The sequence below is a fragment of the Benincasa hispida genome, chromosome 9, assembly GCF_027475165.1.
Source record: "Benincasa hispida cultivar pf3 chromosome 9, pf3_genome.v1.1, whole genome shotgun sequence".
In the NCBI taxonomy this organism is placed as follows: domain Eukaryota; kingdom Viridiplantae; phylum Streptophyta; class Magnoliopsida; order Cucurbitales; family Cucurbitaceae; genus Benincasa; species Benincasa hispida.
In genome coordinates, this window is record NC_143486.1 from 45,011,742 (window position 1) to 45,083,830 (window position 72,089).

The following is a 72,089-nucleotide window of genomic DNA, read 5'->3' on the forward strand; positions in this document are numbered from 1 at the left end:
CACTGACAACATAAATTTTGGTTCCTTTTATTAATTTGCATTTTTTTATCGGTTTTTTTTTTGGGCAGAAGTAGGATTTGCACATTTGTTTCTTCTGGGTTGAAAAATGTAATGAACTCAATGCTACAGTTTTCAGTTTGGAATATATAGTTTGATTGATCATAGCTTAGCTAACTAATGCCATATTCCATCATTTAATTTCCTAGGTCATTTTGATGAAGTGTTTTTTTTTCCCTATTTTCTTAAAATTAAGTTTGTTTATTCGAATAGCAAATGGTCTTTTACACCTTGTTACAATAATATTCTCGAACTTTCAATAGTTTCATTAATATTTCTTTAATTTTTTAATTTTAAAAAAGTAGTTAGAAATATGTTCGGTCGTTATACTTTCATAGAAGTAACAATGTAGCCTTAAAATTTTATGTAAGTAATTAGTTCAGATTACTTTGAACTTGTAACAATGAATTCCCATTGCAAAAAATTAATCAAATTTAATAGTTAATTTTAAAAGCGTTGCGAATTGGTTGTCGATTCAACAAAGAAAACGAAAACTGACCAGCTATTGGCTATTTAATTCTTCTGCCTTTGGGTTTGGGTGTTTGTCTTAGTCTTTATTTGGATGAGGAAATGTTGAGTTAATCATGTGGAAGAATTATATGAAGGGCCTATAGAGAGCATCAGCTTCAACATTTCACCATATCCCCAAATGCTAATAAGTTTAGATTTAAATAACTCAATATGATGTCTTACGAGTTTAAGTTTAGGTTTCGCTTCTCTCAGTCAAGGGATATAGAGACGACAATTCTGGATCTCAATCATGTAATTTGCACTGCATGCAGTTTTCACTTAAAATTGTTTTAATTTAATTAAAATTTGAATTTGAAGAGTGTTGTGGAGAGTGTGATAGAGAAAAAAATGAGGGTTGTCTGTCAAATTTTTAATTGGATGAAGATTGATTTGATTAACGATAAAGAAAAGTAATCAAATATTTTGTGAATATAAGTAGGATTTAAATAGATAGTCGAAGTTGGCTATTAAAGTTTGATTCTGTCACCTAAGTAGGACATTTAGAGTTGGATATCAAGATATTGTTATTTTGTTTTATGATTTGATTTTTTTTCTAGAGTTGGGCGTATTTTAATACAATTATAATCAAACAAGTATTTCATAACTTTAAAGGCATTGAGAAAATTCGGATTTTCGTTAGATATTTAATTAGAAATAAAATTTAAAAAGTGAAGTTGTGAACATTTTAAGTCACGTTACACGTGTCTTCCAACTAATTATAAATAAAATGAGAATCTTCTAATATTTCCTTTTTCTTTTTGAAGGTACCATAATCTACTATTTTAGCCTCATGGAACGCTTTCATAAATTAATCAACCTCTTTCTGTCGTTGGAATCTCCTTTTGCAATAATATTTCTTTTTCTGAAAAGTCCTTTTGCAATAATTCAAATTTCAACCCATCATATGTTATAATTTAATTGTTTTAAATGTATTTTTACTTCAATATTCTTCTAATTATTCATTTTTCTTAGTACGATAGATGAAGGGGAATTTGAACCACGTATTTTCTTGGTCGTTAACATAATTAATGTCAATTAAGCTATTCTCATTTTGACATACAAATTTTTAAATATTTGTCAAGCTCATAAAATAAATTAATATTCTAGAAGTCATGTCTACATTATGTTTCTATGAAATATAGTGTAGACTACATTATACACAAATTAAATTACAACATCATAGAAGATTAAACATGAAATTTAAACCAGATTCATGAAATTTAAACCAGATTTTACTTGGTTTCAATGTTGAATCTAGTGTTTAAAAGTTTTAATTATAGTGAAAGTTGATAATAGAGAACTTTTTAAAGATAAAAAAGCCAAATTTGAAGATTGGGAGGTAAAATTAGCACTTTTAGAAGATTAAAGATAAAATTGTTGGAATAAATTGTAGTGACCATTCGTGTCGAGTTGTATTGTTTCATAAATGAAACATGTCTTTTCGTAATTAACCAATTTGAAGAAGAGACATGACTACTTGAATCATTGAATAGTCTATAAATATGTCTCTTTTTCAAATTGCATTTAAGAACTTTTCCATAATCATTTTTCTCACATAAAATTTTCTCCCGCTTTATCAAGTTTTTAAAGTTCGATTTATTTCCACACAACATAGGTTGTTGGATTTTGTGGATGAGGTGCTAAAATTCAGATATTAGAGCGAATAAAATTATCTTAAAGAGACAACATGATTTCGTCGGACTCATATTCTCTTCGATATACTATACCAGAAACTGTATTTTATGATTTTTGGTGATATTATTATCCATATAATAGAAATTATCTAGAAAAAGAAAATTAAAGATGAAAATGAAACCAATTATTTTTTTGCATAATTTTAGTTGGTTTCAATGCTGAACCTATGGAATTAAAATTTCTTAATTATAGTGAAAGTTGATAATAGATACCTTTTTTAACAAGAAAAAACAAATTTAAAGACTGGGACGTAAAATTTATTCTAGCTATACACATCTAAGGGGATTTAATACATTTGGAAAAAGAAATTAATAATAAAGATTAAAAATTATTGTTTCTATATATATAACTCAAATCACTGAAATATAATGTAATTGTATAGCAAATAAAATAAAATGATTAGTCAACGTGAACACAAATGAACGGTTAAATGAACATTTCTACCTCCTCTTGAAGGATTCATAAATTTAAGAATCTTCCACCCCATATATTTTGTTTTCGATTTCGAGTTCAATAATTGCACCAATGGAGGTAAGAAATACTAAAGCTAAAGTGGGTATTATGTTACTAAAATGAACTTGGTTTAATAGCAATCAACATGAATTTTTTTTAGGTCAAAAATTGATCTCTCATCATTATAGTTGTTGTATTAAAAGAAAAAAGAGGGCGTTATGTTTTTTTTTTTTTTTATAGAAAAACTCCCTCGCAATTAGTTATTTACCTTGGGATCGAGAGTAGTGATAGGAGAGAGAGAATAAAAAACAAAGAATTTCGTACAATAATGTGTTTCAACATTTTGAGTTCGATTGTCCAATAAAGCTGAAATTTTGACAACATATGTTCTTGTCACGAGTCTTTAATCTTAACAGATTTCTATTGGAACTATCCACAATTAGATTACAGCGGGTAGTTGACTGCCACTTCAAGTGAGATCAATTTTTCTAATTTACTCTCTTCCATTATATTGTTGTTTAAACAAATTTGTTGAGAAAGCATTTCATACAGTAATGTGTTCTTCAACATATTATAGTAGGTAGTTGGTTGGCTGTCGCTTCGAGTGAGAAAGCATTTCATACGATAGCATGTTTCGATAAATTTGATGCCAAGATTTATTATCTTGAGATATCTATTGTGTATATTGTAATTGTGATCTGAGAAAACTCATTGTAATCAATTGATTACAATGGAGTATTTAGCATCAGTTCATGGATTTTTACTCCTCATTGTATTACATACGATTTTCAAGGTTAAAGTTGCCTATACCCCATACTTAAATTATTATAGTTGTTTCTAGTTGATTAGTTTCTTATATAAGATTCATACAAGAAATTCTTGGTTCTAAGAATATAGTGTTTATTCCAACATCATATTTATAACATATTATCGAAGTAGAAGAAACATGAAAGTTCAAGAACCAAATCCCGACTTAAAACACGATTAAAATTATTATGCAAAAGTGTCACAAGATGGAGAAAGAAGAGATAGAGCATCATAATATATTCCAAAACCTAATGAAAAATAAAGAAAGAAGATGGGGACAAAAAGACCTAATTTTTCCAAGTTGAGTTAAAAAGAGGGGTCGGTTTGGCCCTATTAGCATTGTTTAAAAAACATAAATATGTTCTTATTTTTTTTTATTTTCCTTAAAATTGGAGCTTTAATTTCATGCGCAAACACATACCTTTTGTTTTTAATATTTCCCATTGGTGTTCATGGCGGTGCCGCTCTTTTGTAGTGCCTTCTAATATTACGTTTCTTTATTCTATTATTTTATTTTGTAACCTATTTTTCTATGTTTGAAAAAATATATATATATTTTTCTACTTCCACAATTTTGACTATGCTTTTTATATACGCTTTAAATTTAAAATAAGTATATTCTCTTCGTCGAATTTTGAGTTTAGTTTTTATTTTTACTTTTTATGTCTCTTTATAGTCATTTGTGTTAAGTTTATACTAATTACTTTAAAAATTAAATTGATTTTTATTAATTTTCTACCCTTATTATAATTAAGGGAGAAATTCACATCATAATTATTTTTAATTAATTCAAATATATCGTTAACCTTCCATTTAGATTCAAGAAATATCAAATCATATGATTTAAAATTTGAAAAATGATTTTAACTTTTAAAACGAGAAAGATTTAAAATGAATGTATTTAAAATTTTGTATTTGGATAGTAATAAAAAAAATAATAATAAGTTATGAAGTTTAGTAATGTAGACTAAATTTTGGTTTGTTAATTGAAAATCAGATAATTAATTATAGATCAGATAAATTGTCTATGAGATTAATCGAGGTACACATACGTTGATCCAAACATTCATGGGTATAATAATAATAATAATAATAATAATAATAATAATAAAATATATAAATTATGCTTGATGTTAGGTGTCAAAATCCCTTGGTTGATTTGTTGGTCAGTAAGGACCATTCACTTATGGAATAATCTAGTGTTTAAATCTTGGATTATTGCTGTTGGTTTTTTACCTAATTTATTTTTGTCTTGCAATAATAATATATATCCTAATATAGTACACTTTGAAATCATTTAAAACTTAATTTTTTGTTATTATTTTTAGACTTAATCCTATTTTAAGAAGTTTTTGATAAAAAATCTCAAGATTCATTATTTGTTTATATATCTAGTGGATAATTTTACAATGATTTATTAAAATTTTATAATAAATATTACTTAATTTAAATATTATTTATCCCTATATATATATATTACATTATAAATTTAGTCTCTCAATTTTTTAATCAATATTTATTAGGCCTTTAATTTTTTTAAAAGTACAATAGAAAATGAAGATTCAAACCACAAATCTTTTAGTCGTTAATACTTCAAGGTGAATTATGTTTGCTTTGGCCTATGCTTCTAAACTTCCAATTTTGTATCTAATTATTAATTTAATTATTGATTAGTTAACTATATAATCATAAAAATTATTAGTTAAATATGTTCTAAAGACCCATTAATTAAATTATATATTGGTGAACTAATCAACAAAATTCATTTACTAAATTATATATTCATTATTTTTACGTATTATTCTATTCTAACATACTAAAATAACTTACTTACGTACCATGGTTTGGTCATCAAAGTTTGAATTTGGTTCATAATTATATGTGAAGTTTGAAAATAGTTTCTGAAGGTTCTTCAAATAAAGTTTAACTATTTGTTAATATAATAGAAGATGATGTCGGTCTCTAAAATATTGTTGAAATTTGGCCTTCCAGACAATATTATCTTGATCAACATTTAATTAAAATGTAATATTTTTAAATTAATAGAATAAATAGAAACAAAACTCAAAATTGAAGAGAAAAAAAATACAACATTTTAAAACTTATGAAATACCTATATTCAAAATTTAGAGATTAAAAAAAAAAAAAATACTTTGCTATTTTCTTAATTATACAAAGTAATCTTGTATTTTGAAGAAGGTTTCAATTATTATGTCCAAAAGTTTTTTTTAATTATTGAACTTTAAAATTTGTTAAAAAAAAAAAGTATCCACGTAGAAAATTTTGTTTTTATATTAAAATTAAAGATGATAGAAAATCACATGATATAACTAATGTTGCAAATTGACGTATCAACTAATATATAAAGAGTTATTATGAAAATTATTCTAAAAATCATACATTTGAGATGAAATAAATTGATAACAACGATTTTAACCTTTTATAAAATTAAAAAATAATATTATACATGTTTTCTAATTTCTACTCGTAAGTTGCTTTTAAATATATATAAATAAATATTATAGACAAATTTTAAAGTTTTAAGGATAAAACTCAAACATTTTAAGGTGTAGATGTTAAATTGAAGTTTGTCCTAATAAGTTTATTGATATTTTGCATTTTATTTTTAATTAGTTTCGTACCCATTGATTTTTTTTTTTTAAATTTTTTAAAAAAGAAAGTTTTGACTTTAGTGTTTAAGTTTGGACTTAAAGTTCTCGTTGGTGTATACTACGATGATTAAATATTTACACATCACATGTTCCCATTTTATGTTATCGATCGATAAGATTGTCATATGTTAAGAAGATGAGACTTTATTAGTCGGTTTAACGATTTAGGATTTTGGAATATACAGGTAGAATGAGTGTTTATAAGTTTACTTTTCAAAAATAAAAAATAAAAAATCAAATGATTACAAAACAGGACTACAGTTTTCGTTTTTTACTTTTTTATTTTTAAATTCGACTTGTTTTCTCACAATTTGTTAATCATTGTTTTCATATTTCTTATGTAAAACATTTGAATTCTTTTAAACCAATTTTTAAAAATAAAAATAAGTTTTTAAATGGTACCTTTCTCAATTTTTGAAACTCATCTTTGATTTTGAAAACACTCATAAAATGTAGACAATAAAACAATAGAAATCAATAGATGGAAGTAGTATTTAAACGTTTAATTTTTAAAAATAATATAAAAAAATAATTACCAAATGGAGTCGAAGTTATACAATTGGTTGCGAATTTTTTTTTTCAATAATCGTTTTTGTCCATATTAATTATTAAATTATTGTTACTGTTATTTTAGTACATGTCCATATTATTTAATTTTGAGGAAGTACCGACCAACAATTATATTTTAACCCTAATTTTAATGAGCTGGCTATTGTCTATCAAATATACTTCAGATATATTTGTATGTCTATTTTATTTTGTAATTTATCTAATTAGAATGTTACGTTAACATTAGTTCTAACACTAAATCCACTCTAATTTGTTTATCCTAAAAAAAATGTACCCTAATTTTATATGTTGGAAAGTAGTAGAATAAAAGATTATTGATTTGATGTGATTTGGATAAGCTCTGAACATTGTACGTGACAAATTTCCCACTTATCATTTCTTTTAATTATATTCGATATATATGAAGTCGGGGGCTATAATTTATGTATGACTAAAATTTTTTAAGTGAGAACGATTATGAAATTGAGGAGTACAATGAGAATACGTATATGAAAAGATATAATATAATAATATTTTTATATAATAATAATAAATAAATAAAAACTAAAATTATAAAATTGGACAATGAGAATTTTTAGTGGAATTTGATGCGGATTTCTCACCAATAGGTATATCATTTTAAGATCCACCAAAGGCCACTATTTATAGGCAAAGTGACAAGTAGGATGTGGACTTATATGGACACCAAGCATGAATTACTACAAGGCACATGGACAACATGAATGATGACACATGGCCTTTGGGACACTAAGCAATGGGCATCTATTTTTTATTATAATATTCATAATACTCCCCCTTAAATGCCCATATATATAAAGGAAATCAAATATGAGGATTTCCATGAGCAGCGGAAGGATCATTCCAAATTCCATTCGAGTCGAACATAAACAATCATAGTCTTAAAACGGAAACTAACAGGTCATGCACAACACAAAACTACAACATGCTAAGATAGAATTCAAGGGATAGAGTATGCATACCTTTGAAGAAACATTCTTCAAGAATCCCTCGATTAGTCTCCAAGCGTCCAAGGCTAGAAACGCTCGAACGCAACGACCGGTACAACACGACCAACAACACGAACACAACGATCACGAACTCAATCGAGTCACACTCTATTCATGAAGTGAGTAAGGACACCACCATAATGGTTGCCTTGGTACTATCGATGTGAGAATCCAGGAGTTATGGATTCTATATGATCTTGGCTTGAGGAAGAGACTGGAGGACAACGATCATGTAGATGAGCAAGTGGGAGATAAGTCAATGTCTATCGTATAAACGATGTGCCCGATCGTGTAGTAAACGAAAGCCTATCGTATAGACTATGTCACTCGATCGTTTAGCTACGATCAGCTGAATGACTATCGTATAATCAAAGCACCACGATCGTTTAGTCTCTACACGCTATCGCTTATTGAAACACTTTTACTTGATAGCTTATCTGTGAGTTCTTTCCAAATGAAGTAATTACAATTTTAGGAAAACAATTTTCCTTTTATCTCACGATTATCATAAAACCACCAATAACCTCTCACTCAATCGGTTATTAGAGAAAAAGAAATTAATTATCATATAATTAATATATTATAAATAAATATGATAACCAACTTACCATATTATATTTATAACCTATAGTTTTAATATTTCATCTCATGAAATATATAAACCATAGTTCTTTTTCTATTTTATGGTACTTAATGTAAATCATATTTACATTAATCTTCCACTTGATGTATCTCACACATCACACCAATTATATTATATATAATTGAATTTCCTCTTGTCAATTTGAACACTTCAAACTAACACCAAGAACTGATTCTCAACTTGAATCCATTGAGCTACCAAGGGGACCTTATGGACCTATAGCTTGAAGCTTCAACGATACGTGAATAGCTAACTAAACTCTTTGATCATGGGATCCACCATCTGTTAACTGCCGGACACTCTACTAAAGACCGACAACTTCACTCTTCTCACTATAGATATATTTTTGTGTCCATATCAACCAATCAACAGTGCGATAATCCTTCACAGATCGCTCGTAAGTACAGCTGGACCAATTTACGATTTTGCCCTTGTAATTACATCTAACTCCTTAAGTACTAATGATTCCTCTAATTAACAATAAGTCATAGTCCTACTATGACTGGGTTCCTTCTTCAAAAGAGAAGATGTGGCCACTATGTTAAAGACCTGGAATCAGCTCTTAAGGGAGCAATCTATCTACTTACCCCTGCTTCGAGGAATGAATGAATTCCGTCTTGTGTAACTGAGTTCCTAGCTCCTCAATCAGACAAATCCCCAAAAAGGTAGGCTTGTTGAGTTGGCAATCTGGCTACTCTCACCCATATTAATCAAAGAACTATCCTCAAAGGCAGGAGTTCCCAAAACACTCAGGATTAAGGTCATGTCACCTATGGTCATTATAGTGAGATGTTAGTCTCAAGTATTAACGACGTTATATAAAGAGACTAGTCATCTCGTGGCCTTGTCTTATACAAACTCTTTATATAGGACACTCCCGCTCACATGTCTCCACATGAATGGTCAGGATCAGACCATCTGTAGTAGTTCACAAAACTTGTAAAACTCTATAAAGCGGACCGTATCCGTAGTGTCACCAGGATAAGGTATGCCTCTTTAATCCTTATACTACAGACCTTTTAGATTATTACTTAAGGCATGATCCACTTGTATATCTCATATACATGCTTAAGTTTGCATACAATAACCACGGATCTTTATTTATTAGATATGAGTAAATGCAAATAAAATAACTCTTATTTTATTAATAACAATGTATACAAAGTTTACAAACTACAAAACTCTGGGAGAATTAGGACACCAATCCCAACAATATATATATATACTCCTAAAAGAATACAATATATTTACTCCCCCTCATGAAAATATCACTTAAGATCTCCGAGTCACCGCATTCCAATGTTGTTCACCAATTTTTCAAAAGTTGCAGTTGGTAATGCCTTTGGAAATAAGTCTACCAGGTTATCCTTCGAACAAATTTGTTGTACAGTGATGTTGCCATTTTCTTCAAGATTATGAGTGTAGAAAAGCTTAGGTGAAATATGTTTTGTCCTATCTCCTTTAATATATCCTCCTTTTATTTGGGCTATGCAAGTTGTGTTGTCTTCGTATAATATTGTTGGAAAATTTTTATTAGAAGCAAGCCACATGTTTTACGAATGTGTTGAGTCATTGACCTTAGTCATATATATTCTCGACTAGCCTCATGAATTGCAAGAATATCAGCATGATTTGAGGAAGTGGCCATTATAGTCTGTTTCACCGATTGCCATGATATAACAGTTCCTCACATGTGAACAGATAACATGTTTGAGATCTAGCTTTGTGTGGATCAGATAAATATCCACAATCTGCATAACCAACTAGATCAAAATTTGATTTATTTGAATAAAACAAACCTATATCGATTATTCCTTGGAGATAATGGAGTATATGTTTAATTTTGTCCCAATGTATTTTTGTAGAAGAAGAATTATATCTAGCTAATAAATTTACTGAAAATGCAATATCTGGTCTTGTATTATTATCAAGATACATAAGTGCACCAATTGCACTAAGATATGGTACTTCAGGACCAAGAAGTTTTTCAATATCTTCTCGAGGTCAAAATATATCTTTCTTTATATCCAATGAACAGACTTCCATTGGGAATTTCATGGATGTGCTTTGTCCATATAAAATATTTTCAAAATTTTTTCTGTATAAGTTGACTGATGAATAAATATTCCATATGCTAAATGCTCAATTTGCAAACCAAGGAAAAATTTTGTTTTCTGAGATCTTTCATCTCAAATTCTTTCTTAAGATATTCTATTGCCTTTGAAAGCTCTTCAGGAGTTCCAATTATATTCAAGTCATCAACGTATATAGTTATAATAGCAAATCCTGATTATGATTTCTTTATTTAAACACACGGACATATTGGATTATTTTGATATCCTTCTTTCAATAAATATCCACTCAGGCGATTGTACAACATCCGTCCTGATTGTTTCAATCCATATAGTGATCTCTGTAATTTTATTGAATATCATTTTTGAGAATTTGATGTATATGTTTCAGGTACCTTAAATCCTCCTGGGATTCTCATATAAATATCTTATCAAGAGATCCATATAAATATGTTGTGACTACATCCATAAGATGCATATTCATACTTTTATACACAGTCAAGCCAACTAAATATCTTAATGTAATTGCATCCACCACTAGAGAATACGTCTCCTCAAAATCAATACCAGGTCTTTGTGAAAAACCTTGTACAACTAGTCTTGTTTTATATCTTGTGACCTCATTATTTTCATTTCTTTTCCTCACAAATACCCATTTGTACCTCACAGGTTTAACACCTTCTGGTGTTCGAACTACTGGTCCAAAAACCTGACATTCTGAAAGTGGTTTAATTCTGCCTGGATTGCTTCTTTCCACTGAAGCCAATCTTTTCTATGTCGACATTTTTCAACAGATTTTGGTTCTGGATCCTCATTTTCATATATAATATCAAGAGCAACATTATACACAAAAATTTTGTCAATAATTACATTAGTTTGGTTCCATCTTTTTCCTGTCATGACATAGTTTATTGAAATTTCATTATTATCTTTAGGTATTTCACCTTCCTCACTAGTCATGTCGAAGATTTCTTTATGGATAAATGAGGGATACCTTATCCTATTGACAGTACGGATACGACCCGCTTTGTAGATGTTTACAAGTGTTGTAAAGTGCCACAAATGGTATGATCCTGACCATTCACATGGAGACATGCGAGCGGGGGTGTCCTATACAAAGAGTTAATATAAGACTGGACCACGAGATGATTAGTCTCTTTATATAACACTGTTGATAATTGAGGCTTACGTTTCACTAAAATGACCATAGGTGACATGACCTTAATCTTGAGTGAGTTGGGAACTCCTGTCTATGAGAGCGGTCCTTTGATTTGTATGGGTGAGAGTGGCCAGATTACCAACTCAACAAGCCTATCATTTTGGGGATTCATCTGTTTGGGGAGCTGGGAACTCAGCTACACAAGAATCCTTCCTTGAAGCAAGGATAAGTAGATAAATTGCTCCCTTAAGGGTTGATTCCGGGTCTTGAACATAATGGCTACACCCTTTCTTTGGAAGAGAGGACCCAGTCATAGTAGGACTATGACTCATTGTTCATTAGAGGAATTAGTGGTACTTAAGGAGTTAGATGTAACTACATGGGGCAAAATGGCAAATTGGCCCAGTTGTACTTACAAGCGATTTGTGAAGGGTCATCACACTGTTGATTGGTCATATGGACATAGAAATATATCTGTAGTGCGAAGAATGCAACTGTCGGTCCTTAGTGGAGTGACCAACAGTTAATGGATGGTGGATCTCGTGATTAAAGAGTTTAATCAGTTATTCACGTACCGTTGGAGCTTCAAGTTACAGGTCCATGAGGTCCCTTGGTAGCTCAATAGATTCAAGTTGAGAATCAAATTTTGGATTAATTTGAAGTGTTCAAATTAATAAGAGAAAATTCAATTATATGTGACATAATTGATATGATGTATTAGATGCATTAATTGGAGGAAGTAATATAAATATGATTTATATTAAATACCATAAAATAGAAAAAGAACTATGGTTTATATGTTTCATATGATGAAATATTAAAGCTATAGGTTATAAATATAATATGATAATATAACATATTAATTATATGATAATTAATTATTCTTTTTCTCTAATAACCGAATTGAGTGAGAGGTTATTGGAAGTTTTATGGTAACTGTGAGATAAAAAGGAAAATGGTTTTTGAAAATTAGGTTGACGATTCATTAGGAATAATCTCACAAAAAAGCTATCAAGTAAAAAGGTTTTACTAAGCGATAGCATCGAGAGCATACACGATCGAGCTATGAGTTTACTATACGATAGTTACTTGCTTAATCCTTGCTACACGATCGAGTAGTAAAGTTTATACGATAGGCTTCATTTTCTAAACGATCGAGTATTTCGTCTATACGATAGACAACATTTATCTCCCACTTACTCGATCATCTACATCCTGCTTTCCTCAATCCAAAATCATTTAGAGCCCACAACTCCTGGATTCTCACACCAAAAATACCAAGGTAACCATTTTGTTGGTGTTCTAAATCCGTTCAAGGATCGACTTGCACTCGATTGGGTTCGAGGTTCATTCAGATGTTCGTTGAGATCGTGTTCTGATCGTTGCATTCAAGTTCGTGCTGATTGAACGAGTTGCTGAACGATCGAGAGATACGTGTAGAACGATTCTTCAAAGGATCGCATACTCTATTCCTTGTATCTTCTTGTAACATGCTGTAATTTATGATTATGCATAATCTGTTCGTTTCTGTTTAGACTGTAATTGTTGTGTTCTTTCTCAATGGGATTTGGAACGATCCACTTTCGCTGCTCAAAGGATCTCTATTTAGATTTCCTTCACTTTTTCGAAGACTTTCTTCAAAAATAACCTCGAATAGAAACTCGAACACTACCACAATGGAGTCCTCAATATTCTCAGGGTGAGAACCCAAGAGTGGTGGGCTCTGACTATCTTGGTTTTTAGGGAAAGTTTAGGTGGAGGAAGAGGATTGAGAAGTATCACACAAGAACTCACAAAACTTTTCTGTAAAATTTTTTCTCTCTCGATCGTTCAATAATCTTAGCAACAAGAAGAAGAAAACCTTTTTCTTGTCCTACTTTGCCCAAAATTAACCATCACCCACTAATGTAGGTGGAGAGAAAAGATGGGGAAGGGAATTGTAATTCCCTTCCATATTATTCAAATAATAATAAAATAATATAAATAAAAATGATAACTAACTTATCATATTATATTTATATTAAATTATATGTTATATCTTAAGGAACTCGATTTACAAGATCCATGAGCAGAAGCGGATCGTCCAAATCCCATTTCGATTGAAAACAAACGTTTACAATAAAACCTTCAGATTATGCATCTTAACTAAAGTTATAGCATGATTTTAAACTAGAAAGAGAGTTTAGAGATTATATATTTGAAGAACTCTTCTTCATGTAAATCCTTCGAACTATCACGAACTCCTCGAACAGTCACGAACTCTTCGAACAAACACGAACCCCTCGAACAAACAACAATAGAACTCGAACCAAAAGAGGAAGACACAACCACTTGGTGACCTCGATATTGTCAGGGTGATAACCAAGGAGTGGTGAGCTCTAACTATTTTGGTTAGGAGGGAGTTTGTCAAATTTTGGAGGAGGAAAACGATTGAAGAAGAAGACTATCGTATAGTAAGATGCCTCAATCGTGTAGTGTTAAAGCTCTATCGTATAGGCTTTCAATCTATCGTATAGATTCAATCACAAGGTCATGTAGATTAGTTATGAGATAATAAAATCATATTTTATTTATTCCATTTTCCATAAAAACCAACTAACCTCCCACTAAGGTGGTTAGAGAGAAAAAAAGAATAATTATCTAAATAATTAATAATATAAATAAATATGATAATCAACTTATCTTATTATATTTATAATCTATAGTTTTAATATTGCATCATAGACAATATAAACTATAGTTATGTTTCTTTATTTTATAGCATTTAATATAAATCATATTTATAATAAATTTAACCATTATGATTCTCATCCATAGAAAATATATTTGAATCACATTCAAATATTTATTCCTCCATTTAAACTATAATTTATCAAATATATTATGTTAATTATATCATATATAATTGAATCAATTTATATAATTAAATTCTCTCTTATTAATTTGAACAATTCAAATTAACCTAAAAACTAAATTCTTTTGAGCTACCAAGGGGACCTTATGGACTTGTAGCTTCAAGCTTTGATAGTTGCACTCTTCGTACTACATATATATTTCTATATTCATTGGATACAACCAATTAACAATACGATGACCCTTCACAAATTGCTCGTAAATACAACTGGGCCAAATTACCGTTTTTCCCCTATAGTTACCTTTAACTCCTTAAGTATCACTGATCCCTCTAGTGAACAATAGATCATAGTCCCACTATGACTAAACCCCTCTCGGACCAAGAGAGGGTGTGGCGCCATATTGTTCAAGACTCGGAATCAGTCCTTAAGGGAGCAATTTATCTTCTTACCCCTGCTTCGGAGAAGGAATGAATTCCATCTTGTATAGCTAAGTTTCTAACTCCCCAATTAGACGAATCCATAAAATGGTAGGTTAAGTCGACGATCTGTCCACTCTCACCCATATAAATCAAAGGACCGCCCTCATAGGCAGGAGTTCACAACTCACTCAGGATTAAAGTTAAGGTCATCCTAGTGAAATAAAAATCTCTATTATGAACGGCATTATATAATGAGACTAAACATTTCGTGGTCCAGTCTTATACAAACTCCTTTGTTTATAGAACATGGAACTTAAGATTCCAAAACTATATGATAGAACATGGAATTACGTCCCAGCTCTCATCCCCTGGTACACTTCAACAAAATTGTGTATCAGAAAGGAGAATCAGGACCCTGTTGGACATGGTTCGATCGATGATGAGTTATGTTCATTTTTCTAACTCGTTTTGGGGATATGCAGTAGAGACCACAATTTATATTTTAAACAATGTTCCTTCAAAGAGTGTTTTTGAAACACCTTTTGAGTTGTACAAAGGTCGTATAATTAGTTTACGTCACCTCAGAATTTGGAGATGTCCAACCCATGTGCTAATGACAAACCCCAAAAAGTTGGAACCTCGTTCAAAAGTATGCCTATTTGTAGGTTGCCCCAAGGAAACGAGAGGTGGGTACTTCTTTGATCCAAGTGAGAATAAAGTGTTTGTATCGACAAATGCTACTTTCTTGGAAAAAGACCACAAATGGGATCATAAGCCACGAAGCTGTTTAAGTGAAATTTCTAAAGAATCTACTGAGACTTCAACAAGGGTTATTAAAGAGGCTAATACATCAACAAGAGTTGTTGATAGGGGTTCATCTAGTCATCCATCTCAAGAGTTGAGATTCCTGGACGTAGTGGGAGGGTTATGAACCCATCTGTACGCTACATGGGTTTAACAGAAGCCCGAGACATCATAGTTGATGATGGAGTTGAGGATCCATTGTCTTATAAAAAAGCAATAGAAGATGTTGACAAGGATGAATGGATGAAAGCCATGAATCAAGAAATGAAGTCCATGTACTTCAATTTTATCTGGGAGCTTATAGATCAACCTGATGGAGTAAAACCTATAGGTTGTAAATGGATCTACAAGAGAAAAAAAGGTGTAGATGGAAAGGTACAGACCTTTAAAGCTAGACTTGTGACAAAGGATTATACCAAGGTTAAAGGAGTGGACTATGAAGAAACTCTCTCACCTGTTGTCATGTTAAAGTCTATCAGAATTCTCTTTTTGATAACCATATATTATGACTATGAAATATAGAAAATAGACGTCAAGATTACCATTTTGAATAGTAATCTTGAAGAGACCATCTATATGAATCAACCAGAAGGATTCATTGAACAAGATCAAAAGTAAAAGGTTTGCAAGCTTAATCGGTCCATTTATGGACTGAAATAAGCATTTCGATCTTGGAATATAAGATTTGATGCTGCGATAAAATGTTATGGCTTTGATTAGAATGTTGATGAGCCTTGTGTTTACAAGAAAATCATCAACAACTCAGTAGCTTTCCTTGTGCTGCATGTGGATGATATCCTACTAATTAGGAATGATGTAGATTTTCTGACTGATGTAAAGAAATGGCTAGCCGCCCAATTCAGAATGAAAGACTTGGGAGAGACACAATTTGTTCCAGGGATCTAGATCATCAGGGATCGCAAGAACAAAAGGTTGGCCTTGTCTCAGGCATCGTATATTGACAAGATGCTTGTCAGATATTCGATGCACAATTCCAAGAAGGGTTTATTACCTTCCAGGCATGGAATTGTATTGTCTAAGGAATAATGTCCTAAGACGCCTCAAGAGGTTGAGGAAATGAGATGAATTCCCTATGCATTGGTTGTTGGTAGCCTTATGTATGCAATGTTATGTACCAAACCTAACATTTACTATGCAGTAGGGATTGTCAGTCGATATCAATTCAATCCAGGATTAGATCACCGGACAATCGTAAACAAAATCCTCAAGTATCTTCAAAGAACGAGGGACTATATGCTTGTTTATGGAGATAAGGATTTGATCCTTACAAGATACATGGACTCTGACTTTTAGATTGATTGGGATTCTTGAAAATCCACATCAGAATCAGTGTTTACTCTGAATGGAGGAGTTATAGTATGATGAAGCATTAAACAAGGATGCATTGTAGACTCCACTATGGAAGCTGAATATGTAACTGCTTGTGAAGTTGCTGAAGAGGCTATTTGGCTTAAGAAGTTCCTTACTAATTTGGAATTTGTTACAAATATGTCTTTGCCCATCACATTTTATTGTGATCATAGTGCCGTTGTGGCAAATTCAAAGGAACCTAGGAGTCATCATAGAGGCAAACACATTGAATGGAAATATCATTTGATTAGGGAGATTGTGCATTGAGGTGATGTGACTGTCATGAATATTACTTCGGAGCACAACATTGTCGATTCGTTTACAAAGGCTTTCATGGCTAAAGTGTTCGAAGGTCATCTAGAAAGTCTAGGTCTACAAGGTATACAACATATTGTCTAGGGCAAGTGGGAGATGTTGATGAGGTATAGTGTATGCCCTAGTTTATTGTATTTTGTACTTTATTTGTATTGTACATTAGGCTCCCTAAGCTTTAGAACAAGTGGAAGATTGTTGAGATTGGTGTCCTAAATCTTTTATATTCTCGTAGTTTGTGAACATTGAATAAACAAATTTTTATTTTATCAGCATACACTCAATCCAATAAACTAAGATCCTAAGTTATTTTATGTAATTTAAACAAGTATGTAAAGACATACGAATTGATCTTGTTTAAATAATAACCTAAACGGTCTATAGTAGATGGATAGCTAGATACCTTATCCTGGTGACACTATGGATACGGCTCGCTTTGTAGATATTACAAGTGTTGTAAAGTACTACAAATGATCTGATCCTGATCATTCATGTGGAGATATGTGAGCGGGGGTATCCTATACAAAGAGTTTGTATAAGATTGGACCTTAAAATGGTTAATCTCATTATATAACGTCGTTACTAATAGAGACTTACATTTCATCAGGATGACCATAGATGACATGACCTAAAATCCTGAATGAATTGTGAACTCCTGCTCATGAAGGCGTTCCTTTGATTTGTATGGATGAGAGTGGCTAGATTGCCAACTCAATAAGCCTACCATTTTGGGGATTCGTCTGATTGGGGAGCTGGGAACACAACTACATAAGACAAAATTGACTCCTTTTCTGATGTCGGGATAAGTAGATAAATTTCTCCTTTAAGGACTGATTCTGGGGCTTGAACAATGTTGCCACACCCTCTCTTTGCCTCAGAGAGACTTGGTCATAATCGGACTATGACTTATTGTTCATTAAAGGAACCAATGGTACTTAAGGAGTTAGATGTAACTATAAAGGCAAAACGGTAATTTTGGCCCAGTTGTACTTACGAGCAATTTGTGAAGGGTCATCACACTGTTGATTAGTTATATCTAATGGATACAAAAATATATCTTTAGTGCGAAGAGTGTCGTTTTCTATCTTTAATGAAGTGACCGATAGTTGATGGATGTTGCGTAGTTTAATTAATTATCCAAGTACCATTGAAGCTTCAATCTACAGGTCCATAAGGTCCCATCTGTAGCTAAACGAGAATTTAATTGAGAATTACATTTGGATTAATTTGAAGTGTTCAAATTAATTGAGGGAATTAATTATATATGATATAATTAATTAAATTAATTATATATGTGATGTAATTAATATAATGTATTCGATACATTATAATATAAAGTATTTTGAGAGGAATTTGAATATGGTTCAAGTACTGATTATATGAATGAGATTCATATAATTAAATTTAATATAAATATGATTTATATTAAATATTATAAATAGTTGAGGGGAATTAAATATTTCAATATGTTCGAATATTAATTATATGGATGAGATTCATATACTTGATTTTAATATAAATATGATTTATATGAAATGTCATGTAATGTTGAGAGAAAATAGAACTATAAGTTATATTGTATTTGTTACAATATAAAACTATAGGTTATGTGTTATATTTGATATAATATATATATATATATATAAAATAAGGTTGTTATTATTAATTTAATTTAATTTAATTAAAGGGAGAGAGTTACAACTCTCTCTTCTTAATTTCTCTCAGCCAAAAACATGGAGATGGGGTTGGTTGATCGGTTGTTTTTCACCATCTTCTTCTTGTGTTTTTAGTGAGAACAGTTCTCTCTACAAAAAAAATCCCAGAGAAAAAAAGGTTCTTCTATTCCTCTTCTTCCCTCTTCCAAATCTAGAGCAGAACCCACAACTCCTGCCCTATCCTCAATCGAAGAGAATACAAAGGGTTCGTTTTATGGTGGTGTCCTGACCGAAGAAGAGATCGTGATTTAGATTGAGGAAAACGTGAAGAAATTGGCTTCAAGGTTATGTAATATTTCTTCTCCAATTTCCCATAAAAAGCATGCTTTAAAATGTAGATTTATTTATGCATAATCTTCTTCTTGTTATTCTGTAATTTCTAAAATTCTATGAAAACAAAAAATGGGATCGATCCCCGCTTCTGCTGCAAAACCATCACTAGTTTCCCTTCATTGAGGATGATAATAAATTTATTGTACGGTTAGAAGGTTGGGACAATAACAATCACCAGATTATCACTTGGATAGGTAATACATCTATTCTTTTTATTCTTGTTCAGTTCGATGCATTTGATGATGCTAAAATTTTTTGGGATTTCCTATCTACTCACTTTCAGTCTATTGATTGTTACATTATTATCAATTGCACAATACTCTTGTTAATCTCAATTAGGATACTGGTCAATCAGTTAGTGAATATTTAGCAACTCTTCAACCAATTTGGATGCAATTGGATCAAGCTAAAATTAGTACATATCTGAAGGAAATTAGAACATGAGGATTTTCATGAGCAGCGGAAGGATCGTTCCAAATTTCAATCGAATATGAACAACACAATTACAATCACAAAACGGAAAAAACAGGCTATGCATAAAACAAAATTACAACATGCTTTCTATATGACCAAGGGACAAAATTCACATACCTTTGAAGACTCATTTTCAACACCATTGATCACGAACGCTCAACAACCAGTAAGATTGCAATACGAACACTGGAACATTTTGACCACTACACTGCACGATCACAGCGAACTCGAACACAGTGATCACTCGGATCACGAACAGAACGAACAACCATCATAGAACCTCGACTAGTGTCGAGGTGAGTATGACACCACCCCAAAGGTTACCTTGGTATTCTCAGTGTGAGAATCTAGAGTGTGAGCTCTGTGTGGACTTGGTTAGAGGCAGAGACTAGAGGAAGAACAATCGTGTAAACAATTGAGCAACTGGGAGATATCAAAGCCTATCGTATAGGACGATGCCCAATCGTTTAACAAAAGCTATGCGATCATCTAGCTAAAGCTATGCGATCATTTAGCTAATCGGCCAGTTGAATGTCTATCGTATAGAAACACTCCACGATCGTGTAGTCTCTCCAAGCTGTCATTTAGTAAATCGTATTTACTTGACAACCTTTCCGTGAGTAATTTTTGAGAATGGTGTCCTCAATTCAACAACTACTAAATTTATGAAAACATTTTTCCTTTTATCTCACGGTTAGTATGAAACCACCAATAACCTCCCACTCAATTGGTTATTAGAGAAAAAGAGATAATTATCCATTAATTAATATTATTATAAATATATATGATAACCAACTTACCATACTATATTTATAATCTATAGTTTTAATATTTCATCTCATGAAACATATAAACCATAGCTCTTTTTCTATTCCATGGTCCTTAATGTAAATCTCATTTACATTAATCCTCCACTTGATATATCTCATACATCACACCGATCATATCATATATAATCGAATTACCTCTTGTCAATTTGAACACTTCAAATCAACAACAAGAATTGATCCTCAACTTGAATCCATTAAGCTACCAAGGGGACCTTATGAACCTGTAGCTCGAAGCTCCAATGGTGCATGAATAATTGACTAAACTCTTTAGTCACGGGATCCACCATTCGTTAACTATTAAGCACTTCTCTAAAGATCGACAACTAAACTCTCCTTACTAGAGATATATTATGTGTCCATCTTAACCAATCAACAGTGCGACAACCCTTCACAGATCGTTCGTAAGTACAGTTCGACCAATAACCGTTATGCCCCTGTAGTTACATCTAACCCCTTAAGTACCATTGATCCTTCTAATGAACATAAGTCATAGTCTTACTATGACTGAGTCCTTTCTTCCAAAGAGAAGTTGTGGCCACTATGTTCAAGCCCCGGAATCAGCCCTTAAGGGAGAAATCTATCTACTTACCCCTACTTTAGGGAAGGAGTGAATTCCATCTTATGTAACTAAGTTCTCAGCTCCCAAATCAGAAAAGTCCCCAAAAAGGTAGGCATGTTGCATTTGCAATCTGGCCACTCTCACCCATACTAATCAAAGGACCGCCCTCAAAGGTAGGAGTTCCCAAAACACTCAAGATTGAGGTCATGTCACCTATGATCATTTAGGTGAGATGTAAGTCTTCAGTATCAACGACGTTATATACAAAGACGAATCATCTTGTGGTCCGGTCTTATACAAACTCTTTGTATAGGACACCCCCCCTCGCATGTCTCCACATGAATGGTCAGGATCTACCATTTGTAGTAGTTCACAACACTTGCAAACCTCTACAAAGCGGACCGTATCTGTAGTGTCACCCGACTCAGGTATCTTTCCTTAATCCTTATACTATAGACCTATTTAAGTGATCACTTAAGGCATGATCCACTTGTATATCTCATATACATGCTTACATACAATAACCATTGAGCTTTGTTTATTGGATATGAGTAAATACTAGAATGAAATAACTCTTTTTTTATTCATAAACAATGTGTATAAATTACAAACAACGAAACTCTGGGAGAATTAGGACACCAATCCCAACAAGATCATATTCGTCTTATTAAATTTATTATGGGGATTCGTCCATAATATGAATTTATCCGTGCTGCTCTGCTACATTGCAGTCCTCTACCATCGTTGGATACAACAATTTAGGAAATTTTGTTTGAGGAAAAACGACTTGACATCCTTCCTTCCAAGAAATTTGAGGTTGTTCTTGTTAGCACTCATATGCATAGTACTCCTAGAGCTCTCTTTTATAAGAATTGTAAAATAGAGTGTAGATATTGTCACAAACATAGTTATATTCTAGAAAATTGTCTCACACGTCCGCCTCGACCTCCAGGCCATTCTCAGAAGCCCATAAATCTTACTAAAACTGGTTATTCCTCTACTCATGCTATTGTCTCCTCAGATGACACTGACCCTTCCCCGTCTAGTTTTCAGATGAGTGATTTACAGGATTTACTAAAACAGGTGATTTCGTCCAATTCCTCCGCTCTTATCGTTTTTCCAGGTAATTGATGGCTTATTGATTCCACTTGTTGCAATCATAGGACATCTAACATTTCTCTTGCAAAATATCTTTCCCTGTTTATGTTTTTTACAGAAATTTTATGGCCATATCTCATGTTGGCTCCATTGACACTCCCACATTGAAACTTTCAAATACTTATTGTGTTCCAAACTTAACCTTTCACCTTTTGTTGGTCGAACGATTGTGTGACCTTGGCTTAACTGTTTCTTTTTCTTCTACTTGGTGTCAGGTTCAGAATCCATAGATGGGACAGACAATTGGTGGGGGTTGCAAAGTGGGAAGATTTTTTTAGCTCACGTCATTCCAGCTCCCTGCTTGTTCCATTTATGTCCTTATCAATGATTTCACTATCTATCGGTGGCATCTTCTCCTTGCTCGTACTTCTTCTGAAAAACTTCGTCATTTTATTTCTGTTAAAAATTTGATTAATGTTTTTAGGTTTGTTCCATTTGATTGTTTGAATTGCAAACTTTAAAAGCAACCTAAATTATCTTTTTCTCAGTCAAGCTCTATATGTGATCAACCTTTTGACTTAATTCATTCTGACATTTAGGGTCTTGCCTCTACTACTAATGTCAATGGTTATCACTATTTTTTTTTGTTCATTGATGATTACTCTCGATTTACATGGATATATTTTCTATAAAATCTTTATGTCTTATCTCAAATGTATATTGATTTTGCTAATATGGTTCAAACTCAGTTCTCTCGTACCATTAAAATCCTTCGCCACAGATAATGCCTTAGATTATAAGGACTCAAGTCTTCTTTCTTTTCTCACTCAGCAAGGCCCTCTTGTTCAACGCTCTTATCCTCAACAGAATAGGCGAGTGGAGCGAAAACATCATCGTATTTTGGACTCTGTTCAAGCCCAACTCCTTTCTGCCTCTTGTCTAAAGAAACCTTGGGGTGAGGTTGCTCTTCCCTTTGTCTACACAATCAACCGTATCCCTTCTTCTGTCTTTCAAAACATCTTTCCGTTCGAACAATTATATGGTACTTCTCCTACACTAATCTTAAGGTCTTTGAGCGTGCATGTTTTGTTCTTCTTCATCCACATGAACATACTAAATTAGAACTACGTGCGCGTCTCTGTTGCTTTCTTGGCTACGAAACCGAACATAAAGGTTTTCCTTGACTCTGTTTAATGGAGTTTCGCTTGAAGATGCCAATATTTATTGTCAACTTATTGGCAGCTTAATCTCAATGTAATTCGTATAGACATTGCATGTGTCGTTCATATTGTTAGTAAGTTTATGCCTACTCCACGGACCAATCATTTTACTAGTGTCCTCCATATTCTTCGCTATGTCAAGGGTATTATAGTGCATTGTCTTTAGTTCTCTTCATAGTCATCCCTGGTGTTATTCGGCTACTATGATGCTGATTGGGTTGGTAATCCTACTGATAGACGTTCTACCTCGGGTTACTGTTTCTACCTAGGTGACTCTCACATTTCTTGGCGGGTAAGAAACAAAGTGTTGTCTCTTATTCTAGTACTGAATCTGAATATGGTGCACTGGCTGATGCTACGTAAAAATTATTATGATTCCGCTGGCTTCTTGCTGATATGAGAGTCCCACAACAGTTTTCAACTATTCTTCACTGTGTCAATCATAGTGCCATTCAGATTGCTCACAATGATGTCTTTCATGAAAATGCCAAACATATTAAGAATGACTGCCATTTTGTCCGTCATAATCTCCTAAGTAAGATACTATTCTTTTATGGTTTATTTCCACTACTGTGCAACCAACTGATATTTTCACCAAAGTATTTTCATTTGGACGCTCTCATCAATTGCTTAACAAATACAAATTGGTTCTTACTTGGCCACCTTGAGTTTGAGGGAGGGTTTGAACATATATTATGTAAACTAGGTTGTTAAAGAGAGATTTTAGGAGTCCTTAGGTCCTATATTTAGTATGTATTCTTTGTATTTAAACCCCTATACTCGTTGTACAAGACTTTTGATTAATAAATCGTATCAATTATAATTGGTGATGATGAATTTTTAGATTAAAATTATTGTAAGGAATAAACAGATGCGACTTTTGTGAAAATTGGGCATTCGCTCCTTCAAATTAAAATTTTTAAGTACATTGAATTTTCTGAAAAATAAAAATACTTAGTCTAATATTCTTGTATTGTGTGTTTTCTAAACAATAAAAAAAATATTAATTAAAAATATTGTGGTTATTGATTAACTCTTTTTTTTTTTTTGGGTTATTTCTTCTTTTCGCTTCCTTTTCTTCTACCTTTCAACTATTCTCAGTGACTTCTTCTTATTCCAGTTCATGTGTAGTGGTATTTTATTGAAGTTTGTTGATAAATAATGGCATAATCAAAGAGTAGTGTTCACTATCTATTCATTTGAAAGAGGAAAATCCTAGCAGACTCCTTAGAATTTCTTGTATGAGCTTGATTAAAGAATAATAGATTACGCGAGTGGATGGTCATGGGGGGCGGTAGTCGGCAAGCTGTGATAAACAAGGGTTGCGATGGCAACACTTTGCTTTTCCACGCTACAACAAGACAAGACCTTCAGATGAGCTGGTGAACAACAACTGTGATTGTTGCTCGATGTTGAAGATCGGGGAAGACAGACAGTGACGACTAGTGGAGGTGGACGACCACGGCCGCCGACAAAAGGCAACTGCTGATCCCATTTTGGAGAAGCTCATATGATAGAATTTTATTTAGGGCCTTGTATAATTATCATTATTACTTTTCTTTTATGTTTTTAAAATTATTTTTAATTGATTTTCCAACTAATCAAAATAATTAGCATCCACATCATCATATAATGGCTTACTAAGCATTCCGTTAATGGGAAATTGTCGGTTTTGACCCAACAAGTTTTTTTCCATTCAAAAGTAACCTCATTTTTAAAATCTACTTTTTTTTAAACCATTTTTCCAACTTTTCAGACTTTAAGTAGAAGGACCTACCTCGTAAAATTATAGTTTTTCTCCTCAATAAATAGTCATTTAATTGTCTTTATTATGAAATCAACGAACTTACCTAACTCACATATCTTAAATTAGAAACTTCAGTCTTCTGTTTCACATTTTGTTTTCAATACAGAAATGCTTTACGTGAGGGTTCCAACTTCAGAGATATAATCCTTTTCAGAGGGTTCCAAGTTTAGAGGAACAATTTTTTTCCTTTTTCACAGTTCCAAAAGAGATAGGTATGTTGAAAAGTAGTCTTTTATTTTTTCAGAAAATTGGCAAAATGGAGCCAAAAAATTACTTTTTAAAGAAAGTTTTCAGTGATCAACGCAATTCTTACTTATTTTTCACTTATTTATGTTATAAAGGAGAATTCTTACCTTTTAGGAGAAACAGTAGAGAGAAAACTAAAAAGTATTGGAATATGATTGAACGTGAGAAAGTTATTGCTGGTTTTCTGTGATTTGTTTCGTAAAGTTCAAAGCAACTATCTTGTAAAGTTGACCAAGTCAATTTTCTTGTAAAGTTGGCTAAGGCAAATTTCTCGTAAAGTTGGCCAGGTCAACTCTCTCATAAAGTTGACCTAGTCAACTCTCTCATAAAGTTGACTTCGTTAACTTAAGTCAACTTTCTCCTAAGTTTTTTTTAATATTTATTTATACATTTTCTTTCTGCCAATATGTTTTATCTTCAATTGTAGAATGTCTCGCGTGTTTGTTTGCTACGATGCTATTTGTAATGAGGATGAATGAGAATATGCTGGCGATAATCTATGGGATTTGGACGTAAGAGGTGACATTTGCTTTCAGGACTTCTTGTTGGAGTTGTATAATCTAAGTGGTATTGATCCAAACAACCACGATCTCACCCTAAGACATTCATATAATTTTGGATCCAGGATTCCTACGTATTTGATAACAAATGATCAAGAACTTAGGTTCTTTTTAAATGGTGAGGATGCATGTAGGCCCTTATCTATTTATCAATGAAGTCCAAACCTATGTGTGGCGACAGTGACTTAAAGAACCCTAGTTGCTCATACCAACCAAGCTTTCCGTACAATTTAGTCCAAAAATATCCACCCCCTTATTATCCTACATAACCTTCCTTTGAACAAAATTATCCATTAGGTTATGCTACATCACTAACCCCCTTAGATAATAATGTTGCCCCATATAACCTATCTGATGACAGCTCCTTTGTTTATCCATACAATCCTGAGGATAATGATCCACCATCCTCAATGTACGATAAAAAGGATAGTGTTTGTGTAGATGAGAGGTTTGGGCATAATCTAACCGAGGAGAATGATATAGAAGATGAAAATGGACATGTTGAAGGATTTTTTAGCATGGTATAGGAGAGAGAACGTGAACCAAGAGGAGAACATAGTTGAAGACGATTCAGACTACGACTAGAAATTACTAGAGAAATTGGATGATGAGTCTCATGAGTCTAATGAGTCTGATGATCTGACTGAAGAGGATGATTGGGACGTTTGAATGGAGGGTGAGTGTGCTAACCATTAATACAAAGATGCTAACCTGTACTTGGAAAATACTCAAGCAGAACCTCCGAGTGCATGTCCTGAAGTGGCAACAGATCAGATGTTTGAGAGCAAGGACATTGATATTAAGGTAGGGTAGATATATCTCTTAAAGGAATAACTTTCATATGCATTGTCCCTGTTCGCTATACACCAGAATTTTGAACATAGGGTTAAAAAATCCATGAAATAACTATTGGTTGTTAAGTGTAGACATGATATTAACTGTCATTGGAGGACTTGAGCTCAAAAGCTTAAGGATTTAGAGTTGTTCAAAATAACAAGGTATCAAGATGTTCATACATGCTCACAACAATTAATGGATCACAACCACCGTCAAGCTAGAAGCAAATTAATATGTCATCTGATTAAGTCCAAGTTCACGAACATTAGTAGGACGTATAGGTCGAAGGACATTATGCAAGATATGCGAGAGAGATATGGTGTCAATATTAGTTATACGAAAGTTTGGCAGTATAGAGAAGAGGCGTTAGTAATGGTCCAAGGTAGGTTGGAGGAGTCTTTCAACAAGTTACATGCTTTTATTGGGAAGCTTTGAAGATAACAAACCCTGAAATTGTTTACAAATTGAAGCTTTAGAATGATATGTACTTCAAGTACGTCTTCATGGCTTTGGTTCTGTCAATAAGAGGCTTCTTGAACTATATAAGGCGTGTTCTGGTTGTTGACGGGACACACTTACGAGGTAAGTTTAAGGGTATCATGTTAAGTGCGAATTCGGTGAACGGGAATAGTAAAATATATTCAGTTGCATTGGCCGTTGTAGATGGTGAAACGGAAGAGGCATGAACATGGTTCTTTTAGCAGTTTAAGGAGGCGGTTGGGGCTATATCTGAACTTGTCATTGTATCGAATCGTAAAGCAAGCATTGGCAAGGCAATCATTAGGGTATTTCCTTCTGCCTTCCATTATTTCATAAAGTTTAAGGGTGTCTCGTAAAATTATATATGTGTCTTGTGAGGTTACTTCACGAGACAAAAGACAGAAATGAACTCAACTTTACGAGACAAAAGACTTACTTTTATCTCTCATAAAATTGAGTTGATTTCTATCTTTTGTCTCGTAAAGTAACTTCACAAGACAAATTTACAACATTACGAGACAAACGAGATAGCCTATCTTTTGTCTCATAAAGTTATAAGTTTGTCTTGTGAAGTTACTTCAAGAGATAAAAGATAGAAATGAACTCAACTTTACGAGATAAAAGATTGACTTTTATCTCTCGTAAAGTTGAGTTGATTCATATCTTTTGTCTCGTAAAGTTGAGCTTAGTTGATTTCTGTCTTTTGTTTCATGAAATAACTTCACAAGACAAACCTACAACATTAAGAGACAAATGATAGAGAGCTTTCAAGCTACTTTACAAACTTCCCATTGTTGCGAATACTTCACGAGACAAATTTTTGCAACTTCACGAGATATTTTTTTCGTGAAGTTTAATACACCCAAACACTACAAAATCAAACCCAGACGACCATTTACCCCCTTACCCCACATATTTTACAGGATGCAATGGCAAATTTGTCGTTGATAAACAAGGGTTTTGGGTTTTTTGCTACACATTCCTACCAGAAATCACACAGACTCCTCCCCTATAAAAATAGATTCGATTAATCATTTAGAAAAAAAAGAAAATGGAAAAGGTACTTGCATACCTTTTGTCGAAATTTGAATTGGATGAAGGGGAAACGGAAGATGTCTCACGACCATGAAAGATGTGTCTTTTTTACAGAAGTAGGGGAGTCTTTGCAAGAAAAAAGTCCAGCAATGGTTAAAAACTCAATGAGAAGAAGAAGTAGAAAACCCTGAATTGCATGGGAAGATGAAGTCTTTGCGATAAGATTTGTTCTTTTGAATTCTATTGAGCGGTAAAATTGTATTTTTATGTGGTAGGTCCCTCCATTTAAAGTCTAAAAGTTAGAAAAGGGATTAAAAAAATTAGACTTTAAAAATGAGGTTACTTTTGAATGGGAAAGTTTGTTTGGGTCAAAACCAAAAATTTTCCTTTGTTAATTTAAAGTTAGTCAATGAACCATTTAGAACTGTTTTGCAAACGGGAGGGATCAAAATGTCTATTTTGAAACCTTAGGGACCAAATAGATATGAACTTCAAACCTAAGGGACTAAAAGTTCATTATACCCAAAAACTTATTTACAAAATATGATTTCACCTACCGTTAAATGAAATCGACTTTGAAAAAGAAAGGGAGACTAAGGAGCATAGCTAAGGAGAGGAGGGCTATAAGGAATAGTTAAAGAGATTCAATTCGAATAAAACTCAATGGATAAATACTTATTGCATCTAAACTATCAATGTTTTAGGTTCTATCTGATTGATTTGAAAAAAAGGAATGCATTTCAAATAATCATTTTTATTTAAATACTTTTGATAAAAAATGATTTAAAATAAAAATACTCATGTATTTGGAAACTCTTTTTCGAAAGTGATTTTATGTACAAATTTATTTGGTTTGTTAGATACTAAATTAAAGTGTTTTTATTAATGAAATTACTATAAAAAAAACGAATATAAAATATTATGAACTAATAATTTAAAATAATATTGGTCGTTTAGGGTGGATGCGAGTTGGTGGTCCAAGTTGGTTGGAGGTGGCTGAGGGAGGCCATTGGAGTTGGTCGCCTATGGTTGTGGCCGAAGTTGGCCGGCATAGCCATGACAACGTAGTAAAACTGAGGTAGATGATTTTTTAGAGTGTTTTGGTAATTTTAAAAATTATACAACTGGGAAAGAGATTTGCGGGGAAAAACCTCCCACTTTAATCACAAGAAAAAAATGTATAAAATAAAAAAGAAACTAAAAGAAAGCAATAGAAACTGAAAACACGATAATTTCAAGGAATGCTCCCAACTTTTGGAGAACAATTACAAACCAAAAAAATTCACTATGTGAAAAATTGCTATGGTCACAGAATAATTATCTTTCCTAACCTCAATACAATAACACTCTCTCAATGCTTTTTCTACTCACCTTTTTTTCCACTCTCAAACTAGAAAATATAAAAGGAATTTAATTAAAGCTAGCACACTAAGCTTAAAGTATTCTAACGGGATTGACTAGAAACCAGAGGCATATGCTCATTTTATAGTGGTAGAAGTCCATCACTTTCTTCAATTTTTCCAATGTGGGACAAACTGCACTTCTAGTATTTTGCTAAAAACTCAACAAATTCCACTTCAGCAAGACATTGAAGAATCCATAGCTTTTGCTACATCCATTGTCTTTACCGACAATCATAATTCTCAAGTTAGAGGACTATAACCTACTCCACTATGAAAAGTAGGCCACTTGAAATACCACCTCCTAAGATTTTCCTTTTTCGTCACATGCCTATAAATCGTGTTGATATTTATGGTGCGACTTCCACCTACTTGACTCACTTGGAAGTCCTTAAGCCATCAACATATATTCTACCACACACCTTACATAATCGCCAAGTCAATGCTCGTGTGCAAACTTGTGGAACCGCTAACATCACATCCTCGATCATTATAAAGTGGACATACCACGAAGATGAATATTGTCTTACTTCTAGAAGAGATTTTCATCTTCTATGACGACAGAGACAATGTTAGCATCTAACTCATAGCTTTTTAACAAACCTATCTTGTTAGGAAAATCTTTTTTCATGTGTCCAGAGACTGCCCACATTCTCAACAAACCTTTTTTCTGCACGAACTATTCTTCCACTTGCTAGCTACCAGTATTGAATTCTCTTGTGAAGTAAGCCCCTAATTCTTTAATCTTCTTTCCTCTGATAAAAGTTTACTAGTAGCCTCGGCAAAATTTAAAATTTCCTTCCTGTATATCAAGAATGGCTTCATGTGTTCATAAGAAGGAGGAAGTAACTAGATGAGTATGAGTGCATTATCTTCATCTTCTATTTTCACTCTTATCACCTCTACCTAAAAAACGATGCCATTGAGAATACCTAGATGATCTGAGATTTTTGTGCCTTCCACCATTTGCAACATGTGAAATTGCTCCTTAAGGTACAACCGATTTAAGATGCTCTTTGCCTGATATATGCTTTAAGCTTCTCCCAAAGCTCTTTAGTTATCGAAATTTCATGTACATTTGTAAGAACATTTTTAGCCAAATTTAGTTTGATTTCACTTGTAGCCCTGAAATCCATTTCCTCCCAATCTTCACCGCTCATATTGGACTTCTTAGAACCTTTACTGAAATCACTGTTGGACTCTTTTGGACTACAATCACCACTTAACTCATTAGAAGCACCACTGTTTGGTCTTCTATTTAAGACCTTGTGTAACCCAACTTGTATCAGCACATCCTTGACTTGCACTTATGAAAAGCCGAAGTTGATCCTTCCATAAAATTTCTCCACATCAAATGTTACTAAACTTATAAAGTTTGACATATCTGCTTCTCTTCCTAGCAAAACAACAAATAGTGAACAATCCACACTATTCACAATATCACAACTTGTTTCAAAAATTCTTTTATGATGTGAAAAATTAGATGATAACTCTCCAAAAGGGCTATTTATCTCCACTTAAATCATGTTAGTTTTTTGAAATTCAACATTTTATTAAGTGTTTTGATAGGAAAATGAGTATAGAAGACCATCAGAACTTTCTGGATGCAATTCGAATTAAAACAGATCTGTCAACAACAACCAAGAAGCAAAATGACGAGATTTGTCCGCAAGGTTGGCACAGCAGTGCCATGACCGATGCTATGCGTTGCGTTCAAAGATAGAACATGTGTTAAAGCAACAAGTTGATGTGTGCAAGCGTGTATGAGGTCAGGGCGTCGATGCACTACGACGAAGGTCTCGAGCGCCGTGATGCTCTCTCTAAGCACCATGATGCCTGGAGATTTCTATATAAAGTTTGTTTTGTTTTTAGGGGCAAAAGGAATGGAAAAGATCAGAGGAAACAAACCGTCAACTCGTTTTTCTTTCTTTTTCATATTTTAGCTTAGGTTTTTCATGTTTTTTGGGTTGTAATGTTGGAATGGAGTTTCCCCTCTACTTTTTTGTCTATGGACTGTAGAGGTATGTAGATTTATTTGGTTTTGGGAGCAAGAACCTTGTATTTTTCTTGATATTTTTGTTGAATAAACTTTGCATACCGTTCTATACTTCTTTGAATCTCGTTCTTAATTAGATATATATTCTTGAATAGATTGACAACCCTCTCCTTGAATGTATGCCTTAGCTAATCGATTTTGACTTTCGTGCTTCCTTAGTGTTCTTCTATGCTTTAAATCACCAAAATAGCAATGGCTGAATATATACTAGGATTTATATGCTTGACTTGAATCTTAGGATGTATTCTTAACCTAGATGCAAGTATAAATTGATTGATTAAGTTAAAGGCTTTCCCCATTAGTTAATCACATAATGGGACCCTTACTCGTAATGTGCATGCTCTTAATTCTATATGGCCGCTTATTGAACCTAATAGGACCTAAGGCATGTAGTTTAATTAGGGCTTTTGCTTTAATTAATACTTAGGATGCTTGCTTAGTTTGGTTGAACAATTCGGCTGCCTGTAGCATCGGTGAGTTAGATTAGGCTATGATATGGAAACCCTAACCCTCAGCCCAAAGACCCAAGCTATTATATTGTAAGAAACTTTTAATCTAAAAAATTAACACCTCCCTATACGATTTAGTTCAACCCTAAGAAAAAGATAGAATTAGATTGCTTCTTGATCGAAGATCTAGAAGCAAGTTTAGGAAATCTTGCTTAAGATTGAGTCACTCCACAGTCAACTTGATCAAGATTAGATTGAATGACTCACATGCATTCAATCATAAGAATTGCAAAATTCTAAGGGAAAAGTCTTAATATGAGATCTCAAATTTCATCATCAAAATCTTAATCTGCTTACAAATAAAGGATAGAAGGCTATAGCCTTGTAGAGATTCTAACTTATTTAATGTAAAGTAACAAAAGTCAAAATAAAACATTAAATGAGTTTTCCAACTTCCAACTATCAACTTCCAGCCACCATCTTCTATGCATCTCCATAATTACCAAAGCTTAAATTTAACACTTAAAAGCTATAAACTAATTAAATACAACAAATAACTCTAAAATTAAAATATTAAAAATTAATTAAAATCAACTAAACTTTACTAATGCAACTCATAGGTCCTGATCCATATCATCTCGAATTTGAAAGTATGTCCTTTATCAAATAGACGAAATTCAGTAGCATTGAAAAAGTAATTCACATCTCCCTCGCCTTATAGAGTAATCTTGTAGTCATGGGATTTCATATGTAAGTCATTGATGGAACTCCACTTGGGTTTCTTCGAAAAACAATAACAATTCTTCCAAAAGTGTCTCCATACCCAATTCCTCAATTTGAACACCTTATGCTTGCTGCCATAGTTGAATTTTGATGCAAATTTTGAGTTGTGCTTCTCAATAAATGATTTGGTCTTGAAATCTATAGTTTGTATTTCATTGTTGACTTTAGAAACAATCTTCAAATCAAACATGTTTATAAGTGATTTGGCCTCCTGTAAGAACTCAAAAGAAACACAAGATAAAAAAAATTTGCTTTGAAAACAAATAGATTTAACTTCACTAACTCTTTCACATAAGCTCACATTTTTCAGCTTTTCTCTCATTTTTCTTTTTGGGCCATAAACTAACCTCATGCATTTCTCTCACTCGTTTTCTCACAAGATTTGTTTTCAATTATTTTACATGCTTTTGCTTTGGCCTTTTCTGCCTTTTCCTCTAACTCAAACACATCAAGATGAACTTCAATATTAGATGTTAAAATATAATTAGCTAAATTTTCACATAGTATATCATTTTGAACTTTATCCTCTACCACAACAATAGGCATACTTTCTTCAGATAAACTAACTTTTTCAATTTTTGGTCTCACAAATTCAATTCTCAAGTCAATTTAGATAAGTAATTGGCAGTTTGATGTAACTTAGTCAAACTATTACAGAAAGTCTTCGAAAAATTTTCATTGCTATTGTACCTCTCTTGGTGGAATCTTCCTTGATGAAACATGATAGTAAGGTTAAAAAAAAATAAACCTAAAAACTCTCAACTCACTGGATTGTTCACTCAAGAACACTTGTGTTCGCACACAAAAGGTAGGCTATTTGGGAAAGTGGTTAAATTATGTATTAGGTAGGCTTATGTGGAATAAGAAATTCTTGAAATAGAGAGTTATTCAATATAAGAAAGATAAGATAATTATGAAAGTAAGCTAAAAAAGAACAAGAAAACAATGAAAGCTCAAGCAAATAGGAAAAACACAGCAGTTTTTGAATAAAACTGAACACAGAAATGAAATTGCAAATAAAATGGTCTTACATAATGATTTTGACTGAATTGCCTTCTTAACAATTAAAGATAAGAGGCTGATTTGAACTTTTGTTGGACACCGAATAAAATTCAGTCATTTGCATTGATAAAGAAAATGAAAGAAACGATGGAAGTTAAACAATGAGAATAGTTTTCAACAATTAATGTTAGGAAGCTTAAAAGACTCAAAATGCCATGCAATTGATCTTGGAATTGGCAGAAAATAGAGAGAGTTAATGTAATAACTCAATTATTTCAAATTGATTCAAATATCAAAGATCAAACACACAATCTGCATGAGAACAAATTCTGATTCTTTTCACCTTTTTCTAAGTTCTTTTTTTTACTTTTCTTCTTCTTCTTCTTTTAAGACCTAAACTTGATCAATAAGATGAAATAATATAAAAAGATAAAGAAGAGAAAAGTGAAATTAAAACCTCTTTATACGATTTAGTTCAACCCTAAGAAAAGAATAGAATTAGATTATCTCTTGATTGATGTTCTAAAAGCAACATTGAAAAATCTTGTTCAAGATCGAGTTAGTCTACAATCAACTTGATCAAGGTTAGATTGAAAGGCTCACATGCATTCTATTACAAAATTTGCAAAATTTTAAGGGAAAAGTCTCAAATATGAGATCTCAAATTTCATTAATCAAAATCTTAATTTGATTACAAATAAAGGATAGAAGGTTTTATATAGCATTGTAGAGATTCTAACCTATTTAATGTAAAGTAGCAAAAGTCAAAATAAAATATTCAATGAGTTGTACATCTTCCAACTATCAACTTTCAATCACAATCTTTCATGCATCTCCATAATAACCAAACCTTAAATTTAACACTTAAAAGCTAGAAATTAATTAAAGACAACAAATAACTCTAAATTAAAATGCTAAAAATCAATTAAAATCAACTAAACTTTACTAATGCAACTCATAGGTTCTGATCCATATCAGGCTAAATAGGTCATTGTGCACGCATAAATCGAATGCATGTTTAATTAATAGAAATTGATGATAGAAATAACATTTGAATCCCTCTTGCTCTTGGAACTAGATTAATCAAATTCTAGGTTATATTTATCAGTTGCTTTTACATTCTTGCCTTTATTTTCATGCACTTATCCCCCTCTTACTCTTGGAACTAGATTAATCAAATTCCATATTACATTTACCAGTTGCTTTTACATTCTTGCCTTTATTTTCATGCACTTATCTCACTAAATCCCTATGTTAACCACTATAATTAGAGAATTAGCTTAATGAAACATTGTTACTGCTTCTTTGTGGATCGACCCAGACTTGCCACTATTGCTACGTCTTTGTAGTAATAAGAGTAGAGTTTTGTAATTATAAATTATTTTTTATTGGTTCTTTTCAAGAATTAACGACGCCAAAAGGATACTGCAACCACAGAGCACACTTAGAAATTTAAGAAACTACGAACCTAACGCTCTGATACCACTTGTTGAGAAAACCTCCCACTTCTACCATAAGAAAAATGCAGAAAATAACAAAAAAATTTAAAAGAAAGCATAAAAAACTAAAAACAAAAGAATTTACGAGGAAAACTTTCGGTTTTTGGAGAAAAATCACGGACCAAAAAAATCCACTATGTGAAAAATTGCTACAATCACAAAAAATACTTCCCTCTCCTAACCCCAATTACAATAGTATTCTCTCAAAACTTTTAACTACTTACACATTTTTTCATACTCTCAAACTAGAGAATACAAAAGGAATTTAATCAAAGTTAGCAAACAAAGCTTAAAGTATCTCTAACTGGGTCGACTTGAAACCAGAGGCATAAACTCCTTTTTATAGTTAGGAGCCCATCACTTCCTTCAATTTTCTTTTAATGTGGGACAAAATGAATTTCTAATATTTTGCCAAAAACTCAACAAGACTAATAATTAGACACTTAAAAATAATTTTTCTAAAAGTTGATTTCAAATGTTTATCCTAAACCAACTTATTTCATAAACTCATTGTTTCAAAAAAAAAAAAATATATATTTTGAGTGGTTGCCAAACACCCAAACTTTTTTCAAAATTAAATACTTGAAAAGTTAAAGTAAACACACCCTTAATCTCTACACAAAAGTTGAATTAAAAAAATTAAGGTAGAGAATGTCAAGACATTTATTGGTTAAGTTGTAAAATTGGTTCCTATAATTCAGAGAAAGTTAGATAATTTAGTCTTTATAATTTGATAATACCTCATAAATAGTTTCTATAATTTGATAAAATTCTCGTTAGTCTCTACTAGAAATTAAGTTCTAATTATATATTATAGGGACAAAATATAAAGACCAAATTTGCAATTTAACCATATTTAGAGTTTGGTTGGAATGCATTTTTAAGTGTTTAATTTTAAAATAAGTCATTTTAGAAAAAATTGGAGTGTTTGGCAACCGCTCAAAATACATTTTGAGGAGTACTCTTAACAATTTTTGTCAAAAGTGTTTATATATAAAAAAAAGTTTCTTTTAAACACTTTTTTCCTCAAGTCAATCCAAACGGGCCCTTATTTCTTTATCTTCTTTAAAGTTTGAAAACCAACCTGATTTCATAGAGAAGGTAGAGATTTCATTTTGAAAAAGTGTTGAGGTGACTCGCCACACAAACGTAGATGTTAAAAGGAAAGCACTAACAACAAATGTAACAAGAAAATACCAACAAGAAGTAAGCAGTCACATCCCCTCCTAGATGCTCTTCCTAACTTAGGATAAGATGTGAAGATAGCAGATGTCAACTCTTTTATGACAACTACTGCTCATCTCAACTCTCATCACCTGTTCTTAGACACCTGATAAGTAACTTATAGACATACACTTTCTCATACACTTCATATCAAATGCAACTAAAAGCACATGCATAAGCTTATATATATACATATACATAACAGAGATATACACATGAGTTCATAACACTGGGTCTCACTCAATCTACCCTTCGTCCCTAATATGTACATGATGTTCATTATCAACAAGACAAGCTAAACAACCTAGACTTCTCTTTCTTTTCCTTTTTTTCTCAAATCTTGCACTTGAGTGGAAAATAGCAGAACAACTACCTTCTGGGAGTTGACCACTACCTGGAGAAAAAGAAAACATTGGAAAGAATGAGAAAATTTCTTTTAATGAGTGAGGACTTACTTTTAAAAATATTCTCATTAAACATCAACAAAAACATTAACTTAAGAAATAACATGCATCTCTAAACTCAGGGTGTGGAAAACATCTGAAACTTATACCTCAACTAACATTAAGAACATCATAAAAAAATATCATTCTTACTCATTATCAACATATACATTTAAAACATCATTCCTCTGCATTAGTTGAGAGAGAACCCTTTTGCTCAATCTTTCAACGTTGAAAACTTAGCTAATGCAGAGTAATCTCAACACATTCAGCGTCAACATCATAGTACCTACGTGCACGTAGTAATACCCTAGATACTGTCATACCTTAGGTATCAGGGGACTCGGATACCTTCATATTTTCAGTATTAGGTTTCTTCATCATCACATCATAAAACATGTCACTTACGGTCTTGGGCTATTTCCTCAAAGGGTTGTAGGCTTTCTCTATTTGTGTTTTCCCTGCAACATCCTTAAATACCTTTGGTTAATAAGACTAGCTCCATTTTGAGCTTAACTTTAACATTAAAACTCATCATCAAACTTAAACATTTCTCTTAACTTATCATCGCATAGCCTAACTCAACTCACAACATCTCAACCCATCTCATCGTATCATTAATACTTAATCAATTTACATTACAGTTAGTTGAACAATGGCAACCAGGACATGCTCACCGTATCTATGCAATCAGCGCTCACTGCGTGTCTCCTTCGGCATGCCTTGCCTGCCGACAACTCCCTTTCTATGGCTTCACGTTTCACTCTATGTGCACACCTTACCCAACAACTTCCCTCTTTCCCATAGCCCTCGCTAATCACTTACGCGCATCATCGCATATTTTGTTCGGTCAGCTGCTTGCTTATTGTTCGGGTACAACTACCTGCTTATTCACCCAAAATTCCAGATTCGACCTCTAAATTTTATAACTTTACAATAAGCCATTGTTTAGCTAAATTTTCCGCCATTAGCTTACTCATAAACATATTAGCTCTCTTACTTTAGAATTTGAGCATCAAACTCTTCTTGGTAGGCTAGAAATTTTCTAACTTCTCAAGTTTGCCCGAGAATTCATAAAACTTCAAATTCTCAGCAATTCTTTAAATCCTTAATCTTTATTCATCCGACTCATGCCTTGGCAACCAAAGAACACTTTCAACATCTTCTAAACTTCAAGTGCCAGTAATCCCCTTCCTTAAGCATGTACAAATTGGCTAAACCCATTCCTTTCTTTGCAAGGCCTATTTATACATGAGTTTGCATGTAAGGTTATCTTAATTAAATGCCACCTAGCCCATAAATCTTTGATTAACATTTCTAAGGCTGCCACATGGCCCACTTACCAAGCGATAAGGCTGAGCACTTCCACTTAACCTCATCGCATAGGGTTTGCATCCACTTAAGCCATTTTTTGGTCTTCATTTAACTTTAACCTTCATCATAACGCCTCGCCTTAGGCACTCATTACAAGTCTTATCTAGTCATTCCTTCCTTGAATGACTTCATAGCATACCTCGTCACATCATCTATGAGACATCATTCCTCATGTCATCGCCTAATGCTCACGACAGCCTTGCCTACCAACATCTAAACCTCTTGGCCAGTTCTTATCTCGTGCCCCTCTTAGCACTCTGCCTTAGCATCACTTGGAGTGCTTGTCTAGGCGACTTGATTGCTCGCATGTTGCTTGCATTTAACCTTTACTTGCATCACATGAAATTAGTTGTATGCACCTTCTACCAGCCTCGACCAATACTTTATTCGCCCAATAACCAATTCAACTTCCTTTATGGTCGTTCGTATCCATTATGGGCCGTACTTAGCCAAATTTTCCTCTTCTTAAAAACTCGACTGAATAGCTTGGGATGACTGGCTGCAAAGCTTGACTTGATTTTGTCGCATCAAGCTTTCTGTTTTTCTTCTAAGTACTAGTTCCCATCCATCTCACTTTAGAGTTTAACATCCCATACTTAGAACATTTTTTTCCTTCCTCTTTTCCTTTTATACATCCTAATTATACCTTTATATCATTTCAACTAACCCAACATCATTAACTCATAATCACAAAGACTTAATTATAATTAATCAGAAAAATAGGTTTGAGGGTTTACATAAGCAGTTAAAAAGACATAGAAGTTGGTAATCCAGTTCGGTGAAATCCACCTACATCTGGAGGGCAATGTGCCTTGGAAAGATAATCCACTAATATTAAAGAGTTAAGCAGTTTAGAATGTCGTACTTATTTGCAATACACAATTACTATAGAAACTAATGTAGAGCTCAACTCATTGATCACCTAGGCTCCCTCTGTTGGGATTGGTATCTTAATTCTCCCGGTGGTCTCGTAGTTTGTAAACATTTTGTACACATTGTTATTAATAAAATAAATGTTATTTTATTTGTATTTAGTCATATCCAATAAACAAAGATCTGTGGTTATTTCATATAACTTAAGAATGTAGGTGAGACATACAGGTGGATCATGTCTTAAGTAAAAACCCAAATGGTCTGTAGTATAAGGATAAAGGAGGGATACCTTATCCTAGTGACACTACAGATACGACCCGCTTTGTAGATATTTACAAGTGTTTTAAAGTGCTACAAATGGTCTGATCCTGACCATTCATGTGGAGACATGCGCGGGGAGGGGGGGGGAGGTGTCCTTTATAAAGAGTTTGTATAAGACTGGACCATAAGATGATTAGTCTCTTTATATAACGTCATTGATAATTGAGACTTACATTTCACTAAAATGACAATATGTGACATGACCTTAATCTTAAGTGAGTTGGGAACTCCTGCCTATGAGGGTCGTCCTTTGATTAGTATGGGTGAGAGTGGCCATATTGCCTACTCAACAAGCCTACCTTTTTGGGGATTCGTCTAATTGGAGAGCTGAGAACTTACCTACACAAGACGAAATTCACTTCTTCCTTGAAGCAGGGGTAAGTTGATAATTTTCTCCCTTAAGGGCTGATTCTGGGTCTTGAACATAGTGGCCACACCCTCTCTTTGGAAGAAAGGACTTAGTCATAGTAGAACTATGACTTATTGTTCATTAGAGGAATCAGTGGTACTTAAGGAGTTAGATGTAACTACAGAGGAAAAACGGTAAATTGGCCAAGTTATACTTACGAGCGATCTATGAAGGGTTATCACACTGTTAATTGGTTGATATGAACACAAAAATATATATGTAGTGAGGATAATGCAGTTGTTGGTCTTTAGTGGATTGCCCGACAGTTAATGGATGGTGGATCCCGTGACTAAATAGTTTAGTTAGCTATTCATGTATAGTTGGAGCTTCAAGCTACAGGTCCATAAGGTCCCCTTGGTAGCTCAATGGATTCAAGTTGAGAATCAGTTCTTGGGGTTAGTTTGAAGTGTTCAAATTAACAAGAGAAAATTCAATTATATATGATATAATTGGTATGGTGTATGAAGTTGGGGTGCTTTGTATAAGTATGACAAAAATTAATAAAACTCCTCTATCGGATTTTTTTTCTCCCTGTGCTAGGGTTTTCCACGTAAATCTTCTTTTCTATTATTCTCCTACTCTTTTTTCAACATGGTATCAGAGCATGGTGATGAAACCCTAGCCCCGATAGAAGACATTCAGTCATCAACCTTGATAGGTGAAGGGACCATGACAAAAGAAACAACCTTGTGGTAATCCAAACGAGCAGATAAGAGAAGTTCAGGACCTGCCATCGATGATTTTTTTGTCCAAACAATGTCGATCAACCAAAGGAAGTATAAGGGCAGTCAGTCGACACCCACAATAATTAGTTCGGATGAAATTCGGTCTCGTACTTCTCTGGCACCAGTTGCGAACGTTTTGGACAGAATCCAGTTGCTTCGTTTTCGTCCTCCTCCAGTACCAGCAACGATCGATTTGGGCAGAATCCAACAGCTTAGTCTAGTAGTAGTGGCAAGCGACTTGGGCCATACCCAGCACCGATCGCTCTTCCATCCAGCACACCTCCAGTCGCAATTTCTACCATGGTCATTCCCTTCAATGGCATGATGTAGTTGGACGAGTATCCTGTCCAATCTCATGGTTATTTGATCCACCCTCAACACCCATATTCCCATCATGGTTATCTAGTCCAACCGCAAGTTCAGGTAGATGACCCAATGGGGGAGAATTCTACTTCAGTCTTTTATGGGCAGAAACATGCGGTTTCTACACCCCTTGGGGAACCCCAACAAGAATTGACAAATCTCCAACAATGGATGGCAGCATTTGGGGCAAAGTTAAATGGCCAGGAATCTTCTAGTCTACCAGTGTATGTGGAAAATCCGGTAACTGTGTTTCCTAATTTACCTACTTCAAATATTTTATCTGGAACTATGGGAAATCCTATAGGAATGATAATAGGGGAAAAACTGAATGGTTAGAATTATTTCTCCTGGTCCCAATCTGTTAGAATGGTCCTCAAAGGACTCCATAAGTTTATATATTTAACGGGTGAAATATCGAGACCGAACCCTGGGGATCCCTAACAGCGTGTCTGGAAGGGAGAGGATTCTTTATTACAATCAATGTTGATAAGCAGTATGGAACCTTAGATTGGAAAACTTTTACTCTACTCAGCTATTGCACGGGAATTTGGAATGCGGTCCAAAGGTTATACTCTAAGAGACAAAACGCATCACGACTGTATACCCTACGCAAACAGGTCCATGAATGTAGACAAGGGACCATGGATGTGACTTCATACTTTAACAAGATGTCCTTATTATGGCAAGAAATGGATTTGTATCAGGAAGTTGTTTGGAATTGTTCGCAAGACAGAATTCAGTATTCAAAGATAGAGGAGGTTGATCATGTTTATGACTTCTTTATAGGATTACACTCAAAATTTGACACGGTTTGGAGTTGGATACTAGGGAAAAAGTTGATATCGTCATTTATGGAGGTATGTTCTGAGGTCTGATTGGAGGAAGATAGGTCGAGTGCTATGAACGATTCTGCGGTTACCACAATGGAGTCTACTGCTTTTAGGGTGAAATCCTCTGGATCGGACAGCAACAAGAAAAATGGCAAGACGCCTCTAGTGTGTGAACAATGCAAAACACAATGGCACGCGAAGGATCAGTGCAAGAAACTACATGGTCGACCTCCCAATAGAAAACGTCGCAATCCAAATGAAAAGTCAAAATTTGGTTGGGCTCTTGTGAGTGAATTTGTTGAGTAACTACACGGGCTCAACTGACAAACCCAGGTGACTCAAGTACTGTAGGGATCAGAATAGTTGTTCAATCAGGTACTCATCAGTTCTTTAGGTATTTTATTGAATGAAATGAATTGTGTGTAAGAGTGTATCAACATGCAGCAGAAGTAACAAGGATTAATAAGCATTCAAATTCATTAATTTTGGAGGAACCTAAACCGTACACATCTAAAATAAGAGGGTTTGTAGTCATACCTTTGTAGAACTCTTCAAGATCTTGTTCCTCAGCAGTTGTCTTCTTCAAAGAACACCATGAACCATCTCAAAATCTTCTCTACTATCCTCTTGGAGCTTTAGAGCGAGTTGTAGGACTCAAAAATAGCTTGAAGCAATGAAAAACTAGGGAGAAGCTCACTGCACCAGCTTGTTTGAAGAACACTTTCTTCAACCCGAAAATTTCAGTAAAGCCTCTTTGAATGCATGCCTCAAATTCAATCCAATCTTCTTTATTTATTGCAGGTGAACATACAAAGAAGATTACTGTATGAGTTGTAGCATTGCATGAGTTACAGCTTATGCTTAGAGTAATTGAAGCCAAAGGAAGTGATGTTTGCGTGAGCAAGTAGAAGATGGATAATAGAAAATTCGATTTTTCCATTTTGTGTAACTTTTTGTAATTTTTCAATTTTTCCAAAAATCAAATGATTTCAAAACTGAAAATATTATTAATTTTATAAAATTAATATCATAAATTAATTTCTAATAAAATTAATAAATAATTATTGAAATAATTATAATTAATTTAATATCAAATATAAAATTAAGTTTTACACAAATCCATCTCCATATACTTAAATCATATTTAAATATAAATTCTCCTATTCTGTTTAATTCTAATCTGAACGTTTCAAATTAACTTATCAAGCTACTCTAAAGTTTATCCATTTACAAGCTAGTAAGGAGACCTCGCGGACCTACATATCATGGGCTCCAACGATCCAAGATTAGTCGACTAAAATCATTAGACCGAATTAATCCCCATTTGTTAACTAATGGGACACTCCACTATAGCCCATAGTTGAACTCCTCTCATTGTAGAGATATTATGTCCACTTAATATAACCATAATCAATAAGTTGATCCTTCACAGGTTGTTCGTAATCACAGTTCGGTCAAGATAACCGTTTTACCCTTGTGAATACATCTTGTTCCTTAAGTTTCTACTGACCCTCTAATGAACAATTTTGATTCATAACACCTATGAATCAAATCCTTTCTCTATCATGAGAAGGCGGGGCCCCGATTGCAGGGCTATTTCGCCAGCTATTCATCGGTCTTATCCCTACAATGGGAGGCTTATTGGGTAGTGTTGTTGGACTACTCTCACCATTTGCAGATCAAAGGATGATCTCGAACAAACAGAAGTTCATAGCTAGCTCAGGATTAAGATCGAGTTCATCACCCAAATCTTTCATTTGGAATTGTGTCGCTAACCATCTCTTTACGTCAGCAAGGAAATTTGTCTCATTCCTAATGAGCAAGATATCATCAACATAAAGAACTAAGAACGTCATAGTCTTGTTGACTATCTTCTTGTATACACAAGTTTCGTCAACATTCTGTTCCAAGCCATAATATTTGATCGCAATGTCAAACCTTATATTCCAGGATCTGGATGCTTGTTTCAATCCATAAATGGATCAATTAAGCTTATAGAATTTCTGTTCCTGTCCTTTTTCGATGAACCCTTCTGGTTGAGACATAAAAATACTTTCATCAAGATAGCCATCCAGAAAAGCTATTTTTGACATCCATTTTCCATATTTCATAGTCATAATATGTGGCAATGGAAAGAAGTATTCTTATTGACTTTATCATGGCAACAAGAGAAAAAATTTCTTCATAATCAACTCATTCTCTTTGGGTAAAACCTTTTTCCACAAGTCTGGCTTTATAGGTATACACCTTGCCAGTTTAGTCTCGTTTTCTCATGTAGATCCATTTGCAACCTATAGGTGTAACCCCATGTGGTTGATCTACAAGTTCCGAGAAAGAGTTGAAGCACATAGACTCCATTTCATCGTCCATGGCTTTTATCCACTGTTCCTTGTCAACATCCTTCATTGCCTTCTTAAAGGTTAATGGATCCTCTAAACCATCATCCTATATGATGTTTTGAGTTTCTGTTAAACCCATATAGCGTTCAGGTTATTGAATAACCCTCCCACTACATCGAGGCATCCTCAACCCATGGGATGGACAAGACGGGACAACAACAGTTGTTGATGGACCAGCTTGATCAACAACTCTTGTTGATGTTTCTATAGCATCTTGAGTCAGTTCTTGCAATATTAGTTTACTGCGAGGTAGATGATTTTTTATATAATCCTCTTCTAAGAACGTTGCATTTGTCGATATAAATACTTTATCTTCTTGGGGATCATAAAACAATCCTCATTTTTTTTTCTTTGGGGTACCCTATAAAAAGGCATAATTTTGAACATGTTCCCAATTTCTTAGGATTTTGTACCAACACATGTATTGGACAACCCAGATATGGAAATGACGTAAACTTGTTTTTCATCCTTTCCATAATTCATACGGTGTTTCTGAAACACTTTATTGAAGGAACAACGTTTTGAATAAATACTGCAGTCTGTACTGCATACCTCCAAAAGGATTGAGGTAACCAAGCATAACTCATCATTGACCAAACCATGTCTAACAAGGTTCGATTTCTCCTTTCTGCAACACCGTTTTGTTGTGTTGTTTTAGGTGCTATGAGCTGAGATTAAATTCCATGATCTACTAGATAGTTCTGGAATTATAAATCCATATACTCATCACATTGATCCGATCGAAGTGTTTTGATTTTTTTACTTAACAGATTTGCGATCTCAGCCTTAAATTCTTTGAACTTTTCAAGAGTTTTAGACTTATGTCTAATTAAGTAAATGTAGTCATATCCAGAGTAATCATCAATAAAACTCTCGAAATATTGATAGCCTCCTCGAGCTTTAACATTCATCGGACACATAGGTCTGAATGTACAAGTTCAAGAGGCTCTTTAGCACGAAGACTTTTGTCAGAAAAAGATCTTTTAGTCATTTTTTTCTCAAGACACGATTCACATGGAGGTAAAGAACTATCTTCTAACTGATATAGATGACCGTTTTTTACCAATCTCTCGATCCTGTTGAGATTAATGTGACCAAGTCTGAGATGCCAAATATAGGCGTTAGGAGAAATTTTACGCTTTTTATTATGAGTCTCAGCCGTTTTAAAAATCTCTATATTTAAAATGGATCTTGCTTCAGTTGGTTTTAATATGTATAAGTTATTTTTAAGTCTCGCAGAACAAATATGAACACCTTTTGAATAAACAAACACTTCATTACATTCAAAAGATACTCTATACATATTTTCTAGCAGACAGAAACCGAGATCAAGTTTCTTTTCATCTTAGGTACATAAAACACATTCCTAATTAAGATAAAAGAGTCTCCAAAAAATAACTTGACATCTCCCACTACTTCAGCTGAAATGACTTCACTCGTACCCACCTTGAAAGTCATTTCTTGTTCAGAAAGTCCTCTCCAAGAACTAGTTTCATGTAGAAAAGTGCAAACATGATAGCGGCGCTTGAATCCAATATCCAAGTAAGGTGAGAATTCTCCACTAGACATGTTTCAACAACTAGTAAATCAGATTTACCTTGTTTTGCCTTTTTTGCTTTCTTCTCAACCAAATACTTTGGACAGTTATGTTTCTAGTGCCCAACTTCTCCGCATGGAAACATTTTCCTACGGGAGTTTTGTTTTTGTTTTTCTTAGCAGTGACTTTCTTTTTCCCTTTTCCTTTCTTTTTCATTTGTACGATTTTGTCCTTTGAAGAGGAAGAAACAGACTTCTTATCATCAGTGGGTTTCATTCCAGACGTAGACCCTTTACAAAACTTTTTAAGTTTGGAAATAACATTTATTTCTTTTCCCTTCAATTTCATCATTGATTGATATGTCTGTAACTCATTCAATAATGTGGTCAGATTATAAGTAATTTTTTTTTCATAACATCATCTGTTCTGGACGGAAGATAACTCTCTGGAAGAGATTCCAGTATCATGCTTACTTGACTCGTCTCATTTATCATCGCCCTATGAGCTTCCGCAACATTAAAATGAACCATCATATCGAGAACATGTTCTCTTACGTTGGTTCCATCTTTCATGCGCGTAACGTAGACATACTTAATGGCTTCATGTTAAACAGAGGATGACAGTTGTCTGAACATCTCCTATAGTGATGCCATTATCTCACGAGCGGTGGGCATGACCTCATGCTTTTTATTAAGTACATAAGATATACTCGCTAAGATATAGACCCGAGCTTTCTCATTAGCTCTTACCCACCTATCATAGATGTCCCGAACATTTCGGTTGGCTGTTGAACTCGGAACCGGAGGACATTCCTCCGTCAACACAAACCTTAAATCATCCACAACTAACATTGTATTGATGTTTGAATTCCAGTTTGAATATCCCTCACCATTAAATTTATCAGAATCTAGCAGTTGTATGATTGAATTCGACATTGCTAAAAATTTTAAACAAACTCTATTAAAAATGCATCTAAATCCATTTTCAGCAAAATAATAAAGTACCCAATAAATCTTTATTTATTTGCAACGATAATTCAGTGACTTAGAACAATTGCTATCGAGGGTTAGTCCAGAATTCCTTCACAGAAGAAAGATAGTTCTTGACCAAATACTATCTCCAAAATAACTCATATTCCGATAGTTCTTTTGGTTATCGTTTTCGACCAAGATCTTTACTAACAATTAGTAATTTTTGTAAGTGTGACCCGCCATTTTCAAATCTTATAGAACGGTATGAATATGCCCCTAAAATAGAAGACAATACCCAAGACGAAACTATAAGACCCTATTCATTTTACTGAAGCCTGAGTTATTCTGAATCCTATGTTAAAACCCTCCGAGGGGATCGTTGTAGTTAACGACTAGCTAGTGTCGCCTAAAAATGACAGCAGGCGCAACATAGGAATCTCACGGCTCAAACTAATGGAGGAGACCGTAGGACAATATTGACATATTTCATTCACCCACTTACTATGAACTACCTTCCTCATTCACCTTGTTATTGACTCATGCAAACACTTTTCGAATGGAGTAGTCACGGTAAAAGCGACACGAAGCCGAGCATAGATCTCACGATTTGAACTTTTGAGGACGTGAGAGTTAATAACTATATATCAAATATATTGTTATCTCCCACTGAAGTGTTCTATGTGTTTGGGTATTTATTTAGGCTAAATTTAAACAACCTAAGTCTAAGTGGTTTATCCAAGTGCAACACTTGTAATTGGATTTTAACCTACAATGTCTAGGTAATAAACCATTTTCTTACCTCACATCGTTCATGCAAGCTCATAAAATCAGTTAATAACGCTCAATCTTTCGGTCATAATCCCCAGGTAGGAGGTGTTCCGTAAATCGTCAACTTAAGTACCCCCAACCTTAGATAGGTTTATGAATTGATTTGAGTTTGTAATCGAATTTTATAAGGTAAAATCTATTTTAACGATTAAAATTAGTTGTTAACCTAAGTGAGCATGCAATTATTCTTTGTTATGGATTTTAAACGTCTAACCCAATTTTATAACAGCTTACAAAATTTTAGACATGCTAAATATCCACAACATTCAACAAAGGCATTCAATATCTAATATAACCATTATATTAAATATAACCGTATCATGCATACTATATATTATAACATTTATAACATACTTTCAATGCATGTAACATGCTTCCTATGGTGGGGTTTTAAATTTACATGGCATACTGTATGCATATATATGAATTATTTAATTGTTACATACATCACATGCATAAACAATTAAATACTAACTGATATGGTTTTAGTTTTGGCATAAACAAGCAAATAAAAGCCTAAATATTACAAATAGCTTCAAAACCGTATTTGCACCGCCAAACCGCTCCAAACCGAACCTAAGCATCTTGAACTGGATTGGATAAGTCTGCACCAGACTAGTCAAAAACCCTTTGAGGCTGAACCGGACTGGAACTTGAGAAAATCTGTCGAACCGGCTGCTCTCAGTCCAAGCTCAAAATCTCGCTAAGGCTGATCGTGTATCACTGTAGGATATCATCTAACACCATTTCCTAGTGTCGAGTAGAGATACACGATCACTTAATGTCTTCTGTTTATCACATAGTGCCATGTTTAGTGTTCGGGTAGAGCTACACGATCGCTTAACACCATCGTATAGCACTTCTTGTCATCGTTTAGCGCCCGCCGCAACTACACAATCTCTTAGTTCCATCGCATAGAACTTCAATGCATTGTTCACTCACAGCTACACAATCACTTAGTTCCATCACATAGAACTTCAACGCATCATTTAGTTCGCGTCGTAGCTACACAATCGTGTAGTGCCATCGTATAGCACTTCCAACGCATCGTTTAGTTCCCAGCAAAGTTACACGATCGCGTAGTGCTATCATATAGCATTTCAACACATCGTTTAGCTCCTGTAGGTACACGATCGTCTATCTTTTCTTCACATTGTGTAACGCCTAGAGCTAGACGATCGTTTAGCATTTCAACCTCAATGATGATTTTGAGCATAAGCTGAAAAACTGACACTGCAGTTCGGCCTTCTTCATTTGTTTCTTCAATTACATCTTAATTTCAACTCTAATGACTCCAAATAAATTATATACTCTTGGTAACACATATAAGCTCATGAATCATGAGCCAATTACAAATTTAATTAAGAAATTAAAGAAAAATAAAATGTCAAAACTCATAAAACCATATCAGTGCATCAGTTTCATATATCTCATGAAAAACACTCACCACAAAAAAATAAATCGAATTGAATGCTTTTATGATGCTCTGATACAAATTGTAAAAGTATATCAACATGCAACGGAAGCAACAAGGATCAATAAACATTCAAATTCATTAATTTTGGTGGAAACTAAAGCATGCTCATCTAAAATAAGAGGGTTTGTAGTCATACCTTTGTAGAACTCTTCAAGATCTTGTTCCTCAGCAGTTGTTTTCTCCAAAGAACATCGTGAACCACCTCAAGATCTTCCCTACTATCCTCTTGGAGCTTTAGATCGAGTTGTGGGACTCAAGAATAGCTTGAAGCAATGGAAAACAAGGGAGAAATTCACTACACCAGCTTGTTTGGAGAACACTTTCTTCAACTAGAAATTTTCAGTAAAATCTCTTTGAATGCATGCCTCAAATTCACTACAATCTTCTTTATTTATTGTAGTTGAACAAGCAAAGAATACTACTACATGAGTTACAGCTCATGCTTGGAGTAATTGAAGTCGAGGAAAGTGGTGTTTGTGTGAGCAAGTAGAAGATGGATAATGGAAAAATTGATTTTTCCATTTTGTGTTATTTTTATAATTTTTCAAAATTTCCAAAAATCAAATGATTTCAAAACTGAAAATATTATTAACTTAAAATTAATAAATAAGTTAATTTTCTAATAAAATTAATAAATAATTATTGAAATAATTCTATTTAATTAAATATCAAATATTAAATTAATTTTTACACAAATCCATCTTCATATATTTAAATCATATTTAAATATAAATTCTCCTATTCCATTTAATTCTAATTTGAACGTTTCAAATTAACTTATCAAGCTACTCTAAAGCTTATCCATTTACGAGCTAGTAGGGGGACCTCGCGGACTTACAGATCATGGGCTCCCACGATCCGAGATTAATCGACTAAACTCATTAGACCGAATTAACCCTCATTCGTTAACTAATGGAATACTCCATTATAGCCCATAGTTGAACTCTCATCACTGTAGATATATTATGTCCATTTAACATAACCATAATCAGTAAGTCGATCATTCACAGGTTATTCGTAATCACGGCTGGGTTAAGATAACCGATTTACCCTTGTGAATACATCTTGTTCCTTAAGTTCCCACTGACCCTCTAGTGAACAATTTTGATTCATAACACCTATGAATCAAATACTTTCTCTATCATGAGAAGGCGGGGCTCCGATTGTTCAAGACCTGGAATCAGTACTTAAGAGAATAACCTATCTGCTAACCCTAAATCGAGTAGGAATGAATTCCATCTTGCGGGGCTATTTCCTCAGCTATTCATCCAGTCTTATCCCCAAAATAGAAGGCTTATTGAGCAATGCTATTAGACTACTCTCACCATTTGCAGATCAAAAGATAATCTCAAACAAACAGGAGTTCATAGCTAGCTTGGGATTAAAATCGAGTTAACCTAGGTTACTTAATAAATGAAATAGTCAGTTTTAACAGTAAACGGTCTTTATAAAGAAAAGTGACTATTTTCGTGGTCTTGTCTATATGCAAACTCATTGCATAGGATGCCTCCACTCACATGTCTCAACATGAACGATTTGTGGATCATATCGTTTGTAGCACTTTACAACTTCTTGTAACGACTTCAAAGTGGGTTGCATCCAATAATGTTACCAGGATGAGATACCTAATTCTATCCAAATACTTATTAGACCATTTAGGTTATATACTGTTAATTTGATCCTGTTTATGCCACTACATAAAGTTACAGTATTCAGACTATAGCCATGGATATGTTTATTGGATTTTCATAATAGGATGCAAAATCAACAACTTATTATTATTGATAAATAGAATGTTTAACATGAACTGCGAGTTCTAGGACATTCCCGACATTATGGATTCTAGATTTAGAAGCGATCGATCATTTGACTGACTCATCTGACCAATTTCTTTCATATTGTCCGAGTGTTGGAAATGAGAGGATTTAGATTGTAGATGGGTCCTTCGCTCTTGTTGTAGGGAAAGGTCGTTTATCTCCATTTCAGGGGTTAGTTTTATAGAATGTGCTACATGTGCCAAAAATTTCTTACAATCTGTTGTTTATTAGTAAAATAACAAAAGATTTAAACTGTAGAGTCATTTTCTCATCAGATGCCCCTTTGTTTCAGGACTTGAGCTTGGGAACGACAATTGGCACTACCCAATATGACAAGGACCTCTATTTCCTTTCTTATGAAGCTTCCTTTAAAAGTTTGTTTAGGACTAGTCTTTTCTCGTCTTTTACTGTTTCTGAAAAAGATTATTTGTTATTGCATTTTCACTTTGGACATCCGAGCTTTCAATATATGAAGTATTTGTTTCCCAATTTATTCCATAATGTGAACGTTTCTTCTCTATCTTGTGATTACTGTATACGTGCAAAACAATCTCGTGTTACCTTTGTTTCTCAACCTTATAAACCTACTCATCCTTTCCATCTGATCCATAGTGATGTTTGGAATCCTTCTACCATCAACCTTCTCTGGTAAACGGTGGTTTGTCACGTTTATCGATGATCATACCCGACTTACATGGGTTTACCTCCTTACTAATAAGTCAGAGATCACGTCTGTCTTCCAAAAATTTTACACCACAGTCGTAACACAATTTGATACAAAGATTGCCATTCTTCGGAGTGATATTTCTCTTGACTTCAAAAGGAATTGTCCATCAAAATTTTTGTGCTTACACTCTACAACAAAATGGGATGGTTGAATGGAAAAATCGTCATCTCATTGAGTTGCTCGATCTCTCATGATCCCTACATATTTTCCATCGTATCTATGGGGAAATGTTGTTCTCACTGCCGCTTATCTCATTAATCGGATGCCCTCACACATTCTTAAATTCCAAACACCCATTGAGTGTTTCAAAGAGTCCTACTTATCCACACGTCTTATTCCTGATGTTCTTCTTCGAGTATTTGGGTGTACAACCTTTGTTCATACACACGGTCCTCACCAAACTAAGTTTACCCCATGTGCTCAAAAGTGTGTGTTTGTTGGGTATCCTCTTCATCAGTGAGGTTATAAGTGTTTTCACCCCTCACGGAATTACTTTGTCACCATGGATGTTACGTTCCTTGAAGATAAACCTTTTTTTCCTGTTAGTCATCTTCAGGGGAGACCTCTAATGAAGAACCTAACACTTCTACATACTCCATTCCTATTGATTTCCTTCCTGAACCTATCCCAAATACAAATTTCCCTGTCCTCCCTACTACACAGGTTCCCTGGATAAGGTACTACAGGAAGAATCTCATAAAGGAAATAATACCCCCTATTCCATCGGAAACGGTCCAAGAATTGGAACCAGCACAAGCTCAAGTTCAAGATTTATCTGTTTTGGATAGTATTCTCGAAGAGGGAAATGAGTGTGTTAAAGGTGATGAGACGAGTTCAGAAAAGGTTGAGATTGCGGATGGTAATGAGTTGGAAGGGGGTACTTAGAAGAGTGAAAACGTGCCTTAAGAGAACGAGCATAGTCAGTGTTGTGATACTGGTAAGAGACCAGAAAAGTATGGCAACTATGATACTACTCTTGATATGCCAATCGCCATACGGAAAGGAACCAGATCATGCATTAAGTATCCTATGCATAGTTTCCTATCCTACAGTAATTTGTCTTCTGCGTTTAAGGCATTCACTACCAAACTAGATGTCATGGCAATACTTACCTGTGTGCACACAGCCATGGAAAACCCCAAGTGGAGAGCGATAGTTATGGAAGAAATGAGAGCCCTCGAAGCGAATAAAACATGGGATCTAGTGGTTCTCCCTAAAGGTCACAAAACGGTTGGGTGAAAATGAGTATACGTAGTGAAGTATAAATCTGATGAAATGCTTGAGAGATACAAGGCCAGGTTAGTGGCGAAAGGATTCACTCAGACATATGGGATTGATTATTCAGAAACCTTTTCTCCAATAGTGAAGCTTAACACAATCCGAGTTCTTCTGTCAATTGCCGTGAATAAGGACTGGCCTCTACATCAACTGGATGTAAAAAATGTCTTCCTGAATGGATGAGTCATAAGAAGAGGTCTACATAAGTCATCCTCCAGGTTTTGAAGCAAAGTTTGGAAATCATGTCTGTAAACTCAGAAAGTCTTTATATGGTTTAAAACAGACTCCAAGAGCGTGGTTCAATAAATTCACAACTTTTGTTAAATCCCAAGGGTTTGTTCAAGGGCATTCAGATCATACCTTGTTTACCAAAAGGTCGCTAACAGGGAAGATCGTTGTTCTGGTAGTTTATGTCGTTGATATCATTTTGTCAGGTGACGATATGATAGAGATTTTCAAATTAAAACAAAAGATAGCAGATGAATTTGAGATTAAAGATCTCGACAGTTTGAAATATTTTCTTGGGATGGAAGTGTGAGATCGAAAGTAGGAATATCCATGTCTCAACAAAAATATACGCTGGACTTGTTGAAGGAATCATGGATGACTAGATGTAAGCCCGTTGACACTCCTATTGAAGTCAATAACAACCTGAGAAATACTGTTGAGGGAGTTCCTGTAAATAAAGAGAGATATCAACATCTTATGGGAAAGTTGATTTACCTTTCTAATACCAGACTAGATATATCATATGGTGTGAGTATGGTGAGTAAGTTCATGCAGAGTCCATGCGAGGAACATATGGGAGTTGTGACTCGAATTCTGAGATATTTGAAGTCTACCCCAGGAAAAGGCATAGTGTTCAGAAAACATGACAAACGGTGCATCGAGGCTTATACTAACTCAGATTGGGCAGGATCAGTGGCAGATTGAAAGTCGACCGCAGTGTATTGTACCTTTGTATAGGGAAATATGGTTACTTGGCGGAGTAAGAAGTAGGGTGTGGTTGCTAAGAGTAGTGCTGAGGCAGAGTATAGGCTATGAGTCTGGGAGTGTGCGAAGAAATATGGCTACAAAAAGTTTTGTCTGATTTTCACCAGGACAGTCCCGGTCTCATGAAGCTGTTTTGTGATAATAAGGCTGGCATTAGTATTGCCAACAATCCTATGCAACACGATAGAACCAAACTTGTGGAGATTGACAGGCACTTTATTAAAGAAAAGTTGGACCACGACACTATTTGTATTCCCTACATTCCTTTAGGCCAACAGGTTGTAGATGTTCTCACTAAAGGATTACTAAGAAAGACTTTTGAAGCTTGTGTTAGTAAGTTGGACCTTATTGATATCAACACCCCAACTTGAGGAGGAGTGTTGAAATATGATGTTTTAGCCCTAAGGTTATTTTTGTCTTTTTACTTTATTCCTACTGAATTAGGGTCTCTTCTCACTCTATTTATATTTGAGGTTGGGGTGCTTTGTATAAGTGTGACAAAAATTAATAAACACCTCTATCGTGGTTTTTTCTCCATGTGTTAAAGTTTTTCACGTAAATCTTGTTTTTTATTCTTCTCTTACTCTTTTCAATAATAATAATAATAATTATTATTATTATTATTATTATTATTATAACAATAAACTCAGCTAAGTAGCATAGCATATTGATAACCCCAATCATTTAAAAGACATTTGCTTTATTGTAAAAGGAAAATTAATAATAAGAAGAAGAAAAGTAAAATGTGCCCAAACTTGATGGTCACTTTATTGAGCTCTGTTCCCAAGTATCTTTTTCTTTTCAAAGGATATATCTTTCCCTTTTGCTTTCTTACATATCTTTATAAACTAATTTATTGGAGAATTATTACCTTTTTAGTATTTACTTTAAAATATCTTTTACTTTATTGGACAATTATTACTTGTCTTGATTAAAGTTTATGGGTTAGCAAAAATTTCACCAACTTACTCGGAAATGCCCTTGATTTTTTTAATTAAAATAGACATAGTTCATCATAAAGCTGAAAACCTATATCAAGACTCATATTAATGTACTTACCAAAAAAAAAAAAACAAGAAGTTATTATTAGAAAACAAAGTCATTAAAAATGCTATTATACTAATAATTGATACTGACATAAAAAAAATGTATATTTTTTTTAATTCATGCATCATTATGTTTTGATGTGTTTTCTTTTTTTAAAAAACGATTATGCTATGATGTTTAGTGATGACAAAAAATATATTGTGAAATGAAATTAAAAAATTAAAAATGATAAGAATATTAAAGTTAAAATAATATATTTCATTATTTCAGAGAAATTGTCAAAAATAGAAAAAAAATACAAACTATTTATATACTATGACAAAAAATCATATCAATGTATATTTCAAAAAAATTCCAAAACTACCCTCGATTTCCACGGCGATTTCCAATCTTCTTCTTCTTCTTCTTAGCTTCATTTTCGTTCCATTCCAAAACAATTTCGTTCAATTCCGATCATTCGCCGATTTCAATTTATTTTCTTCTTCATTGATCGATTTCATTGTGTTCTTCACCACACAACTCAAAGGTTTTCATTCTTCTTTGTCGATTCCATCAATCAGACAAGTACAATTCTTCTTCTCCTTCTTCCATTATCTTGTAATGTCGCACATTTCATTGCCGAGTGAAGAACAATCCTTCTTCTTCGAATTTCACAATTTTCTCTTCACTCTAATGCTTTACTCTGCAATATATATATAAACTCAAAGGATAACAATTGTTTTTGTACGCCCCAATTCATAAATCAAGTTATTGAAATTTTCCTCCACAAGTCCAACAAGTTGTTGTGTACAACACTGTGAAGCTATTTTGGAAGCCAGTTAGTCAAAAATTCGAAACTAATATGTTTTTTTCATCTTAGGGAGGATTAGATTGAAAGGGATCGATATAGATAGAGATAGTGCTCTATCTCTATCTATCTGTAGACACCTACCTTTGTCTATCAAGGATAGAGAAAAGTATAACTCTATCTTTGATTGATCTTCACTCGATTTATAATAGCTTATATGGTTGGAACATCATATTCTTAAAAGTTTGAACACGATCAACATCTTATTCAACTGAAAGTGCAATAATTATTGATGATGTATAGAATTATTACTTGTCTATCTCAAATAGGCAGAGATAATACTCTATCTCTGTCTATCTCAGATAGACAAATATAGACGTCTATCTTTGTCTATCTAGAACTCTATGTGATAGACAGAGATAAATGCCTATATTTGTCTATCAATGATAGATAAAGAGAGAACTCTATCTTTGATTGGTCTTCACTTGAGAGTTCCAAAAGAGGCAAGTATGTTAGAAAAGAGTCTTTTATTTTTTTATATTGAAAAGTAGTCGTTCGTCTTATAAAGTTGAGTTCGTAAGTAAGTCTTTTGTCTCGTGAAGTAACTTCACAAGACAAACTTGAAACATTATGAGACAAATGAAATAGTATGTCGTTTGTCTCATCAAGTAACTTCAAAGGACAAAAGATAGAAATGAAAGGAAAATTTAAAAAACCACCACTGAACTATGGAATTGGTTACAATCACACCCTTGAACTTTCAATTTGATCAATTACCTTTTTATAGTTTCAAAATGGTTGTAATTAGGTCTTTTTATTAAATTAAATAAAAGGACCTAACTACAACCATTTTGTTCTCAATTCAAAGTTATCAATAATTGATCCACTCAACTAAACAAATATAGAAATATAGAGCAGATATTACTTTTTACCATTGAAGTCTACCACTATCTATATGAGATAGACAGTGATAGAACTCTATCACTGTCTATCTCATATAGATAGAGATAGTGCTCTATCTCTGTCTATCTTAATTCAAAGTTATCAATAATAGTACCACTCAACTAAACAAATATAGAAATATAGAGTGAAAACCATATAGAAACTATAGAAACAGTTATTAGTGTCTACTATATAGAAATGATAGATGGTTATCGTGCAGTGTTTGATGAGAAGAGGACGTTGGAAGAAGATTTAGGAAGAGGATGGGTATCGGACGTGAACGTGGATATCGGGCCAGTTGATGGGTAATCCGGTTAATCGTAATTAATCGGCTGGTTATCCATGTGGGCTATGGATACTTTTGGTATTTCACTACTGTGGGTTGGCTTTTCTTCGATCATTTTGGGCTGAGTTCGAATTTTGTTATTTATGTAAATAGTTTGGGTTTTTTTCTTACATTTGAAATACCCCATATTTCAAAGAGTTTTTTGAAATTATTTTGGAAATTTATTATAACCTTTTTTAGTTCATCAATATTTGGAGTGGGGAGTCAAATCTCTTACATTTGAACCAATGATATATACCTTATGTCTAGAAATTTAGTTAAGCTTATCTACACACATCAAACACGATTGAAGTTTTATAGAAATAATTTCACAAATCATAGTACAAAAAAAAATCTAAAATGAGGATAGTTTTTAAAGTAAATTTAAAGTTAAAAATAACTTTTGGAACTTGAACTTTCATAAAATAATAACGTAGCCCTTAAACTTTTATATGTAACAATCTAGTCTACATACTTTCAATTTTGTATTAATTTACTCCTTAAATTTGAACATAATAATTGAGTCCTTTTACTTTCAAATTTGTAATAATTTAGTTTATATCATGATAAATTTCAGCAAACTTAATTTTCAATTGAAAAATGTATAGAGGTGTTTACTGCACACTAATAATGTTATAGACAACGTTACAACATTCCATAAAACAATTACCATAAATAAAATGCACATAAAAGAACACCAGAGATTGGTAATCTAGTTCAATGAAGTCCATCTACGTCTGGGGGGTAGTGTGCCTAGAAAAGATAACTTCACTAAAATCAATGCTAAGCAATTACAACATAGTACTTATCTGTAATAGTTACACAATTATAGTGACTCATAAACAGCTCAATTAATCAATCGTTAACCTAGGCTCCCCCTAGGTTTGAGACTCCCTCTCATAGTAACTCAAGCTCCCTTTAAGTTGAGGTATTAGTGAAGAATGTCTTAGGCTCCTTCTAAGACCGATGCTTCCTCTCAGAAAGACTTAAGCTCCTCTTAAGTCGTGAGACTGCTCACTTGAACTGTATCTTTCCTTCTTAGAACAAAGTCCCCTTTGCTCGAATAGCGTAGGCTCCCTCTAAGCTTGAGAATCTCTTCTCATATGAATCACAATACGTATACAATGAGTAACTTGGAGTATGTCTCCAAACAATGCAACTCTCTCTTCTTCCCACAATTATAATTTCAATTGCGATCGAATACACATAACAATAGAACACAATATTGCTCTCAACAAAATCGGCCAACCTAGATGAAGGACTAAAATGCCCTTTAAATATGCACAACAGATACACATATGAGAAACCCTAACATCCAAAGCAATCGCACACAGAAAAGAAAAGAGATTGGCAAAAAATACTACTAAAAGGAAAATCCAGAAAAGAAAAGTATTTTGGCATATTCAACATGTCCAAAAAAAAAACAACCCTTTGTTAGAAACCACCAATGCAAAACATCTTAGATAACAACTGCAACACTTAAACAAATATTGCCAACACATAATCTTTAACAAACTCCCCTTTTGACAATATTTTTTAAGTTGTGACAAACTTAGTAGTAACCAAACACAGTCAGTACCACAATATCATAATGTCATAGAACATGAACATAACAGTCTGAGTAACAATCCACATAAACACCAAACACTAAACAAAACAAGCCAAGCCATGAAGACAAAACAAAAACAAACAACAGTCCATTGACTTCTTCTCATTTTGACAAGCTTAAAAAAATTGAAATAGTAACAAAGAGGAGACAAAACTATCATCAAGCATCCTCAAGATCAATATCATGTGGCCCAGAGCCAACATCCTGAGGAGGATCATCCAAAAAACCACGAAGAAGGTTCAACATATCATTCACTTCAGCTTTCCATGTAATGAGCCCCATTATCAATATTCCTAGTTCCTTTACTCTTTTTCTCACAAGGAGTCTGAATGAACTCCCGAGTTAGACCACGTTCATATATTAAAACTTCAGTATGAATAAGATTAGGAACATGCTTCCTTTGATATAATCGGCACCTGAAAGATAGGGGTAGGGGAAGAGGTCCAGGCACATCTGAGTCAAGATGAAGATTAGGCTTCTGCGTAAGAAGAATGCAACAAATAACTCTAGGAAAATACAACGGGAACTTTGGTGGCTTGAGAGGCAATATGTCATTTGATTTGGTTAATCATAGTTGAAGCTAGCCCCTGTACCAATTTGAAACAAAAGACTTGCTACTAGTGGACAAACCAGATTTATGAGAAGATGAGCACCGGTTGTCTATCCCAATCTTGTGAAGTAGCACATATTTAACACTTAGATAAAAAAACTGGTAATTGCCCCATCTTAGGCCAGGAATGCTCAAAGACAAGGTCAGACATAGAGGGTCTTTGTTCAGTAAAATTTTTAGGGACTTATCGATCCAAAAATTTATTAATAATTGAAGTAGTGAGTATAAAACAATGTCCTAGCAAATAGACCTGTCTAAAAGAAGAACTACCTTCACAATCAAATTGTCTTGACAAATTAACATAAAATTCACACACCAATTGTGGATAGTAAGGCATAAGATTCAAAACAGTTCTCAGGGCAGTCTTATGCTTGTTCAGACAAGTCTCATTCGACAACAATTCTTCTATCAACCACAAACTTCCACGTTTTTGCATTGTCTTCAGTGTGAAATGAAATACCATCCAAGGGCAACACTGCAACATTCTTCTTACTTTTTTAATTCACTTTTCAAGCTGTCTTTATTCTTCAGCACTTGTGGATCTTCAGTAGACAACTGTTCTTCTTCATCAATCCACTCTAAGTCAGACTCATTTTCACCATGTGTATTGGGCTTCGAAGAGCTAGCACCTTTGTTGCTAACAGAGTGATGAATTTCCTGTTTCAATTTGCTGATTGGAACATTATCTTCTGAGGTTCCATCATCAAGACTGTGGGTACTACTACTCACTTTCTTCTTCTTAGGAGCATGCGGGTGTTCTCCAACAGTATCAGAGGTTTTAGTTTCAGTTTGATCACCAGAACTAGCATGATCAAAATCAACCTTATCATTTGGTCTCACTGATTCTTCAGAACAATTTCCCTCTTCAACATTCTCAGGTTCATTTAACACACCGGATGTAATAACATTCCACAAAACATTTAGAGCATGATCCTCATCAGTAACAATATTTTGATCGGTTTCACCAATAGTAGACTCAAGACCCAAAGCATTCAGGCTAGTTTCATTCAACTTGTCCTTTAACAACGGAGGGCTATCAGAAACCTGACTCTATGACCCTACTCTCATCGGACAACTCCCTAAAACTTGCACCAGATTCAACATGCATGGCTTCAACTGATTCAGTAGCCAACCTATCTAATATAGGAACAGGGAGTGAACCATTACCTGTAGAGTTTTGTACATTTGTCTAAATTTGAGACGGATCAACTTTGATTCCCAGACCCACAAGATCTTTCATGGTAAGACGAAGGAAATTTTCCCATTCCTATTCTTTCCTTTCCAATTACCAACTCTCACGGTCTGTCTTGCACGAGGAGAAGGGACAACATCACTTTGGGACATTGTCTCAGCATCTGGGTTTACAATATCTTCAATCTTCAACGAAGGAATAATTTCGCTGGCAGGATCTTCAATTTTGTTTCTTTTTGCTTTTTCCTTTTAGTGCACTACTTTCTATTATGAAGTATGAGTTCCACTTCAAGTGCTCACCATTTTGTTCACAAAGATACAACAAAAACACAGGAGAAGTTGAAAAGATTGTGGGCATGCACAAATTCAAAAAACATTTTCCTGCCAAAACACAACTGACAGAAGTTATCACAGGATAAGTAACATTTAATTTTCCACTTACTCAAAACTGCACCACTCTTTGCAATAGATTTATGCCACGTGTCTCAAGTCGTAGACTACATTTGGAATTATTGTAGCTTTTAAAAAAATTGCTGACAGCTATGTTTTTAGAATAATTGGCAGCGAAAAGAGGTAAAATAGTATTTGGTAAATTTCAGCTTAAACTTGAAAAAGTAGGTTAGAGTATTTAGTAAATAAATACAAAAAAGTCTTATTTTCGATATAATAGCTAAAATAAACTTATAATCAACTTTTTTTTAATTTAAAATTTTAAATAATTGTTTAGTATGATAAATTTTGTTTGTTATATATTAATTTTTAAATATTAAGAAAAAAAAACTTTATTTAAAAAATGAATAAGGTATACTTTTTTAAAAATGATGCATTAACTCATGAAGAATATAAAATAAATTTGATTTGGTGAGAAATAGATGAATATATAAAATAAATCTTCTTTTTAAAGTATAAAATAGAAAACTAAATATTAATTAAGAATTCTACCTGATTTTAAGAGAATCTAAAAGCAAGAAGGATACTACTTCTTGAAGGATCTCTTATCAAAGAGTTCTATGAGTGCGTTCGGATCGCTCCAATTTCACCGTGATCGAAATACACAATATACATTCACACGCACAGTTATGCAAACAAAAAATAATTAACGGCATGCTTTGAACAAGAAATAACAAGGGAGAGAGTGCCCATACTAGTTGAAGACGGTCTTCAAACTTTGGAACTCAATGCAGCGAAAGACCTCTACCCGATCAACCAATGCCCAGCAGATGTCTCGACTACAGCAACATGAACAACCACAAACACACGAACGCAACGGGGATGACACCACAAAAAAGGAGCCCGAGGTATTCTCGGAGTGAGAACCTAAAGCGTGGTCTTCGGTGAGTTTGGTAGAGGTAGGAGGAAGAACTGATCGTGTAGGCAATAAGAAAGTGGGAAAGAATATGAAGCTATCACATAGCAAGATGTTTATCGCTTAGAAGAAACTACAATCGTATAGATTTTACTGAACGATCGTTTAGAAAATAGTAGGCAATCGTTTAGCAAACTTGACACACTATACGACTGTTTAGGAAAGCTAACCGATCGTTTAGGAATTAGTGTGCGATCTTTTAGGCGCTAGGTAGGCGATCGTTTAGGCGTTGAACGACTATCGTATAGGCTTTCGAGTTTAAGCGATCAATTAAGTTTTCACACCAACGCAAACCTTCCGATATTTTTTCTTTCGAACTCTTCAAAATGAAACAAATTTCATTTTTATTCATCGGTTACAATAACCAACACTGTTCCCCACTAACACACGTCCGAGAGAGATTTTAGGTTAATTATCATATAATTAACTAATTAAATTAATAATAAATATAATCATATTATATTTTTACCCTATAGTTTGATAGCAGATATCTACGATAGTAATTTCTCATCTACTTGATATAAATTTATATCGAATTTCCTCCAAAATAATGTATCTCATACATTTAGCCAATTATATTATATATAATTAACTAGTCCAATTATATCATATATAATCGAACTTCTTCTTATCAATTTGAAAATTTCAAATTAATCCAAACACTTATTCTCGACTTTATCTAAGCTACCTAGGGGACCTAATGGACCTGTGGCTCGAAGCTCCAACGGTCCGTGAATAGCTGACTAAACTCTTTAGCCACGAGATCCACTATCCGTTAACTGTCAGACATTCCACTAAAGATCAACAGCTGAACTATTCTTACCACAGATATATTTCTGTGTCCATCGGATATAACCAATCATGAGTACCATGACCCTTCACAGATGCTCGTAAGTACAGTTGGGCCAAATTACCATTTTGCCCCTTAGTTACATCTCACTCCTTAAGTATCACTGATTCCTATAATGAACAATACAACATAGTCCAACTATGTGTAAACACCTCTCGGCCAAGAGAAGGTGTGTGGCATCACATCATCGTTCAAGCCCTAGAATCAGCCCTTAAGGGAGCTATCTATCTACTTACCCCTGCCTCGGAGAATGAGTGAATTCCATCTTGTGTAGCTGAGTTCCCAGCTCCCAAATCAAACAACTCCCCAAAATGGTAGGTTTGAATCGGCAACCTAGCCACTCGCACTCATACAAATCAAAGGATTGCCCTCAATGACAAGAGTTTCCAACTCACTTAGGATTGAGGTCATGTTACCTATGGTCATCCTAGTGAAGTACAGTGTCTGTCATGAACAGTGTTATATAACGAGATGTTAGCACTTCGTGGTCAGGTCTTATACAAACTTTTTGTATAGAATGCCCCCGTTCGCATGTCCCCAACACGAATGATCAGGATCAGACCATCTGTGACAAGTCACAACACTTGTGATCATTCCACAAAGGGGGTTGCATCCGCAGTGTTATCAAGATAAGGTTTCCCTCCTATATCCATATACTATAGACCATTTTGGTTATCACTTAAGACATGATCCACTTGTATGTCACCACATACATGCTTGAGTTACATATAGATAACTAGGGATTTTAAGTTTATTGGTTTGTGGTAAAGTAAATAAAACATGCAACTGAGCAAAATCAAGATGTGAAGTAAAATATCATATATTATACAACAAAAGTGTTCGTACAAACTGTTTACAAACTACAAGACACGAGACTTTAGGGCATCAACCCCAACACTTCTAAAGTTAATGTGAAAATAAAATGTTTTTAAAAGTGATTTTAGCACATTTAATTTAAATCTGTTTTACCAAACGCAAAAAATAATTACGATTTTTTCCAAATTCCTTTTAGACACAACTAACGCAATGTTAAATATAGTTGTAAAACTGGGTCTTAATCTCACAGAAGCCTACAAATAACTTTTGATTAATTACCATAACTCAATGGTACAAAGGCCCAATGCAACTTGAAATACTTCGAATTGGTTCACATCAAGAGCCTTTATGAAAATGTCAGCAATTTGATTGTCAGTGCGAAAATGTTATAAAAAAATTTGCTTATTCTCTACAAATTCCCTGATGAATTGATGTCTAATGTCAATATGTTTCGTTCTACTGTGTTGGATAAGATTCTTAATTATTTTTATGGTACTCAAATTGTCACAATACAATGTCATAGCATCTTGCATGACATTATACTTTCTAAACATTTGTTTCATCTAGGGTAAATGAGTGCAGCTGCTTCTTGCAGCCACATTTTTAGCTTTTAAAGTGGAAAGAGATACACAATTTTGCTTCTTGCTAAACCATGACACCAGATTGTTCCCTATGAAGAAGCAGCCGCCTAAAGTACTTTTTTGATCTTCTGAGCTTCCAGCCCATTCTGCATCACAATATCTAACAAAAGAGCTATTAGTATCAAAGTAGTACAGAAGATCATACTTACAGGTACTGTTGATATTTGATGATTCGTTTAGCTCCAAACAGATGACTAGCTTTCTGTTTAGCTTGGTATCTTGTACAAACTCCCATTGCAAATGCTATGTTAGGTCTACGTGCAGTAAGATATAGTAAATTTCCTATAAAACTTCGATACAGGCTCTCATCAACACTTAAGCTATTAGAATCTTTAGACAATTTAGTATGCGTAAGGACCTTTGCATATTTACTTTAGGATATGAATATTCCATTCTCTAGCTTATTGATCTAGAATCCTAAGAAGTACATCAGTTCACCCACCATGCTCATTTCAAATTCTGTTTACATTTGTTTAACTAAAAGATCCACTAAATGTTGGGACATTTCTCTAAACACAATATAGTCTACATATACTTGTGCAATCACAAGACTCCCTTTCTCTTTCTTCACAAACAAAATTTTGTCAACTCCTCCTCTTACATATCCATGCTTGAGAAGGAATTGAGTTAAGTGATCATACCAAGCACGTGGTGCTTGTTTTAATGCATACAACGTTTTTTGAAGCTTGTATACATAGTTAGGATTGATAGGGTCACAAAGAACTGCGCTTAGCCCTCCCGCTCATGAAACGGCTCCGCTGCAATGGATGACAGAGGGTCCATAGGATTGATAGGGTCAACAAAGCCCTTAGGTTGTTCAACGTAGACTCTTCATTCAAGTATCCATTAAGAAAGACATTTTTAACATTCATCTAATAGAGCCTGAATTTTAGAAGACAGGGGATACTTAACAGAAGTTTGATGGCTTATAGAAGAGCCACTGGAGCAAACATCTCATTAAAATCATTACCCTCAATTTGAGAGTATCCCTGAGCAACTAAGCGAGTTTTGTTTCTTCTAACTACGCAATTTGCATTAGATTTGTTCTTGAAAACCCACTTGATAACGATGACATTTTCCACAGTTCTTGCTCTTTGACAAAGACAATTTTCTATTTTCCTTCATATGAACTTTGACCTCTACAACCAGTATTGCAACCAGAGAATCCAATGGCACGAGCATCTCTGGAAGATTTTTCTTCAGAGAGAATTTATTCTAAGCAATCACTTTCTAAATTCAACATCCTTACCAAATTGCATGTTGATGCTTCCTTGGTTTTGACTTTGTTAAGTTCACACTTCAAGTTTGAAATAACAGTTATAAGGCGGGCATTATTGGTAATAAGAGTCTCTATCCTTTCCTTCTAAACATCAAGAGCCTTAACATCCTCACAACTCTACTTGTAAGGGTCACCCTAGGCTATTGTAATAGATGACTCATGAGATTCATTATATCTACTTACAACAACAAATTCATCTATAGACATTTTATCTTCTGAAGTATTAGATGAAATCAAACTGACAAAAGTCTTAACATCTTCTTAGAATCACTGTTGTCATCAGATTTCTCATTAGAAAGAGTCATAACATAATTCTTGTTTTGTCATTTCAAAAAACGTTGAACATTCTGACTGGTAGTGGCCAAAACCTTCACATTCTTGGCATAAAAACTATTTGTCTTTATTTGTGTTGCTACCACCAAATTTGTCTGTGTCCTTGTTTAATCTCTGAGATCTTTGAATATTTTATCCTAAATTGTTGCATGCCTTAGTAATTCTTGGAGAGTAGTGTTAGTTTCTAAAAACATGCAGAAGAAGAAAACAAGATCATAAAACATTCTAATTCATCAATTTTGGCTTTGGATTAAGCATGTTCATGAAATGCTGCAATCTTCAAACTCGAAATTCAACTGCAATCTTCTCCAATTCAGGTTGTGGACCACCACTAGAGCTTCCCTACTAGTCTCTAGGAGCCTTAGATTGAATTGTGGGACTCAAAACAAGCTTGAGTTTTGGGAATTGAGAGAGGGAGACTGATTTTTCTGGTTTTCACTTGTTGAAGAACACCTTCTTCAACCTTCTGATTTCAGTCAACAGAAGTTGCATTAATGTTTTCAGCTCAATCCCTTTCTCTTTTAACCAACCACAACATGCATTCTCACTACATCAAAATTGGCTAGCTCCAGCATGGGAATTTTGAGTGGAATGTAGTGAGGAATGAGTAAGGTGCTTGAAAAACTAAGTGGAAAAATCCAACCTTTTGGTTTTTCCAAATTTTCAATTTTCTTTTATTTTGAATTTGTTTTTTCAAAATAAAAATACTTTTCAATTTTAATTCTTTTAATTAAAACTAAATTTTTATTAATTTTAAAAAAATTATTCAATAATTAATATTTCTAAAATAATTAATAATTAATAATCAATTAAACAATTTAATTAATTCTATTAATTTAATATCAAATATTAAATTAATTTGTCACAATTCCGTCACCATGAATCCCCATTCATGAAATTAATATTTAAATCATATTTAAATATTATTCGATTCTCCATTCTAAAATTAAACGTGTAATTATATCACATATAATTACTAATTTCCTTAATTCTAAGTTGAACGTTTTAAATCAACTTATCACGCCATTCTAAGGCTTAATCCGTTTGTGAGTTAGTAGGGGGACCAAATGAATCTACAGATCATGGGCTCCAATAATCCGAGATTAATTAGCTAAACTCTTTACACCGAATTAACCCCCATTCGTTAACTATCGGGTCACTCCACTAAAGCCCAGTATTTGCACTCCTCTCACTGTAGATATATTGTGTCCACTTGATATAACCATGATTAGTAAGTTGACCCTTCACATATTGTTCGTAATATCGGGTGGGTCAAATGGTTGTTTTACTCCCGAGATTACCTCTTGTTCTTTAAGTCCCACTGATCTTCTAATGAACAATTGGTTAGCTGGTTCACAGTGAGTTTTTAAGAAGACAACTATTGTTCATCAAGATCTTGAAGAGTTCTACAAAGGTATGACTACAAACTCTCTTATATTAAATGAGCATGCTTTAGTTTCTGCCAAAATTAATGAATTTTAATGCTTATTGATCCTTATTGCTTCCGCTGCATGTTGATACACTCTTACCATTGGTATCAGAGCATCATATAAGCATTCAATTCGGTTTAATTTTGGTGTGGTGGGTGTTTTCATGAGATATATGAAACTGATGCACTGATATGGTTTTCTGAGTTTTGGCAAGATTGGGAGTCAACACTTAAGGGAACAACCTTCCTACTATCCCTAAAAGTGAGTAGGAGTGAAGTTCTTCTCGCACCCTATGTCCCCAGCTATCTACTCGATCTTATCCCTAGAATGGGAGGTTTATTGAGTCGGCACTGTTGATTCAACCCTCACCTATGCAAATCTAAGGATAATCCCAAATAAACAGGAGTTCGTATTTAGCTCAGGATTAAGATTAAGTTACCTAGGTCATTGCTTTGAAATAGTTAGTCTTAAATACTAAACAGCGTTATAAAGTAAAAGTGACTTATTTCTTAGTCTGATCTTATGCAAACTCACTGTACATGACGCTCCCACTCCTCATGTCACCACATGAATGAATCAGGATCACTTCATTTGTAGCACTTTACAACTCTTTGTAATAACTATAGAGTGGACCGCATCGTGTTACCAGAATAAGGCACCCAATTTCATTCATATACTATAGACCGTTTTAGCTATTTCCTCGAACTTGATCCATCTTTATGTCTCCACATAAAGTTCAAGTATTTATATAATAGCTATGGATCTTAGTTCATTGGACTTAGTCTTTACAAATGCAATTTACAAAATTCAATCACAACTTTATTAAATAGATGTCGAATGTTTAACTTTACAAACTACAAGTTTTAGGACATTCAACCCAACAAGTAGGACCCTGATTTCCTTTCAAACTTCTTCAAAACACGAGAGAACTATTTTGACAGCAAATTTCATCAGCATATTTTCTTTAGACTCTTCCACCGATTCAAAAAAAAACCAATTAATGAATGAAGAACAATTCCCTTGTTCCTCTTATTAGACTTATTGTTAAGAGACATTTCAAATTTTAGTAGTGACCCAAAGTGGTCATCAACTTTCATAGTAGAGATATCTTGAGCTTTTTCTATTGTAATGACCTTCATATTTTGAATTCAAAGATCTTTTCCCCTAGGGAAAAATTCATTTGCAATGTCAAGAAGTCTAACATTACATTCAGCAATGGTCTCATCTTCTTGCATCTTTAAAGTTTTAAATTTTATAGCAGACAACTGCAGTTTAGACATCTTAACTTTGGATGTTCATTCATGAGTAACAACAATGATAGTCCAAGCTTTTTTGGCAAAAACACAATTGTGATTAAATGAAAGATGTTTTTGTCAATACCATTGAATAGGGCATTTAGAGCCCGTGAATTATCAAGTGAGGTTTCATCCACCTCTTCAGTCCACTCAATTTCTGGCTTAAGTTTCATTTCGTCTTTTTCATTTGCAACTTCAAGATGTGACCAACCAATAATAATTGACATCCAAGATTTTCGTTTTTAGAAAGATTGTCATCATTTCTTTCTAATAAGCATAATTTGTTCCATCTAATATAGGTAAACATGTGGTAGAACCTCCTTCTTTAACTTCTTCCATCAAGTAATGACAAGATCATAATACCATAGATAATGTGACATGCTCTGATACCAATTGAAAAATGTATGGAGGTATTTACTATACGTTAACAATGTTATAGACTATGTTATAACATTCTATAAAACAATTGCCAGAAATCAAGTGTACATAAAAGAAACCCAGAGATTGGTAACCCAGATCGGTGAAGTTCAACTACATCTGGGGGGCAGTGTGCCCAAGAAAGATAACTTCACTAAAATCAATGATAAGCAATTACAATGTACTATTTATCTGTAATATTTACACAATTACAGTGACTACCGAATAGCTCAATCACTCAATCGTTCACCTAGGTTCCCTTTAGGTTTGAGACTCTCTCTCACAGTAACTCAGGCTCCCCCTAAATTGTAGTATTAGTGAAGAATTTCTTAGGCTCCCCCTAAGACTAAGACTCCCTCTCTACAAGACTCGAGCTCCCCTTAAATCGTGAGACTCCTTCTCACTCGAACGGCATCTTTCCTTCTTAGAACAAAGTCTCCTTTACTCAAATAGCTTAGGCTCCCCTAAGCTTGAGAATCCCTTCTCAGATGAATCACAATATGTATGCATTGAGTAATTTGGAGTACGTCTTCGAACAATACAACTCTCTCTTCTTCCCGCAGCTGTAATTCTAATTACGACCGAACACACACAACCAATGAAATCAACCAACCTAGACAAAGGACTAAAATGCCCTTTAAATATGCACAGGAGATACATAGATGAGAGGAACCCTAACTTCCAACGTGGCTGCATATAGAAAAGAAAAGAGATCGGCAAAAAATACTGTTGGAAGGAAAATCCAAGAAAGAAAAATATTTTTGTAGAATCAGCATTTCCAGAAAAACAACCATTTGACAGAAACCACTAATGCAAATACATCTCAGTTAACAACTACAACACTTAAACAAATATTTTCAACATTTAATCTCTAACATCAATTATGATCATATGTAATGACTTAGTCTTTATAATTTACAAGCAAACTTGATCTTTAATCACTTTGTCTACATATTTAAGAAATTTCATTAAGGACAATAATATTTTTCACGTTAGGAACTAAAATCTTTACAAATTGTATAATACAAGGCTAAATTCAAGTGTATTAAAGTGTAGGGACTAAATTGTTACAAATAATTTTAAAATTCAATGATTAATTTATTACTTCTACGAAAGTTTAGAGACTAAAAATAGTTTTTTACCCTAAATTTAAATATAATGTAGTATAAATTATTTAAAACAAATTGGAAAAGGAAACTTTCTCAAATTATTGACAAAATATGATTTTTTTTGTTTGCCACATAAGAAATCATGTGCTAGATCTTGTAAATGTTCGAATTTTTAAAAATGATCACTTAAACTACGGATTTAATGTCCAAAAACTAAACTTGTAACTGTTGTGAAATTGAACCATTTATGAGAATTATGTGTGTTGTGCAAACGATTTTGTTAGGGGTGATTTTAGACTGAGGGATATAATCAACATAAAATAAGAAGAGAAACATCAAGTCGAGAAAATAGTCAGGATTGGGCCAAAAATAGCATCCATTAGGCCTAGAAGAGAGAGTTAATTAGTCTCAAATCCCCAATTAATGTCCTCGGCCTTGGTTAAGCCTAGCGAATAGCTAATAGAGCATGTCTCGCACATGCTCTAGTCCACAGTATCACCCTAGGACGAAAATGAGAGCCTAGGCCAAGGTATTCCCATGTCGAATGTGAAATAGGGCACACCCGTAGGCTCAGTAAGTTGTATAATTGTCTTAAAGCGACTTCGAAACTCTATTGAAACAACCGAGATCAACAACCTCTATAAATACATCATTATAGTTCCATGTGAGGTAACTTGAATTCTACTCTCAAACTCCTTAGCTTCCACATTCTTTCATTCTCTCAACTTAAGAATCGGAGTATATGTGGCAAACGTTCTTCTTCTTTTCAAACAAGCTCACTACTGGTATCATTTGAATATGTCTGATGCATTTTTCCTAACCGGTTTTTGGCATGAGCAAATTGATGTTTTGTATTCAACAATTTTTGTAATTACTCACAAAAACTACATTGTAATTGTTGTTACTGTCCTAATACTTGTTATCTTTCTTCTTGTTTTTGAGAAATTACTATTTTGTATGACTATATGGCATTTTCTAAAATCACTCGAAAAATGGTTTCAATCAATCAAAATCAATTTTTGAAGTATGAAAAATACATTTAAATGTATAAAACTAAACAGCGAATTGATTTTGAGCTATTAAAAATGTGTTTTAGAGTGATTTTAAACATCAAATGTTATTACCATTTCAAAATCACTCCCAAACATACAATTAAATTAGTTTGTTTCTACATTTTTGTCATTCAAAATTCGAGGTCACATTTCTTCATTTGTTTTTATTTTCATTTTATTTTCTTGAGAGCAATATCCAAGAGTTCTATCAAACCAGGGTAGTTTGCAGTTGTATCATTGAAGATAGTCATTGTATCCTATTGAGATAATTGTTTTAATTTGCTAGCTAGCAACCATGCAAAGTAAATAGTTGCCCTCATAGCAACATTTATTAGAAGCGTGTGTCAGCTACCTATCATCTCGTTCTTGTGTTCTTTGGATTCAACTTGTTTGTTGTTCTTGTTGCGCTGTCAATCAAACTAGAGGTGTACATCGATCGGTTGATTTCAGGTTTAGAGGAAAACGAATTAGTCGATTTTAAGAAAATGAAAACTGACTTTCGGCTATTGTTTGTAGCAGTTGACCAACCGAACAGCCGATTTGGTTGGTTTCCCTTTTTTTTTTTTTTTTTTGTTAAATTGTAGAGCTTGTATTTGTAGAGAAGTGAGAGAT

The 72,089-nt window shown here is 33.7% G+C and overlaps 1 protein-coding gene across 3 annotated transcripts in view; it reads left to right on the forward strand.

Moving 5' to 3' along the window:
* LOC120087321 (putative U3 small nucleolar RNA-associated protein 11) overlaps positions 1–178 on the forward strand; it is a 4,614-nt gene extending 4,436 nt beyond the window's left edge. For all 3 annotated transcript variants that reach the window (XM_039044301.2, XM_039044300.2, XM_090316958.1), the window contains one exon: positions 1–178. This exon is cut by the window's left edge and continues 52 nt beyond it. The gene's annotated coding sequence lies outside the window, so the exon portion shown is untranslated.
* Positions 179–72,089: the final 71,911 nt, after the last annotated feature.